At 35.8% G+C, this 60,948-nt stretch overlaps 6 protein-coding genes and 1 long non-coding RNA gene across 7 annotated transcripts; 3 read left to right on the top strand and 4 right to left on the bottom strand.

Annotated features, from left to right (window-relative positions):
• Positions 1-372: 372 nt before the first annotated feature.
• LOC100370619 (TNF receptor-associated factor 2-like) lies at positions 373-9,232 on the bottom strand. The gene is made up of 8 exons (XM_006820774.3): positions 9,101-9,232; positions 5,702-6,077; positions 5,307-5,382; positions 5,091-5,189; positions 3,589-3,753; positions 3,323-3,394; positions 3,101-3,187; positions 373-2,792 (listed from the first exon to the last, which is right to left on the bottom strand). Exons 2-8 carry the CDS (start codon positions 5,872-5,874, stop codon positions 1,785-1,787), a joined length of 1,680 nt encoding a protein of 559 aa, XP_006820837.2. The 5' UTR covers positions 5,875-6,077; positions 9,101-9,232; the 3' UTR covers positions 373-1,784.
• Positions 9,233-21,973: 12,741 nt separating this feature from the next.
• On the bottom strand, positions 21,974-41,792 carry LOC144358567 (TNF receptor-associated factor 3-like). Its single transcript, XM_085491895.1, has 12 exons — positions 41,711-41,792; positions 37,875-38,088; positions 37,076-37,154; positions 35,517-35,615; positions 35,098-35,262; positions 34,310-34,381; positions 34,022-34,108; positions 32,224-33,210; positions 24,020-24,184; positions 23,785-23,856; positions 23,611-23,697; positions 21,974-22,984 (listed from the first exon to the last, which is right to left on the bottom strand). Exons 2-12 carry the CDS (start codon positions 38,045-38,047, stop codon positions 21,974-21,976), a joined length of 2,997 nt encoding a protein of 998 aa, XP_085348021.1. The 5' UTR covers positions 38,048-38,088; positions 41,711-41,792.
• Positions 23,392-26,878, top strand: LOC144358569 (uncharacterized). The gene is made up of 2 exons (XR_014926908.1): positions 23,392-23,467; positions 26,685-26,878. It is a non-coding gene; the product is annotated as an uncharacterized LOC144358569 (long non-coding RNA).
• Positions 41,793-47,596: 5,804 nt separating the features above from the next.
• LOC100370025 (uncharacterized) lies at positions 47,597-48,714 on the top strand. Its single transcript, XM_002738234.3, has 2 exons — positions 47,597-47,762; positions 48,266-48,714. The coding sequence occupies exons 1-2, from the start codon at positions 47,676-47,678 to the stop codon at positions 48,527-48,529; spliced, it is 351 nt and encodes a 116-aa protein (XP_002738280.1). The 5' UTR covers positions 47,597-47,675; the 3' UTR covers positions 48,530-48,714.
• Positions 48,715-51,010: 2,296 nt separating this feature from the next.
• On the bottom strand, positions 51,011-52,015 carry LOC102810177 (uncharacterized). The gene is made up of 2 exons (XM_006820771.3): positions 51,860-52,015; positions 51,011-51,502 (listed from the first exon to the last, which is right to left on the bottom strand). The coding sequence occupies exons 1-2, from the start codon at positions 51,941-51,943 to the stop codon at positions 51,110-51,112; spliced, it is 477 nt and encodes a 158-aa protein (XP_006820834.1). The 5' UTR covers positions 51,944-52,015; the 3' UTR covers positions 51,011-51,109.
• A 4,589-nt stretch (positions 52,016-56,604) lies between these two features.
• Positions 56,605-57,745, bottom strand: LOC102810277 (uncharacterized). Its single transcript, XM_006820772.3, has 2 exons — positions 57,464-57,745; positions 56,605-57,152 (listed from the first exon to the last, which is right to left on the bottom strand). The coding sequence occupies exons 1-2, from the start codon at positions 57,548-57,550 to the stop codon at positions 56,736-56,738; spliced, it is 504 nt and encodes a 167-aa protein (XP_006820835.1). The 5' UTR covers positions 57,551-57,745; the 3' UTR covers positions 56,605-56,735.
• Positions 57,746-59,196: 1,451 nt separating this feature from the next.
• On the top strand, positions 59,197-60,930 carry LOC100370170 (uncharacterized). The gene is made up of 2 exons (XM_002738235.3): positions 59,197-59,400; positions 60,231-60,930. The coding sequence occupies exons 1-2, from the start codon at positions 59,314-59,316 to the stop codon at positions 60,618-60,620; spliced, it is 477 nt and encodes a 158-aa protein (XP_002738281.1). The 5' UTR covers positions 59,197-59,313; the 3' UTR covers positions 60,621-60,930.
• The last annotated feature ends 18 nt before the right edge of the window (positions 60,931-60,948 follow it).

The following is a 60,948-nucleotide window of genomic DNA, read 5'->3' as shown; positions in this document are numbered from 1 at the left end:
CATTACAAATAGCCAGGTGATCGGTTAAAATATTCCTGGGAAGCAAATGCAAATTGTTGGCGAAATCCAAAAATGGCGGATAAATCATTCGGCTGATCTGAATTATTTGTTTGCTGTGTGAAGGGGTTCTGTATAATGTGCAGTATGAAAAATTTGAAAATAATCGAATAAATAGTACATCAATAACAAAACAAACTTACAATTTACAAGGAATCAAAGATCGTGGCCAGGTTTTAGGGCGACAAAGAAACGACGGGAGAAGAAAAACAATGGGGTCCAAACGAACTTTGACCCTAAAAACTATTGTTATTGAACACCAATGGAATCAGCCAACCTTTCAATACTCAAGTTCATAAGACTCACAGACGTCTGTTTGCATATACAAGTCTTCCAGTAATCATATTTATTACATTCATTCACTTAATTCCAGATAAAACCCCATAATGTACTTAGAAACAGTCGGGGGCATTTGTTTGAACCTAAGCTTGTTAGGAAACGTATGTTAATATAGCGATACTGATCGACAAAAATGCTTTACAGAATCACATTGTACAGTGAAATTTATATATTTAAAAATATTTACAGTCCACGCGTCAAGTTTACAAATAAATCTGAGTATTACAAGTTCATGTAGCTCTTGGGTAAAATATCAAGTTACAATGTATTGATCATCGGCATATATAAAACACATAATTATGCATTTTTACATACATTTTTAATCAATCGGTAAATAAACACCGTTAGAATTTATTTTTTGGTGAAAAATAAGGATTAACCATATATACTTGTTGTCTACCTTGTCGTTTATGACTTCTCCCCAATATCTACCACACAGACAAGGCAAATGGCCGACAATTATCCACAATATGTAAACCCCAGAGGTTTAAGACCAAAAGATCTCATGTGATTCGAAAAACAAAAACAAACCATACGTGTCACCTGTGGTTTATAATTCGTAACCTAAATTATTTAAAATCGACGATCTACCCCAACAAGTGATACTGATCGGCCAAAATCACGTCGAAAGTACAAAATCTCTACAAAAAATTGGTTGGTCGGATAATTTGAATGGATCTCTTCACAAAACCAAACTAGCAATGCCAGCGGTATCTAAGTACGCTGTCCAATGAATATTAATGAACTTATAGTACATTGTGCTACCAGTGTATAAAGTGTATTATTTTATTTTGATGAAAAATAGATAATATATCCGTTAAATAATATCGTTGATTATTTTGACAACAGCTTTAGTTGTTATTTTAATCGAGCGAAACTGTAATAAATTCACAGGCGGTAAAACCTTTGACCTTTCAATGTGTACCGCATGTAAATTAAAACATTGCTGTCTTTCGGACCTAACTACAACAAGTTGTGAGTTGCTTTACATTAATATACATGTATACATATGTATATATAATAACCACGTGACTACAGTGTACACAATACAATACTATGATTATGGGTGTTATATATGTGTACATCATCATTTTCATAATCACGTGGTTCAAAACTACTATATTTCACTGCATTTTGCTATACACATTTTTATCGCACACAGTATTTAAAATCCGCACGGTACCTCTGCAATTTGGTGTCTGAAAACAATCATCAATTAATATGGTATTAATAATATTGCTTACAGACCACGTGCTGAATGTTTACTAATAGAGTAACAACACAAACATCACACAAATAATTCATAATGAAACAAATAAAAACAATAAAAAGCAATGTACTGTAAAACATTGTGAAACAGCCATCGGAAATCGGACCACCTCTATTTACTACCCAAGGTCAGTGACGTCTACAATAATACGGATAAATGCAGTATCATCTTTCACGTATTCGCATCTACCACTGTCAATAACACTGAGTGGCATGAATAAAGGACATCCGGACGCAATGTTCATATCTCCTGTTGGACGCTTGAATGAACTCGATGAGGGATCTGGTCGGAACGCATCGATCACGTGTTCCCTATTAGATTGATCCAACCACATCAGAGTGACTTTCAGTCTAAATGGCCATTTTAAGATTGCGTCATATTCCCCTTTCATCACTACAAAGAACAGAGACACGTGATTTCCTTTCCCCATACCATCCCCATTCAAATAGAGCCTAGCACATAATTTGTAACCATGGTGACTGGTGAAGAAATACGGAGAATATATAGATGGTTTACGGCCTGAAATTGCGTCACGTCTCTTCCTAGCAAAATCGGTGATTTTCCACAGCAATATACCGTCGTATGACGTCATTTCAAGTGCCTGTATCCGTAAATCTTGTTCCGCCAATGATACATCTTTTAGTGCTATTATTCGATCCTGTGATTTGCAATTATTTTCTAATATCCGAATTTGTTCTTTAAACTGATCACTTTGGCGTTGTACAACGGTTAGATTATCAGTAGTACATTCTGCTTCGCGTGATAACACAGAAACTATTGCCTCATATGTTTCCACCTTCTTTTCTAACTTGACAATGTGTGCTCTTAATTCGTTTATGTAGTACTGTTTATCATTACCTAATTCTTTCTCCTCAGTTCTGATATTCTGTTTGGCCAGTTGTTGGCCGTGCTGCCTCATTTGGTCCTCCAGATTGCCAGTGGTTTGCGTCAAACTTTGAATCCGCGTTTTCTGTGATTCTAACAGTGTTTTTATTTGTTGAATCTGAGTGCTGTATTCTTTGATGTTATCTTTGATGCTGTCTAGTTTTAGTATTGCTTGGAGCAGCAGGTGTGCGTGGTGTTGGACTTCTTGTTTGTTGTGGGCACTTTGGCCATTCTTCTCTATCTAGAATTGACAGATCATAGGCAATGCTAAAGTTTTGTAAATGTATGATATGGCTTCCAATCAGTCATAGCATATGATAATGTGTCCACGAAAAGTAATTTTGTTAATTTCACGTATGTTACGATTCAATACTGATCATGGCTGTTTAGATGTACTCTACCGTTTTAAAGACTTTATTAACTATTGCATTGTCTGGTATTACTCAGACCTAATACATGGTGACTCTAGAGCTGGAATAATAATACAATGCGATTGATGCAATCGAGGCATACACTATTTAATTTCACTCCAAATGTAGATTTACTTACCAATGTCGAACAACCCACTTGTTTGAATTCACAGATTTGTTTCATATTTGGACAGTCGCCAGTTTCAGTGTTTTTGTGGTCTGCGATCTAATATTGGCAAATATAAAGATATATTATCTGAAGTGTTTCAACAATCACATAATAAAATGTAGTAGTGTGTATCTGTAACTTTTTTTTCTTTTTGAGTGAAACGCGATTGTCGCCAATTACACGTAAACTCACCTTTTCCCGTAGTACTCTATTCCCACACCAATCGCATGGAATCCGCACTTTTGGACATTGTGCATGATGAACCTTAAAAATTTTAATATTTTTTTTAAGATTTGTTACATTTGTCATTTTTTTCTATTTTTAAACATTGCTTAATATGTTATTTTTATATATTGATTTATTCATTTTCCTTGCCGACTTCTACCCACATATAATAGCAATAATTGTCAGAATTTATATATTAGCGTATACTGATTAGCACAACATTTAAAACATACCTTTAATTCTCGATATATATAGTCGTTATTGCAGTATTGACACGTTGTTTTCCTCATACAGCACTCTTCATTTGTATGTCTTAACCGGTTCCCTCGTTGTATTTCTTGACCACAGCCTTCAACGGGACACGTTATAACGCCGAAGTCGCACAACATTGCATGATCCTAGAATCGAAAACCATTTAATGTATCTAATTATAATGATATAAAATACTAAATTCCCACCAACCTACAATGGATGAAATCTGTCCGTAACTCGACCAGTTGTTTTGACCGGATATGCTGAATTGATCGAGTTACGAAAATCGAGTTCCGAAAACATCGAATTATAAAAATGACCACGCCCAAATTGTAACTCGATATTAAATTACCAGTTACGAGCAATATACATTTTTGTTTTTGTTTAATGTCCATACTTAATAACTCGATCTGCGATTAACACTTAAACGGATTTTTAGTTTGTTTGACGTTCAAATTTAGTAACTCAAACTTTAATTTACAGTTAACTGACCTTTGAGTTACGGGCAACATACAACGTTAAACTAAAAAAAAAACATGTTGCTCGTAACTCAAAGCTCTGTTAATTCAAGTTCGTGTTACTAAATGTGGACGTTAAACAAGAATAGCAATTTATGATTCTCGTAACTCGATGTTCGATTTACTGTTAATTAAACATTGAGTTTTAATTTGGGCGTGGTTTGCAACAGTGAGAGTGGTTTTTAAAATATGGGCGTGCACTCATTCACTGGTTCTAAATAGAAATATTCAACGCAACGCTGAATTCCGGACCGATGATCATCAAACACGGGTGGGCGCAACCACCGCAATTAAAAACAAAATTATTATCGCCGTATCGCCGGTGATCACAAACGGTGTAGATCGAATCCCGGAGACCGAATATGTGTACACATTTGTGACAGACATCATTAAACGCCATATCCCCACGTTTAAGCCCCCCCCCCCCGCTATTATTATCAGCTAACATCATTGGTTGGAAGATAACACAATTTAAATACAATGCAATATTCAAATTAGATTACACACTAAATAGGGAAACATGTATAGTACCTAAGCCCGTGCTAAAAACAAATTTGCGTGAACGCTTAGCACGGGCTAAGCACCCAATTCGGTGCCATTTCAAATATGTAGAACTAACTTGTATACCTTCATATAGTAATCATAGTTAAACGGATTGAATATTTTTTTTTATTTTTAACACGTTTGGACATTCCTTAGCCCATGCTAAACGCTGTTTACTCGCGTACGTGAACCTAATTGGGTCTATCAGATATGCAAATTAGTGAGATTAGATTAAATTAGTCCGTACTTTGTGTAACGTTAACAATACTATATACTAGTACTCTTTCTTTATATGATTACTTTATAGTTTAATCCAGTGATCCAGATGAGTTTATATACTAGTTTATATATTATTACAACTTAAAATATCTAATATCTTAAAATATCTATAGAAATGGTGCATATTAGAGAATATCACATACCTTATACTGGGAATAATATCCACTCCACACGCAGCCATTATAAACGCATCTTACTTTTAATCGCATCATTTCTCGTGCAAGTGCTCTATCAGGAAATACCTAAACATGTGAACATAAAGAGTTTTTTATAAATGGTGAAGAATTACAACAACAATAATGAATCTCCCACGGCGTCATGTTATATTGTTTGAACACACGCCCACAATAATATCTTACCGTGTTGATAGTCAATGTATTGTTGTTTGGTTCCAGGTCATCTAAATACATCGGGCATTGGCTGCTCCCTGTGTCCCTGCAAAAGGTGAACTTGGCGTAAGCAATATGTCATCCGGTAAGTTCATTTCACTGAATTTGATATTGGTTTTAAAAAGACATGTGTTAACGTTTAATATTGCTTAACGCAGAATTTAACGATCTTCCATATGAATACGTGATCAAGAAGCGACTATGTTTTTACCAAGAATCGTATCCAATAAACACATTGTTCTGATTGGTTGTAGTTCTGTTTTCTAATTTGCATACTCAACGCACGAAATATGGTTTGGTATCACAACTTTTTTTCCGTATATGCTGGCGCACGTACATCTATACATTTAATATATTTAACGTACCTGATCAGTACATCAACACATGTTTTACAAAACCGATGACCACAACTACTCTGTACCGGGTTGTTTAACACTCGTTTACAGTGTACGCACATGTACTTGTCGTCTTGATCTTGTTCGTGTAAGATTCCAACTGGGTATCCCGACTCTCCCGATTCTAACTTGCTCAAAGCCATCGTATTTTCCACCTTTTGTTTTACAATGAAATATGTGTTTTATTTGTGCTACCACGATCGGTATGTTCTGTCTGACTTTATGGCGCGGCTTCCTCGTCTTGGAGTTTTTCACTTGTAAGCTGAGACTGCGAAATATTGTGTGTAGAGACTTCGATAGTAGACTTGTATTTAGTAATACGAGTATGGTGAATACTATCATCGATCTGTATGGGAATAATATAATTTGGATGTTATAGTAGAAAAAACTGCAAAAACACACGTACATCATGTTATTCAAGCAAACCTGGTATGACCATTGGAGTTGCGCACTTTGATAGAAAACCGGATAAATGTTGATACCAGCAGAAGCTTTATCTTGAAAATTCATTGACCTTAGACGATTTCTCTGAAGAGAAACTCGTGTGTTAATATGTAACAATTTAGGGTCAGAAATTGCAGACCCTACGTCGTACGGTATACTGCTGTCAAGGTTTATATTTACAAATGCTGGGTAACAACGATAAAAATAGCACTACTAACACTCATCCACCCCAAGTACGAGATAAAAAGCACTTCCTGTTTCAACAGATATGGCCGCCAAACCAGTCTAGGTAAGTTTCCCAGAGTTAGAGTAGTATTACACGTGGATAGTTTTCCAAAAAAAATGTAGATCGATTGATTTTAAAGTTCCGGGGAATTTGAATGTAAATTATTTCATGCTATTTTCCGTTAATTCAACATTTCTAAATTAAGGTAGCGGGACTATTATTTGCATCCCATCAAGGTCTGTTTTAACATGTGTAGGGGCATCCAAATGTGTAAGGCTATTGGAAACCAAAATATAAAAGGAATGGGATAGCTATAGTTCGATAAAATCGACAGATGAAAACACCAAAATCAATGATTTTTTTTTCAGTGGCTGTGTGACCTTGTGTCTGACACATTCATATGCAAATAACTAATCTGTGAAATAAACAGGGGCGGCCACAAACCACTCAAATGTTTGGAAACACTCATTGTGTGTTAGGTCGCTACTGATAACACATCCTAACATGATTGCTTTGTCTTGTGTTAATCTTTGAAAATTATAGGCACACAAATTAAACCTGTGTTGTTGATTTTGGAAAACACTACTGAAACTACCTTACTTTCCTTCAAAAAATCTACATTTTAATCAACTTACATGACATTCTAGGTTACGTTGACTTTATCAGATGAAAGTTTATAGTGCATTTCATCAATTAATAAATAAATAGATGTGAAAATCGTAATTTTCAACACAAATAATAGTCTCGCTACCTTAATGCATATTTTACCAGTTGTTAGTACAATATAGAAAGTCGGGTAAATCAAGTATCACGGTCTCTATTATGCAGAAAGGGGTTTTACAAGTCAACGGTTTTCTAGTAATAGTCCAGCAAAACTAAGACAGAGAAAGGTGAAGCAAGATCTGAACTATACCAATAGGGTCTTAACAATGTCACTATGGTAATAACGTATGATTTGTTGTTGAATGCATAGCATTGAGATGTTCTAACAATCCAGGTACGGCCCATTGTTCATGAATGATATAAAACATATGCCAACCAACTTACGGCAGTTCACATGTAATTTTGGCCTGCAATTTGGTATTGTAGAACAATTTCAACAATTACGTAGTGTAAACCTGGAAAATTGCGTGTTTTTATATTTAGAACTTAACGTCTACGTCACGTGCGTACTTTCCTTAACGACAACAATATGATTGTCTTTCTCCATTGTTCATTGATTTCTGCCACCTTCTAAGTATTGCTATTTACTGCTCAATCAAAACAGTCATTGAACTAACAATGAATTTAATTTATGACCATCCATGACGAAGTAAATAGATCTCTAAAATTAGTACGCAATGTGTTTGTCTATGTGTATAAAGGATAAGCACTGTTTTCAGGGGCGGATCTAGGATTCTGGAATAGGGAGCGGGGATAAGTTGGCCTAAGGCCAAGTTCGCGAGCGCCGATGGCGCGAAGTCCTGTTGGTTGTTAAAAATAGGGGGCTGCGATCCCCTCGGCCCCCATCTAAATCCGCCAATGATTTTGGAAGAAGACAAGGGGAGCAGCAGCGAAGATCAGAGCAACAACGAGTGATTCGACATTTAATATTAGCTCGATTGGAGACAAATGTGGCCGGGGCTTCTACCAACAAGTGTTGTCGGGGTTTCTACCGAGTTTGGGGGACTCAGCAATCGTAGATCAATAAGTTGGCAGGCTAGAGGTACGTGCGTGAATTGTTGCCAGGCGGTAAGGGCGTACACAGAGAAGAGTTACAGATACATGTAGTCCAGTATGTAACGCTTAGTAGGTTTAATCTTAATACACAGTAGATCCAATTCATGACTGATGAAATCACAAACTATAAACGAATCTATGGTGATGACTTTATCATAGTAGTAAGATTGGACGGTTCGCTGACAGTCCATTTGACTGCAGCTCCCCTCGTCACCAATCGAGCTGATAATAATGTCGACTCACTCGCTGCTGCTCTCTTCTGGTCTCCTTCCAAAACAGTTCTTATCCTTTATACACATAAGCAAACAAATTGCGTAGTTTCTAATTTTAGAGATATATTTACTTCGTCATGGATGGTTATAAATTGAATTCATTGTTAGTTCAAAGATTGTTTCGATTGAACAGTAAATAACAATAGTTCAATTACTGTTTTGATTGAGCAGTCATAACAATGGTCCCTACTTAGAAGGTAGCAGAATTCAATGAACAATGGGGAAAGACAGTCATATTGTTGTCGTTGGGGAAAGTACGCACGTGACGTAGACGTAAAGTTCTCATTATAAAAGTACGTAATTTTACAGGTTTACAGTAGCTGTTTTTATTTTTTAATTTCATTCAGTCTGAACATTCACTGTAAAAGTCACCGTTTGTGGACTTCGTCATACCGGGGGGTAAAAACGGACGTTCAGAAAACTGACATTACAACACGGAAGTAACAGGATTTATAATATTAGTAAACAATTCCTGCCTATATTGTTATTTTGTGTGTGTTTGTTTTGTTTCCTACAAAATAAGTTGACAGCTCCGTCATTTGACGAACAATAATAATCAATACGTGATCTCCAGCTCCATGCCATATGAGACCAGTATAATGTTATATAACCCAACGACCGATTTGAAGCCCCTAGAGATCGGTAAACAAATCACACCTAGTATGCAACTAACGACGATTGTACAATTCAAACGAGGGTGTTACTTACACTGCATGTAAACAAAGGGTTAACCTGTACTCCTGCATACGTATATGTCGTTCAAGGTCACCAAGTTCGTTTCGGTAGCTCAAACCACTCGGAGCATTGAATGATCAGCGACACCGTGCAGACCCCAGTCATTCCAATGACCCGTGAGTGGACTTTAACCCCTGTTATCGTCGCCGAAGTCTAATTTACATGTCTGTATGGCAGTTACGTACAGTGTCGGCGGCACGGGGGGGGCAAAAAAAATTGAGGGCGTCGCCCCTCCAAAATCAAGCTGAAACCCTTTGTGTCAGCAAAATTTGCCCCTCATAATGCAAGAAATAGCGTTTCAGAGAGTCTTGATTTAAACTTGTTTAGAGGGGAGCATGCCCCGGACCCCCTAGTAAGGTCAAGCCTTCGGCGCAAGGTTATTGAGCAGATCTCGTCCCCTCATGCACAATTTCGTGCCGCCGCCTCTGACGTTTCATTATTTCGCTTGTGCTCGCTTTAATTTCTAGTATGTATGTTTGACCTCTGCAACTTGTCAGTATAGAAACAAAAGTATAACTAAACAATTAACTTGTATAATACTAGTACTCAAAGTTAGCGATGAATAGTTATTACGAGGATACCTGAAAGTATGCACGAAGACAGTACAGCGGGAGTATTGCGACGGTGCACTGTCTGAGTGCATACTTTAAGGTATACTCGTAAAAACCTTATTATTATACAGCTTTTCCTTCCAAGGAATACATCATGGGAATGCCGAAGTCCAAAATGTTTAGAACAGAATCAGCGAACTTCTTTATGTGGAGTTCGGTCCTGTTTTTTGTTATTAGAGGACGCTTATGCGCGTAATCATTCCATATTTGGAAGTCGCATTCCCTAATATGGTAGGATTTAAAAATATCCCGTAAAATACCGCAATGTTACGGCACGCTGTAAATTAATATGGCGTTACGGTGACATATATATATTAATAATATACAATATACTTTAAGTGTTGATGTAGTGAAAGAAAATATTATATAATCTACTTACCAATTCATAAGTTGCACATATATCTTTACTGGTTCTTGTAGCATTTTGCTAATGCCATTTAGGTGGTTTAGTGTGCAATATACTGTGACACGGGACATAATGAATTCAAAACAGACAGAGAAAGACGAGGTTGTATAAATATGCTTACCCATCTTAATATTTGACACCAGCTGCTTGAACGCGACCTTCATTACACCATCACCGAATAAAAGTTTTTCCATTTATAACAACTTTTTTGATTGGCTGCTGTTTAGCCTCTCAGCTCAGGACCAGCAATTCAAAGCCGGCATAATGTCACGATTGACATTTACAACTCGTTGCCAACAAAATGCTCATTAAATTTCGCCTGAGACTGATAATAGCCTCACTGAGTTAAATGATTTAAGGTATAGATGCAGGTTTGTGGGCACTCGGAGTGATTTTGTTTCTTACACAGTCTTGGCTAGATAGTATTAAACTTTCTGAGCATTGTCAATGCTGGAACATACTCAAAAAACAATTTTAAAATATAGCAAGCCGAGGCACGCGTATGTGATTAACCTCGAATAAAAGGACGTCTTGCATATTCGGACAATGACATTCGAAGTGTGAAATACTGATTGGGATTAAATATTTACGGCACACATCCTGCTTGACAACATTGTAATATGAAAACAAAACATACTATATATACCCCTGGACCCTATTGTTATGCAAATCAACCGATACTTGAAATAGATTGATTATTTATGAATACAAGCAAGGATGTATGGCAAGAACACTCGAACATAGCACCACTTTTATTAGTATCGATTATCGGGCACGTAGTTAAGCGATACTGCTTTAAAAGTAAACACAACAATGTTTATCCTTCCGAGAAAGACGGATAAATAAAGAACATAAAAGCAGATCATGGAACTATAGTTCCATGAGCAGATATAGCCAGCAGAAAGGTCTGTTTCTCTGATAAACAAATGGCGTAACCAACAGGTCACAAGTTCAAATTACCATGACATTTAAATATGTTAATCAGGGTTCGACGATCTCACTGAATGTATACGGTGGAACTATTTGCCATACAATGGTGTTATTATATTAACGCACTCTTCTAGAATGTAATGTTCACAATGTTTGTTTTTGTTATACAGTAGTTGCATTCGCACACGGCTTCTTAGCACGGGGTAAGTGGCCAAGAACGTTAGCCCGTGTTAAGAAAACGTGCGCGAACGCTTAGCACGAACTAAGACAAGCTGAATACGGGTGTTAAATCTTGTCCGATTTTAAGCTCCAGTTGCTGCCCGTTGCTGCTGCTATTTCGTTACCCCACTCAACACAATTTGTTTGTTTGCCTGCGTATTTGCTTGCTTGCTTATTTATTTGGAAAATATATATGAACAATACAAGCTTTTTATCAACACATAGCAACCAGGCGGCCACTGCTTAGGCATTCCACCGTGTCACGGTGTAAGGTCTGCTAACTGATTTGAGAGGGGCACCCACAGAACTCACACTGGACAGGGGGTTCTTTTAATGGGGTCGACAAAACAATAATACTGCTAATGAAATACACATACACCAAAATATCAAGTTAAAGCTCCTGGCTTTAATACCTCCCAAAACAGTTACAAGAAACAAAGCACAGAAAAATACAATGAATATATTGACTAAAATAAGGGATTGTTTAGGGGAGTGTGCATTGGTTTTAACTCACAGTTCCAGGATTCAGAAATGGATGACAGTCAATGGCTTCAACACAACGACGAAAAAATACAAGAGTCTTGCGGAGGAACGCTGTTATTTTGATAGCAGGAGATCGAAGAGCAGTTCATACAAGTCTCACAGGATGATGGTTGAAGCCTGTGTCACTTGTCTCACAATATCGCAGCAGCAACACACAGGGTAGTCAGTTGAAATGATGGACCCAAACTGTCCTCAGTCTAGCCAGTTTATAGGCATAAATAGTCCAGAATCAGAGACACCACCTGGGTTCTCACATGAGCCAATCATAATGTGGACTTGCCAGGATGCTGAAACACCGTTGTTTATGCAAAATCTCAAATTTGCTATATATATTTGTGTGTCCAGCTATTGGCTGTTTGCATGGTTAATCTGCCAAACCTTAGAGTTTTATTGGAGAGTTTGTAAGAATGTGTAGGAGAAAGGGACAGTGAGGTGTTACCTCGGCTGACGGTTTTGATAAATAAAGCTGGGCTACATATAAAATGTGTATTCCTTTGGGTCGAACCTGGTATCTCTACAGTGTAAGAGTTATCTGCCAAGCAAGTCGAAGTTCCCTTTACACTACGTCCCATTCGTAACACATGGTGGTGAAAAGCATAAAACGACAAAAATACTTTCATAATTTCGTAATAACTTTCGTATTTACATTCAGCTTTGATTTTCAAAGTGTCTTCGTAATCGAATTTGCCGAATCTGCCCGTACTTGAAAATCAAAATATTGCAAATTTGCCGCTGTGAACTCGGCATCCAACAGTGTGTGTTTACATGATTCGTCCTACATGCAGACGCAATTACACTAGAATGTCTGTGTAATTTGCATAAACCGAGAAGTATATTGTGATTTTATTTCCTTTCACGTGACCAGTACTTTTTAATTCAGCTCAGAGAACTAGAATATGAAAGATGGCAATGTCAACTTTTTACGACATAATATATCGAGTCATTATATTATATTTCATTAAACTTGTCAACATTTGACAAAGATAATATATCAAATATTTCGCGACCAAAAATGTTTTAATCCGCGAAAATAACGGCCGCAGTAATTGTAATGTTTATACATGGATACAGTAAAATATTAGGTTCTGAGTCTTACGACGGTGATAGATAGTAAGAATGTGTAAAATGGCATTTTTCAGCTTACTGTGTCTTCAGCATGAATCCATTTCAGCATAAATCGATTTCTGTAAAACCTACGATTTGGAACAAATATTCAAGAAAAACCCAACCCTTAAAAACAAATTCACCAGAAAAAAAAACGCCCTTTGTGACAAAATAACCACAATTGCTCAAACTTATGGTAAAATAAAATAAATCTATCATTGCTAATGTCACACATTATATCAATACTGCATAAATACGACACCTTTTCTTTTCGCCTAATTATATAAAGTCTTTTGTAAAAATTGCTAATTAGATAACAGTTAAACATTGAACATGCAGACCTAGAATTAGATTAAAGGCTGCCATCTTATTCTAAATAGTACAGTCAATCAACATATCGCAATTCACACTAACGGCATACTTCAATATCCATGGCATGTAAACATTGCTAGATACGCTGATACAATAAAAGAAGTTCCACAAAGAGAAAAAAAATTGTTATTTAAATATGCTTAAATGCATCTTTGACCATTTTCTTTATATTCAGTATTTAAAATTCGAAACTTTTGAGTTTTAAATAAGATATAATGATTTTTAATTATTTCAGCTTTGTCAACTTTGAGCTGAACTATGCCATGGAGCACATGTTGCTACAAGTAGCATATTTTCCCACCATCATTGTCACCTCTGTATTTCACAACTCAATGAGATCCCCTAACTTGGAATGGACGATGACTACACATAGGTGTGACAATCCTAGTATGGGAAAGAAATGTGTTAACTCCATATTGGATTATGCAAAGAATTGTTGAATAGACAATTGAACTGTAGAGGGCGTTAAAATAAGCTGTTTGCCTCTCCTGTTTCCAAGTAACGCGTTAGTTTTTTGTTTTTTAAATAAATTTATGGTTATATTGTTGGACTTTCGATTAATTTTACTGGAAAAATTGTTTTGAATTGTTTGGCTGCAAGCGAGTCCAATGGGTCTTGGGGGCAAGTGTAGGAACCGTAGTGACAGGTAAGTCTGATTTCTTCACATTCACTCGATCTTATTTATCTTTTATTATTTTGATGAAAAAAAAACATGCATCTATCGTGTCTACTAAAACATTTGGTTGAATTTAAATCAGTTTTAGAAGATTATTATTGACTAAATAAAAATGCTCAGATACAATATATCTCTCTGAAAGTTATTACATATAGAACATTTGCAGTGTCAAATCAGATCACAGTGCTGCTAATAATAGCATTATTGGGAGAGTCACTGAAAATGACTTTTGATCAGTTTGCTTCAAAATATTTAGGGACAGGGTTAATAATCCTATAATAATTTTGTTACTCTAGCCTTTCCATTGTAAAATTCTGTCAATAGTGAATGTATACTATCCACACCTCCTCGTTGAAAGGCAATACGCAAATGCTGATTTTTTAGGGCTACGGCTAATATATTTCCCACAATTCATAGACGTGACCCGCACGATAATAACGAAAGTACAAGGCATGATCACTGATAAAACATAGAGGGCAGCATAAGCAAAATTGCAAATTTTTAAATAACGGTTCTGATATAAATGTATATATAACGAAATTAAAAACAAACAAAAACTGATATTGCCAAGTTCAAACTGCCAACCATAATTTTCTGGTCAAAATTATATGATAGTGACACAACGCACGAGGTACGTAATTTACTCATCATAATATTATTAATGATAAACGGCACTGAGATCTTGACCAAGTGCATGTGGCACAATATTTATTATCGCATTCATTCTCTACACAAGCATAGTTGAATCATTTCTTTAAATAGCTAATGACAGATACAGTAAGATACTTGTGTTTGTTTCTAAGAGCATACAAGTCATTTCCTAATGTCTTTCTTACATGGTTCTTGTCACGCCACTTCTCTATTTATTTATCAAACTGATGTCTAGCATGTGCTATGGTGGTGCTATCATCATCGCCTACAAAAGTGCCTACTAGTACATCACTACTTTTTTGTCTTTTCCAGCATCACTCCAACCCATGTACTACAACTGCATATAATAAATATATAAATATCAGCAACTTGTTACAAGACATCCAATATAATAATTTGTGATGCAACAATAAATGTTTAAAAAAACATTCGAACGTATCTACCACGTGTGCCTATAAGCATCACTTATAAGAAAGGAAACATTTATCTATTATAACTAGCCTAAAAGATTATTGTAACTACTCCCACTACCTCGTTTTTGCCATGCCTCATCAACTGATGATGCGATGTTTACCAGTGAGAATATAAGTATACATACTTTGTAGCCCAGGCAAAGAGTTTTAGGTAAATTGTGAATTGTTAATCGTGAATTATGGGTATATTCTGTGGAGTGCGGATCCATTGTATGTAAATGTACTTCTCTATGAGAGGAATAGTATCGTTGATGTAATTTTTTTTACTACTTCCTCTTAAAGCCAAATATCGATGACACAGGTTCACGAGTGCTCCACAAACAAACAAATTATTTGAATTTAATATTCAAAATTAGGCTCAGCAACGAACTCAATGATATGGGTATTGGTTGTCATTTATCTGGAAAACTTATTAATGTAATGCAGACGGCATAGTTTTAATATGACCGTCTGTGAAGTGCTTGAATTTTTTGCTACGTTTAGTTATTTTGCCAACACACATAATATCAAATTATATACTGCCTCCTCGTAGTAGTATCACTCGTGTCCCTCGCGTGTATGGTTCTAAGTTGGATTTCGTTAGTAATTATTCATACCTATTGGTCATTGTGAACACATTAAGTAATAATTGTTGTGACAAGAAGCGTTCAATGAAGTATTTTTATGTAAGAGAAATAATTTTAATAAGTGCTCTGTTCCGGTTAAGTTGACTCTATTTTAAAATGTTTTGTTCGCGTATATTAGTTGTATTTTCCAAATCAAATCTGAATGTTGTGCGGGTTGCTTATAACAACGCTTTTCGCGTTATATTTTATGTCAGTAGCAACTTGAGTATTTCTGAAATTCAGGTTTTAAATGGTGGTCTGACATTTTTAAATAATCTGCGAAAGTCTACAGCTATATTTTACAGTAAGATTAAGCTGCTAGAGAGGATTGTTTAATTGCGGCAGTCATGTCTATTGACATGTAGAGAGACAGCAACTATTGGAAAAGGGTCTTCACTGATATTTTTACGACACCCTGTTTTTAACTTGTTTGGCTTGTGTGCTCTTTAGTAACTTTTAGTAATAATTAATAATAATTTAGTAATATTTTGAGCTGGTTTTCGAAATAAAAAAACAAACAAACTATTTTTTGACTATATAAGCGAAATATAGATGACCAAATATGTGATGTAAGATAAGATAACTTTATTGACATTATTCTTTCTATAGAAGATGAACATAGTCAAGTGAAATAAAAAAAAAAGTAAAAAGGATAATCAAAAAATTAAAATAACAGATTAATTAAAAGGCAATTACAAGGTAGTACAGAATCAGGTGTTTTATTAATACACACCTGTTTGCATTATAAACACACAAAGCTTAATGTGGCAGTTTGTCATAATGTAAATAAATTTATCAGAATGATCCATTGAAGTAAAACTAGGATTATCCTTATGTAAGTCTGTAAAAAGTATCTGCCTCATTTTATTGTGCTGTGGGCAGTCCATAATGTAATGGTACTCATCCTCAACTGAGTTATTGTCACATCTTGTGCAGATTCTGTGTTCCAGTTTTGTTTTTGGTCTAGTATACCTCCTTTTCTCAATCATAAGCTGATGGTCACTAATTCTTAATTTACAAATATATTTTCTATATTTTGAATTATTCACATCCATCAAATACTTTTCCATTTTGAAGTTTGTTTTAAACTTCCTGTAGGTGCGAAGTTTGTTGAGGTCTCCTGAATCAGATTTTTCTAAATTAATGTCACTCTTCCACTTTTTTGAATAATCATCTTCTATTTTTTCTAAAACTCCCTTCACACTTTTACTATCCCCAATCCAGTAATCATTAATATTATCAACACCAGTTATTTGACTGATTGTTGTTGCCCACTTTGTTTTGTTGTCAATATTGTAAGACATTGCCTCGTGAATTAGAGTGTTTTCTTTCACAGTGCATGATCTATGCCAGTATTTTATCATCATTTTATTAATAAATACTGACAGTGGATGTCTACCCAGCTCTCCTCTTACAGCCAAATTTGTTGCAGACTGGTTAACTTGGAGGAGTAGTTTGCACAATTGTATGTTAATTTTTTCGATGACTGTTTTGTCTGTATACTTTTCTATCCCCCAAATCTCACAGCCATATGTTAATATAGGTCTAATAACATGATCAAAGACATTCAGCCAAGTTTTTATATTAATGTATGTATGTGTGAAGTTTAAACTTGATAGGTTCAGGCAAGTATGATATATGGTTCTATGGAGCTACATTCGTTTAAACACGATGAGCGCCAGTCAACCATTTTGAATTTGATGGTGACAAAAATGTTTGTGTGTTTCTACGATATGATGTCTGATGTAGTATAGTATAGTATAGTATATTTTATTTGACACAAAAAAATGCATGGAAAATACATAATCTATGGCCAATATACATTACTTTATAAACACACAAACAAATAAACAAACACTGTAAAAATATAAAATAAATGTTAGAAAAAAAATGTTAAATATTAAAAGTTTAATTTTTGTTTTCTGTTAAAATATCATTGATGAATTTTCCCAGGCTGTTGGTAATGAAACCATCATTTGAACTTAAAATTTGTTTCAACATGTTTTGTTCTGATAATGTTAGTAGACTATCATTATACAATGACAAAGTATTAATAAATTGTGTACGACTAGTTATTAACCTTTGGTTCTTACAAACCAATAATGCATGTATTTCATCACCAATAGCCTTGTCTTCACACAAATTACAAATTCTTTCTTCTGAAGGCATGCCTTTGTATCTTAACCTTTCAATTGACAGTGTATGAGCAGAGATTCTAAATTTGGTTATACTTGTTCTATGACTAATATTTTTTTACAAGTTCTAGATATGGCTCAAATTCATATTTTGATTTAAATATCTTGTAAATGCGTAATTTATTATTTTCTGTTTTTTGGAGGGCTGGCAACCACTGGTTATCAATATAGGTTTTCTGTAATTTCATTTTTGTTTGTATACTATTGAATTCTGCATTATCATGTACATTTGTTATTTCGTGTAATTTGTTCACAAATGCTGTCCAGGTGTTGCCATTTAGTTTGCTTTCTGACTTGAATGCACATTGAACCAATGGACTGCATTCTGAATTTAATATTCTTCTTTGGTATTTTAGCATTTGTGTACATATATCAGTGACGATTGGGTAGCTTCCAAGCTCTGCTCTAGAAGCAATGTTACTGGACCTTTTATGTACACCGAGTGTTTGCTTGCAAAATTTGATGTGCAGTTGTTCAAATTGTAATTTGTCATTGAATAATTTTTGAATGAATGAATCATTTGCAATAATGTTACAGTTTTTTTATTTAAATAATTTAAAGTTAAAAGCTGCCCATACTTCTGATCCATACAATATGATTGGCAGAACTGTACTTCTGAATAGTTGTATGGCATTCTTTGGTGAAATGGTATAATTGTGCACATTTAGTGTCTGTCTTAGTGCACCTAGGGCTCGCTGTGCTTTCATCACTAAGTTATCTATTGCTAGTTTAAAGTTTCCACTGCTATGAAAGATAATTCCTATGTATGTATAAATGGAAACTATCTGTATTTGCCTATTACTTAAATAAAAATAAAAATTATGACCCATGATTCTACTCTTTTTATTAAATATTATGATTTTAGTTTTATTGATATTTACCTGTAATTTCCACTTTTCACAATAACTGTTTAATTTGTTAATACTATTTTGGAGTCCTGTCTAAAATAGTATTAACAAATTAAACAGATGTACGTGTGAAAGTTGAACTAAATCCGTTCCGGCATGTCGGATATATGGACCTGAAACTGCATTCGTTGATACAAAATGACCGACTGAATCCAATCCGACAAATATAATGACGTACATCAAGGTTCTATTATGTTAAACCATTGAGTCAACACAGGTGGCACTATTACGCCTAACTAGCCCATGAAGGCTAAATATCCATCCGCCAAAATTTTACTCAGCGTCCTTCCGCGTAACTATATACAAGTATTTATCTTGGTTTGAACACATTCTCTCCCGATTTTTAGCAAGATTTAATCATCAATGAGTTGATCAATTACAATAACGCACAACACTCATCAGAATGTCTTATTTTATTAACATTAAAATGGATGTGAATTGGGAGGTCAAAGGTCTATTTTTCTATTTTTCTCAACCGAATAGCGCCACCTGTATTGACACAATGTGGAAATAGTTCCGACCACCTTCCCCATAATTCCACGCACGCACGGTATGTGTCAGATCGGTTGGTTTGCGGCGATATGCGTGTCAGTGATGTTAAACGTATGTACCAAACAAATCAGTTCATGACTGGGACCTAGTGAAATGTCTTAGTAGGCAAATATACGAAGTCATACACAAGATATAAACACTAAATGAACACTATTTAAAAACATTTAAGCCGATGATAGTGATATGAAATTACAAATAATTAATGTCTGTTAACATGTACATGTTAAAAATCCAAATCAACTAAATACAATTTAATATAAATTACCGATATGAAATCAACATTAGGCTAATTAATGTATTTAATGAAAAGTTATAAATTTACAAAGATACAAAATCCATTTAACCAAATTATTGCCATTATGGATGAATGTTTTCGTGTATAATAGTGGTAATAACAACAACAAACCAAACAAGTCTAAAATACATAATTTGAATAAATTATGTTGATGAAGCACGATCACAGTATACACAGTGCTTGAAGTACACAGTGTATAGTGGAAATAACACACCCGTAGACTAGTCGCATTGAAAATAATACAATAATATCATGAACAAACAAATAACAACAACAACCAAAATATATCAAAATACATTATAAATCATATAAAAAAGGTGAAAATGTGTTATAGACAAGTTTACAAGTTATAATCCTCTTGGAGCAGGTATAATCGGTGAATGAGTTAAATATAATGCAAATAAAAAAATACAAATACATATCGAAAAATTAGTCTTGGCTATTTTCAGTTTACCCATTGAGTTCAATGATCACAGTATTCACATGATATTCGGATTAATTCGATCAAAATATATGATTTGATAACAAACACAAAAATAAAATAGGTTAGTATATGTAGGTTTCATTCTGGCTGGATTCATAAGTAAACATTATATAACACTGTGTACAAAACACACAACACAAGTTTCAGAAATACTTAGAAATTACCAACATTCGTATTTTAACACACAGCATTACATTCAGCATCATTAGTACCCCCCCCCCACACACACACATATAACGACATACCAGCTGAAGTGAGTTTGGCGTCATAGTGGCAGTTTTATAGACATATCATTTCGCTTTAATACGCTGTCAAGTGATTAGTCGTAAATACGTGAAACTATGTTTTAACACCGTTGGGCCGGGTGCTTGTTTGTGTGAACATTTCTTGTACATCGAGAAAATTAGAAAAATTAAAAAAAATGACATCCTGTCAGCGAAGGGAGTCATACGTGGCTCTTGACCCAGTGAACGTTATCACCTCAAACGTCCTCCAATCAGAACTGTTTGTAATGACGTACAGTACAAAGAAACACAATTCTACTACTATTTACTCTACTACTACTTTACATTCTAATACTACTTAACTGTCCATTCAATGTAAAAACACAGTCGCAAATTAAACAAAGATTTAAGAAGGGGTTTCTTTCTGACAATTTTGAAAACAGATTGTTTCGATATCCAGGGTCGTTGATAGTGAAAACAAAATTGCCAATTTGGAAACACTCATAGGTTAGGATATTTATGTGTGTATATGTCAATGTTAAATGAAGATAGTTTGAAGTCCGGGGATGGTTGTAGTACAAACGGGCTTGACTAAACACAATTCAGAGAAAAGTAGCGCGGGTCATTTCGTCGTAATACAATCCTGTCAAAATTACAAAAGTACATAGTTATATAAAAAGTACATATAAAGATAGGGATCAATATTTTTTGTAACAAATACAATTAACATAATTTTATGCAACAATAATATGCACACTAAACTAAAAAAATTAACTAATATCGCATCAGTATTTGTGGACCGCATAATACCGGTGAAAAGTTGAACATTTGTTGAAAAGTGATATAAAAACATTTAAATTGCATTCTTCTACATTTGTTGAGATCTTTCACCTGGAAGCAATATCTTTTTCGCTGTGACCTCCTCTTTAATTTGTTTATCATGAATTTCAACAAAATTAAATTAGAATTAATTAATTAATTAATTAATTAATTAGAATTCTATTTTGCTGAATGGTGTATGCCTAACACTGCCAGTACTGTACTTTTAAATATATAAAAGCAAGTAAACATTCCATAATTGTTATTAGCTTGCGCAACTAGTAAACCCAAAGCTGAAATATATAATATAAATATTCGTGATTGTATACATTATCAAAATAATGTCTTACTATCCATGTATACTCATTATAAAAAATATACATTTCGTGGAGCACTCTCACATCATCACCATAGCGCGGAGTGCGATTTGCATACTGAAATCTGATCGCCATTTTGTCTTTTATACAACCAAAGCCACGGTTTTCAATACGTAATTTTTTTACAATGTTATCTACCTATATGACTAGTCGAGTCAATATTTGAAATTAGATAATAAGATCATACACTTAATCATTACAAATTTGTACTAATATTATTATACTGATTAATAATAATCTACTGAAGTAAATGCACTTTTTGGGCTGGACTACTAAACCACCAATACGCTTCTGTAACAATTTAATGTCATCAATTGACAATTGTGATAACCTACTGCTACTGTAGACTACTAATCTGGTTTCCGTAATTATGCACATTTCAATTTCCATAATTCTTTCAACTTATATATCAAGTGTGTCTACAATAATTTTAACGTAGGCTGTGTCATCTTTCACGTATATGTGCCTGGCGCTGTCCAACATGTTTAGTGGCATAAACAATGGGCATCCAGATGCAATGTTCATATCACCTGTTGGACGCTGGAATGAATTCGATACGGGATCTGGTCGGAAAGCATCAATCACGTGTTCCCGATTAGATTGATCCAACCACATCAAAGTGACTTTCTGTCTAAATGGCCATTTTAAGATTGCGTCATACTCTCCTTTCATCACTACAAAGAACAGAGACACGTGATTTCCCTTCCCCATACCGTCTCCATTCAAATAAACCCGAGCACATAATTTGTATCCATGACGACCAGTGAAGAAATACGGAGAATATATGGACAGCGCGCGCCCTGAGATTGAATCACGCCGTTTTCTAGCGAAATCGGTAATTTTCCAAACTAATATGCCATCATACGAAGCCATCTCAAGTGCCTGGATCTTCAAATCGTGCTCAGCTAGCGTTACATCTTTGAGAGCGATGATGCGATCCTGACCTTTGCATTTATATTCAAGTGCGTTAAGTTGATCTTCTAAAAACTTCCTACTTGGCTCAATACTCTTTATCGTATTTGCATTGCTCTGCACCTCAGTATTTAACAATGTCACAATTTGCTGTTGTGTCTTGATATTCTTTTCTAAACTAGTAATCTTTGTCTCCATGTTATCTATTTGTTTGCCGATCTGTTTAGTAGTTTCACTGTATTTATCGTCATAGCTGTCATTTTGGTGTTCCATGTGTGCCGAAATTTGTTCTATCTTGGCTCTAGTGTCGCGCACACGTGTTTCTAAACTCGATAACTCTTTCCTCAATCCTTCAGTTGCCGAATTCAACTGACGAATGTGTATCTTGTCTTCCGCCATAGTTGTTTTAGCTTCGTTTAATTGTTCGATCTTCAGTCGGAGTAGGTGCATATGGTTATGAATTTCCGATTCGTTATGACTGGCTTCTCCTTCCATTTCAACCTGCATATATAATATTATGTAAAAATAATTTACTAGCTAATATGCACGACGAACACGCCACATCGTTCTTCATAAATTGTCGTAAGTAAAGGGTATTTGCTGGTTGTGGTTAATGAACAAATCATATTATCTCAAGTGATCTGTTTATCCTCGGGGTGGAACTACGTCAGAAGACGTTCTACGTTGCTAAGACGCGCACCCCTGTACCTTGTATGTCTATGGGCTCTGCTGTGGAACGCCGGTCGAAGAGCCGGTGAAAATAGCTAAATTCGAGAAGAGTAATCCTGTACGAATTTATATAAGTTACACATGCAGGGGTAATCTTGTTACACTGTTCAGGGGAGTCTCAACAACCATCGCAAAGTACGTTTTCCCAGAGTTTTCGGCCTTTGGTTTACCGTGACAGTTGCCAGTCGGTGGAAATGCTCGGATGTCCGCCCGAGAATATGGTTTTTTTGCGTGTCTCTGTCTGCCAGTAAGTAAGTAAGTAGGTCTGTCTGTCTGTCTGTCTGTCTGTCTGTCTGTCTGATTGTATGATATATCTCCTTCTTTTGATGAGAAGAAATGTGGGAACTGGTCCCGTGTGTCAGTACTATTACGTCATAAATGCAAAAAGTTGTTCTGACCAGAATGTTGCAGCCAACAGCGGCGAATATACACGGTCTCATCTTCTTCGTACAGTCGCCATTCTCAACGTCAGTATGTTCTTTTAACTGAAACAATTAGAAAAATAGCAACATAAAATTCAATCTATTATACCAATTTTCATAATAGTAATGTTATAGTAATGATTCACATACCTTTTCTCTGGGAATTTGGATTCCACAGAAGTTGCAAGGTACGACCATTTTTTCACACGATTCCAGATGATCCTATGCAAGTAGTCAAAACACAAATAACCAAATTCAAGGCACTTGTACAGTTGTATTTGTCATTTGAATGCTTTCTAAATAAAGTTAATATATATGTTAATATATATACGGCAAATATATTTATATGCAGCAACCAACGCTAAGAAATTCCAAATAGCATTACCTGTTTGTTCTGATATATAATCTGGACATCACAATACATGCAGTTCACTGTTCGCATCGGGCAATCATCGTCGCAGTGTTCACGCAAGTAGCGTTGTTGGATTTCTTGAAGACATCCATCCCTGGGACATGTGATTACAGCATATGTGCATATTTCTTCATGTCGCTGTAAAATGCAAATAAGGAGATAAAAAGGTCAGATAAATGTCAGGCGAAACTAGCATTATGCAAGGCAATTCTCGGAAACTGTGATAACACAATTTAAACTTCGATATTAAGGTAGAGATGCAGGTTCGTGGGCACTTGGGAGTGATTTTGTTTTTGTTTTTGATTTTTATTATCCAAACAGTCTTGGCTATAGACTGTAAAAGTCTTGTAGAATTGTGAATAGTGGAACATACTCAAAAGACGATTTTTAAATATAAATAACAGGTGCAAACATTCTCTCTTTTGAATGCTTAGCAAAATTTAGCAAGGCTGTACATAAATAATAAAAAAGAAACATAATGAAAAAAAGAAATGACGGGATCTCCATATTATGCACTATATTTAACGTTTTACAAAATTATAATACATTTAAATTTGGAACTGTTACAGCCATTTTAATTATGAGCATTAGCAAATTTCTTACTGAGTGAATTTTTATGCAAATTAGCAATTATCTCAGTTTCAGTAGTGCACATCCCAGAACTTCAAAAGAAATAGCTCCTAGACGCTTTGAGCTTTTGTCTTGAAATTTTCACAAATGATTGACAATGTGTTTATCTTCAAAACGCCGTCAGGGCATTGTTTTTGGTTGAACAGTGTTACAACAATCGTACAGACAACTCGGGTGTTAATTTATGCATAAACTTGAAGTAGTGAAATTTGAGCTGCTGCCCTGAAAAATTGACAACTGGTAGACAGTTTTCAAGACGGCACTTTCTTCATAGTAAACAGATGTACCCGTAAACCAATTTTGACAGGAAACAGAAGCATGGTTCAGAAGCTATTTTTTTAAATTTCTTTTGACCAAAAAAAAGCATATTTTTGTGCATATTTCAAACTACAGTGTCCATAAAAAAAATACTAACAAAATTTTAAAATTCATACAATAAGCTTTCCGAAAATATATAGTTTTGTGGACAAAGGAGGTCATCTTGGTTTTCTGTCAGGTAAACTGCATCTCTACCTTAAGTTATATAATAGGGTGATGTTCAAAATTACATTTACAAATTTGTCGAGTTTGCAGGATGTATTTTTTAACAAAGTAGAGACATTTCAACGGGAACATATTGTGCTCCATTGCTGACTTATTTATTTGTTTATTTGTGACAAAACTGTTTACAAAATTAGTTAAGATTAAACAGTATGAAGAAACCAAATCTTTTAATTTCATATTCCGATATATTGATGATGTACTTAACAATGCCAAATTTAGTGTTTATATCTTGTTGAACTTCAGATATAATCTGCTTCTTCTGTTTCATACTTAGACCTGTGTCTTGAATTTAACTCTGTGATAAGAAAGGTGATTTTAATTTTACTATCACCAATATTCCACATCTTTGCAGCAATATTCAACTCTCTGTTGCCAGTGGAGTATATTTTATCCCAGTTTATTTGATATGTGAGGGCCTGTAGTACGATCATTCATCAGTTTATTATCATTATTATAAAGCATAATACATAATGCATGCACAATATCGTGTTGGCCAATTACAACATTCGCTTAGAATCCAAATCACATGCCTGATCAACAATATTCTAGTTTTATCTTAAAAAACTTGAGCCATACATTCTTCATGCAAAATATCAAGTTGATCGATTAAAGTATTTATGATGTCCAAATTGCGACCATAATTGTCAGATATCAAACATTACAGCCAAACCACGTGACCTTTGGCTTTTCATGTTATATAAAAGAACAAAATAATTTTAATCAGTCACGTGGTTTGGGCGATATCATAGATTTCTTGCAAATATAGTCGAATTTGGGCCGAAATCACAGGCAACCTTTTTTTCTCACTGATTTGACAATGTACTATAAAACATTAGTTTGTTGTCATGGCAACATGTATGTATGTTAGTTTTGTGGCACATTACTTAGTTCCACACTGTGTATTCAAGGTCATGCCAGTGCTATTTTCAGTACCGCTTTAAATACCATGTCTTATAGGTGTGTTCACACAGGATTTAAAAAAAACTGTGATTGTTCTCAACTACACATAATTATATCGTATTATAGTGTGCGTCTGCTTACAGACTACAAAGCGCGTTGCCGGGATCGTGAGTGTAATTCGCATGTGTGCATGTTTATAAGTTTGTAATTTACCTGTACTTATTGCAAACGATTCATGTTTTGTTTAGGTCTGATTGCCATGCTGATTTATTCGCTTGTAAATACCAGAGTGTTGTAAATGTGGACACAAATTACAACTTTAAACAAGTGAACTTTGAGTTCTCGTAAAATGAATACTTTACAGACATTTGAACGAGAATTCAGTCTCCTTGGAAGAATTCAGTCTCCTCAGGAGAATTCAGTCTCCTCGGGCGATGTTTACCAATGAACGTTACGTATAATAATATAACGATTTTACTTTCAAATCATGAATTGATGTTGTCAGTATAATATGAACATATTTAGAAATATAATATAATATTATATAATAATCATTATGCATTAGGAATGAAGGAAGAAAGAAAGAAAGGAAGAAAGAAAGAAAGAAAGAATGAAAGAAAGAATGAAAGAAAGAAAGAAAGAAAGAAAGAAAGAAAGAAAGAAAGAAAGAAAGAAAGAAAGAAAGAAAGAAAGAAAGAAAGAAAGAAAGAAAGAAAGATTCAACTTACTTGATATTCAATAAAAAATCCTTTCCATTCACATCCATCATTGATACATTTGACAATAAGTTTCCTCATTTCACGGGAAATCGCTCGGTCGGGAAATATCTAGTGTTGTTATTAAAACAGAGAATGTTGAATTAACATTTTTTGCATTTGTAAATATGAGTATCATTTGTTTAATGCTGTGATAAATGTTTATAGACTACACGCGTGATTTCTATAATCATTAATCATCGATATTCATTTCATATAATGTGAAAAACAACAAATAAATTTGAAGACAGAGATGTCATGAGCTCATAATCCGGACATTTTTTTAGCAAAGTTCGGTAATACAATAACCTTATCTGGTGTTATTATGCTGTCTGTACATTCAGGATCGTCTGCCAAGCATATTAAACATCGGTAGATACCATTTAGGCTGCGATTGTATTTTAAATAAGATATGTTTAATACAATGCATATATATAGCACCCTTGGTCATGTACCTACTAATGGAAACACTACAAGAAAGTGTGAGTTAACGAATTTAATGCCATTCTTTTGGTCACCAACAATTTCAAGTGAGTGTTTCTTAATTATACCACAAGAAAATTGCATGATAAAATTGCAAGATTTAGCAATTGGCTGCATTGCCAGCATACAGCGCTGAACGTGTGTTGATTCACGAAACAGCGTATAGTACGCATCGATATTTTCTCATGAATAATTCAAAAGGTTCCTCTTGACATTGCAATGATGCTGGCCATAAGTGTGGCTGTACCACTTGAAACAGCGCAGCTACGTGTATGATTATACATACATATAATACATACGTAAATTAAACTCGTAATAGATAAATCTAAGGCGACAAACAATAGAAAAAAAACAAGACATAGTATCGCTCATTTTGTGAATTATTATTCACAAGGATTTAAACTGGAATATATATTTAACATTTTGGAAACTATTGGTCATTTTGAACCCAGTATACATATGATCACAATATTTCTATTTATGCCACTAAACACAGTGATATACTTGACTGAAAGTTATTAACATACTTTGGCAGTATATTGCGTGCAGACGCGAAATTAATAGCAGCAAATGAGTAATATGTCGATATTACAATTAATGAATTGATTTTTAATAATTATTCGTGATCAAATGTGTCAGTCTGGGCAAAGAGATACAATATATATATAATATATATTTGATAGAACAACGAGATATTAACAAATCAAAATGAGGGAAACGTCATTACATTGGAACATTTGTAATACATTTCATTGTTGTTTGTAGCAGTGTTTCTCACCTAATTTCGCCTGTAATGCATGGTTTGCAATATCGGTGTCCACAGTAAGCCTGCATTGGTTCCCTCAAAACTAGAGTACAGAATGTACAAATGAATTTCACGCACATATCTTCGTCTGAGAGAATCAACTTCGAATAACCACCCTTCCACTTTCTTGGCGGCCTGGACGCCATTTATTAAGATGAGCAGCGCAGATGTGTCTGTATAAACAACGATTTAATGGTGGTTAGTAAAACTGAAATGCAGAAAACATAGCATCAAGAAGTATATTTAATCTAAAAAACGACATGTCTGTCAACAAACCATGTTATTATATGTTTAGACGTTTAGGAAATAATTTATAGTTTATGTAGTGTAGTTAAGCTTCATTTCTAGTAAATGTATATGGCGGATTTTGACAGAAAGTGCATGAGGAAATGTACAAGTTCCTGAGAAATACTTATTTTAAGCTGATAAATGTGTAGTCGATTATGTTACTTGTTTATACTGTCATTATCACGAGTCCATTTGTTGAATAAGTCCAGTTACCATCGATTCAATTTATTTTTGACGACGACGTCATTATGTTAATGTTTGCATACTCGTCTGTGATTCGCTCATTTCAGATGACTGTGAATACTATGTGCTGGTTGGTTCTATTCAGTCACGTGACTGTGTCTATATATAGTCACTACTTTTGAATGCGCATTTAAATTTCACTAAGGATATCGATGGCATCCCAGTGAACTTAAACTCACAGCCCAAGTTTATATTGTGGCTTTCGTTAGTCGATAGACAACCGTTTATTCGGACTACATGGAGTTAATAGTTTGGATTCAACGTACAACATAAAAAACCTGAGAACCAGAATGTCAGGTTATTATAATCCCTTCTAACATATTTTCCCCGCTGTTACTAACAGGAACTATGGAGATAAGAATACAGGCAAACATATCTTTGGCACTGAGCCAACGTCTATTGGTGTTTACATACTCGCATTATCCATGGCATTAGGTGCAGATAGAAATGCAATAAAAACAATAAAGTGCGATTATATGTATATTTATCGCATGCATATTTCAACATTCCGTAAAAGTGAAACGGTGATAGTTCAAAGTAGAACTGAACACCGAATACAAATATATCATTGCGCCCGCCTTGTATGCTAATTTTGTTGACGTCCCGTGAGATTTGCTTTATTTCGCTAGGATAATCGTTTGTAGCTCAATCGCTGGTTTGGAGGGACTGAATTCCGACAATTGCTAAAATGAACCATTCTTAACCTATCTGGAGTTATCGGACCATAAATAAATCCATAACATGAACCCGGAAGCTCCGCTCAATCTTTAGACAGTACGTACAATCATGGATGCACTAGTACATCCATGGTACAATGAAAACGGCTCGATCTTCGATTTTCGATCTGCCCTGCGTTACGTCACACTGTGGGGATTAACGCGCGTCGTGTAAGAACAATGGTGTATGTGTGATGAGGGGGAATTGTCCAATTGCTTTGTTTATTTAAACCATAAGCTACATTAAACATTGCTATACATTGGGAATTAAATTGCAGCACCAAATTGGCTGCCGTGTCAGGTTGGCATACACATATAATGGCAGTTGTTACTGTCGGGTCAAAGGTCGTTATTTGTATTGGTTACAATACAAACGTACGTGACTGCTAAAAACATGTAACTGAATTAGTGGTGGTGAACTATCAAAATAACAAATGCGTCTAGCACTGTGGTAATATTTTGCTTGCTGCAAACACAAACACGGAAATAACACGGGTAGTGTAGTACATACGAATAATATTGTAGCACCTACTTCCCAGTGTATATGTGGGGCACGGCTAATATGATTTGCGCGTTATTCATGATCGGATCCTGTAGTTGACATGTAAAAGTGGGTCACGGTACGATGACTCACCTTCGACAATATGCAAGATAATAACCACTGGTTCAGATGCAGGTTCTGTTACGGAGAACTACCGATAAACAACTCCTGAATTAGTCATAATTTTCGGGAAATCCCCACTGCAGGTCATTGGCCCATTGTCATTTTGCAGAAAAACTTATGTACGATAAATCCGTACAAGTGTAAGTACATATGTGAGGGTAGCATTATACTTGATTGTGGAGACAGTTGAGCAAGCTGAATTTTTGCGACAAGATGATTGGATTGGTTGTTACTTTAAAATTCATTAATGTCTTCATATTCACTCATAAATATAACTACACGCTTCCTATGCATGAAATATAAAATAACTGAATAGGTTTAATGTGCAATCATTGATTACATATTTATTCGTGGAATTTCCGTAACACTGACCACGTCTTTTTTTACAAAATATTTACTTCACAAATTGCACCATTTGATATGTCAAATACTTTTTGACACTATTTGCATGTCCGGTATCTCAACAAATGAACATCTACCGGTTCATCTCAAGTAACATACTTTGGTATAAGTATGTTTCCTCAATTTCATTATGTATACCCGCTATTAATCACAAAGATATTTTGTAGTTTGTATCTTGAGTGCAATTGCATGATTCTGAAAGTGAGAACTCCTACAGAGCAGAAAGAGTTAAAGGTGAGAAGTAATTTGCAATAGCCGCCACTTGATGGCGCTATTCACAAATCGATCCTATGCAATCTGTGAGGTTGGTATAAATCTATTGTACAGTCTCCGGTCACAATGTCATCATTTCACGACATAAGACCTGACTGACTGCATTTAACGAATCAGTTATATTTCTATGCTGAGTTAGATATAGATTTACGATGTCTGGTCGAAGAAGTGGTGAGGATGATATTATTTAATTAAAGGTCGAAAAACTGCATTTCTCCAGTACTGACTGACTAAATACCAATTAGACAGGACTTGTGATCGTCGCCATAGGGGACAAGGTACGAGCTAATACCAACACACAATGTAACGGAGCCAGACTAACTATTATTTTGCCGTGTATTTATAGTATATTAACTTTGCCCATAATTGGTCATTTGTACTTTGATCTGGGCATATATCATGTTGATTTAGAATAATAAAAATATTATACGGTATCGCCGTGCATGGGGTATCTGTGTTCTATTCTATAATTTGAACGGTATTTTAAAAATGGGGGTCATGTTGAAAAACGAAGCTCAGGAAGTGATACTCGTGTATATTATTTTGTTCAGTTATGGGCTTCACATATAACGTGCGCTTGAATCAGGAAAAATGTGTAACACCGAGGATACAGCAAAATTTGAACTCAGACAGAGCACCGTCACATAGACCGCCGCATAGTACTCTTAGTGAAATAAGAATCAGAATCCTATCACAATTATGCAAATAAGACATGAAGTGCAGACTTAGGTTGATCCTCGATTGCCTCCAGCTCCCAGTACAAGCTTAACTGTCGTGATTCTTTCCATCCCTCGATTTAATTCCATTGAATTAATACACCTGCAGCCGTGTTTAGTGAATAGGTTGGTCAATTTCGAAGACACCCAGGGCGAGCCACTGATATGAGAAAACTCAGATAACGTGGAAGCCCACGAAACCTTGTTGACTACATTTCCGTAATGGCAAGGCATGACAAAAAATGGAGATATTATGTTTGAATCTTTTATTATTAATGTACATGATTGAGAATAGAATCAAATCAGTATATCGTTAATCTGTTTAAATACATATTTATGATATTAAAATTCAGTGTTCTTACATAGAGATTAGTCAGTGGAATGTTATTTTTAAGATGCACTATGGACGGGAACATATTTATTGACATTGTTGTTTTATACTGTTTATCATATACTAAAAGAGCTGTTTTTGCAGGACAAGCAACCACTAATGCTTATGTGCAGTGAATGATATTTTTACATGTTACCAAAAAAAAGTACACATGCATACTAATTATTTCATCGAACATATGCTCGGATGTTTACTATTAGAACAGCGTTTTCATAAGTCATTATTGATAATAGTCCATCTATCAATGTACAACAATGTTCTCGTCCATATTGCATTTTGAGAGTATTATTACCTGATTACATGATTCTAAAGTTTGATTTCGATTATATTGTATATTGATAATTGTTTCATATGTCAATTGTATCTACGATTACTTTAACGAAAGCTACATCATCTTTTACGTATTGCCGTTCAGGCATATCTAACGTATTCAGGGGCATAAAGAGTGGACATCCAGATGCGACATTCATGTCACCTGACGGGCGTTTAAATGAAGTGGAAGAAGGATCGGGTCGAAACGCATCAATCACGTGTTCCCTATTAGATTGATCCAACCACATCAAAGTGACTTTCTGTCTAAATGGCCATTTCAAGATTGCGTCATACTCTCCTTTCATCACTACAAAGAACAGAGACACGTGATTTCCCTTCCCCATACCATCCCCGTTCAAATAAACCCTAGCACATAATTTGTAACCATGGTGACTGGTGAAGAAATACGGAGAATATATAGATGGTGTACGGCCGGAAATTGCGTCACGTCTCTTCCTAGCAAAATCACTAATCTTCCAAAGCAAAATTCCGTCGTATGACGTCATCTCAAGCGACCGGATCCTCAAATCATGCTCCGCCATTGCTACATCTTTCAATGCGATAATACGATCCTGCGCCTTGCACTTTGCCTCAAGAGACTGCATCTTCTCTTTCAGCTGTTTCCCATTTTGTTGGACGTTATTAGTATTCATGGAATTGTTCTCCACGCTTTCATTCAACATCGCCACGATTCCCTGTGAAGTGCAAACCTTTCTATCGATTACAACTAATTTGTGATTTATTTGGTCTATCTCGTTGCTCAGTCGCTCGGCCTTACCAACATCCGTGTTATCATCAGCGCGGCTCCTTTCCCCAGCATCTATGCACGCCCGCACTTCAGCTTCAACCTTGTGCAGCCGTGTCTGTATTGCCTGGATGTCAGTCGTTCCACCTTCGACAGCGGTGTGCAGTTGGCGTATTTGTACATTTCGTTCTTGAGTTGAGATCATCATATTTCCCAACTCGGTGACCTTTCTGAGGAGTAAGTCAGTGTGGTGTTGACTCTCGGAAACGTTGTTCTCTGTTTCTTGACCTATTTCCACCTGTGTATATAAAGATAGATGGTGTTACGAGAGAGGTGAATGTATTGCATGATATAATTACAACTCAAATGCCAATGGTATACTAATTTTATTGTAATATATATTATATATTTGTATTCTCACCAGTTTTCCGAATGAGTGTTACGTCATCACGGACGACGTATCACCGCACAGTAGCTATATTTAATCGAATAGTGAGCAAATTGCGAGTTCAAGTTAAAGCGGGAGGGTCGTCACCTGCGCACGCGCGGGAATTGAGATCCAAGGGACGATAACAACACACGCTAAAAACGCAAAGGTTCATGGGTGGACGCTTGTTTGTAAACAATGACACGCTACGGCCATCTGACGCATGTGCAGGTGACGACTCCCCCGCTTTAACGTGTGAGGAACTAGTTGAGCGGACAGTGGGCATATATTGGTCGAAACGCATGCAGGAAGCATGCCGAGGATTTGTGTTTGACAGAGAAAATCGTGACAGTTCAATAGGAATATGTTTTGTTTTCATTAGACACATATGCCATATATTTGTATTGTATATGAACGGGGTATTGCAATATATCGAGGGAATATTTCAAAATTATCACGTAGTTTTACAACATGGCGTCTAGATATTTACAGCAAAAATCATCCCAAAGCATGTATGTTTTCTTTTACGTCATTGGTTTAATAAGCAAACGATCATTTTATTAACACAATATCATATAATAATTTATTTGTGCTGATGAAATTTCTGTTTCACAAATAACAGTTGACATCATTTTTAGCGGAATTATGTCAATATATATTGTGTATATATTAGTTTACAAACCATAGTGTTACAGCCAATTGTATGAAATGCACACATCTGTCTTTTCTTTGGACAATCACCACCTTCCACAGCTGTGTGACGGGAGAGCTGCAAAGGTCGTAAAGAATTAATAAATTAACAAAATATGAACTACATTTTCTATTTATATAAGTCAAGAAAACACAAATTCCCCATTACTAAACTTGACCATGATTAAATTGTATGTTTGCTGCTAATGAAGTTTCAAAAATGTGTAATTACACGTGTCTTTTTCAGACTATTTTTTCTGAATGGTATAATATTACCAACCTCGTCTCTGAGTAGCTCGATGTCACAATAACTGCATCGTACTTTCATTTTTGGACAACTTTGATAATGAATCTAAATAGACAATAATACAATTCAATATATGATATCACTGCACTGCGTGGGCAGTAACTCTATAAACCGTATCAACAAAATAAGAAAACCTTTCATGGTCACACATTTAAATCACGTGATACACATTGCCAACGTGATAAAGAAGTCTATCCATAACAATTTTTTTGAAAACCCAACCCTTTACTACCAGGCAAATTAATTGACAGCTGACTTGTCTGTTCACTGAACGTGACTGGAGCGATACCGCCGGTCGGGCGCAATAGCTGTGTGGGAGTGGTGGAAACGCAACAGTTTACAGTGACGACACGCAATGCCAACATAACATCTCTTATAAAATGTTACATTGAATATGAATATAAATACTGAGTATAAACAAGGATTCAGAAATTCTTGGAGTACACCCGAACATAGCATGGGTAAAACTAAGAAGGACGTGAGCTGTTTCACCATGAAACTTTGGAATACATTATTGTAATTGGTTCTACGCAACGCGTCTTTATCCGGGACAAGTTTGCACGAACAAAAGCGCCACTCCATCACCTAATGTTTAGAGTTTAGCGCGCTCTAACATGCCGCTGGGAGGGACGCTGTCAACGAATGACTTGCGCCGATAGAAATAATCTCTACATTTTTAGTATACTCTAGTATATTATACAGACGGCAAATACATGAAAGGCACGACAAAAATGCAAATAATATGAAACGCACGGATTTACCTTCAGTTCTTGGTATACAAGTTCAGTGTTACAATATTTGCATGTGATTAGCCGCATATTGCATTCGTTCTCAGAATGTGTCTTTAAATTGAGTCGGGGAATTCGATGAGAGCATCCCTTTTGTTGACAGTTGACTAGCATATATTTGCATATATCCTCATGTTCCTACGGGAAAATGATTGGCATTAGGGTTGCTTTTCATAATGGCTACCAACGACGGAGCAATATATATACTGTGTATGATAGTTTTCTAAAAATATTAGATCTAGTCATTCATCTCTTACATAGTATCAGTTACATTCCGTTCCCCATAGTATGAAATAAAAATATTTTTTTACAACAGCGGAACTCATGAAATATTCCCCGTCTTTAATACACTTCGATAATGGTGGAACATTTTCTATTACATTCATTCTTACCTGATATTCGGAAAATAATCCAGCCCAAGGACATTCCTTATTCTCGCACACAACTGGTATTGTTTTCATCTCACGGGCAATCGCACGATCTGGGTATATCTAGGTACATACATATTATATATTCAAAGTTACCCAGAGTAAAAATAAGTCCTCAACTACACAGCCGAATGTATAATGTAAGCTACACATGTATGGTTGTGATATCATCATAATGTTTTCGAGGCTTCGGTTCATTTTATACATAAAATATTTATATTTAATATATAACAAATGTTGTCTGTATTTACAATCAACTTCCCAAGTATTGCTCATATGTTTTAAGGGTGATTACATCATATAAAATATCTCTAATTTATACTCCGTTGCTTCGCAAATTTCAACATTTTTTTCTTTCGTTTGAAAAGTGTTTCATTGGTTTTTGCCACTAAATTGTTGATCTAGTGCATACTATTTTACGAGACAGTGACCGAGGAATCCAATTAACAGTTGTCAACGATTGCGCCACAATTTCGACCATTAGACTAACATAGAATGCGAAACCCTGTAGCTTCTGTAAAGTTGTCCTTATATGATTTTCAAAAAATACACAAAATATTTAATCAAAACTATTGCCACGTCAATACTTTTTATTTAAAGGTGGCAACCCCAGTAACACTGGAACAGGTAGAAATATATTTCGTGAATACATACTTTAGAATCGATAATGAATACCCTCACTAAAGGCTTGTTCTACTATCAATTTGTAATTATTTTTGATATAATTTTAACTGTTGTAATCCCCGTTTTGAGCGACGTCAAACTCCGGGATTGTTAATTTAGGTTCCGTCCGACCGTGTGTTCACCGGGCGTCCGCTGAAATGTTTTAGAAATGCTTTGACCGGCAACATTCAAACTAAACACAAAGTCCATGTGTGATAAAATATAAACATCGATTCTGTTGGCCGCCATTTTGTTAAACATGAATGACGGCCATTTCGTTCCTAAAATTTGCCAATTTTTCACACTTAAACAACTGGATTGCTTCCCTGAGATGAGCAGATTATTTAATTAAAACTTTGCATCAAGATTATTCAAGATTTGAAAAAGAAAAACGGTCAGGCGGCCATTTCATTTTATTTCATGTATATGCTGATCCTTCACTGATAAATTTTATTTGAACTCTTGCGCACATGTACAAAACTCGTAGGTGACCAATTTGACGGCCATTTTGTCTGTAATCCTAAAATCGTAGTCTGCGATTGTGTCCGAAACTATTTCACGGAGAAGTACACGGCTTTGTATCAGGATCCTACATACTGGGTTACAGGTGCGTATTTCTTTTGAAATTTGAAAAAAAACTACTCCACAATTATTTCCTTTTTTATGGTATGCTATTTTCTCGTTCTGGAGATTATTAATGACTACCTTTTGACAGTCAATACAATATAGTCATACAGAATTGAAATAGACATATAGATGAAGCATGAAACATTTTTTGAATGTGACTTGTTCTGAGCATTGGTATCGATTACCGCACATTGTCAGTGCTTTCTATAATATTATTGAATAGTGTACACTACCTTTTCATTTGTTAGTACGGTATCACTAGAATCATGATCTTCAAGGACACAAACTGGGCAAGGGTAGCAATTGTTATTACTGTTACAAAAATAAATAAATAAATAAATAAATAAATAAATAAATAAATAAATAAATAAATAAATAAATAAATAAATAAATAAATAAATAAATAAATAAATAAATAAATAAATAAATAAATAAATAAATAAATAAATAAATAAATAAATAAATAAATAAATAAATAAATAAATAAATAAATAAATAAATAAATAAATAAATAAATAAATAAATAAATAAATAAATAAATAAATAAATAAATAAATAAATAAATAAATAAATAAATAAATAAATAAATAAATAAATAAATAAATAAATAAATAAATAAATAAATAAATAAATAAATAAATAAATAAATAAATAAATAAATAAATAAATAAATAAATAAATTCCGTAAGAATAATGCATTTGCCAGGAATGACTAGAATATAGACAGTAATTTCGGGTATTAACAATCCCTTGCATATGGTGGTCATTTGTTTATTCAATTGTATAATGCGTGAACGAACTTGAGATTAGGGCAAAGTGAATTTCAACATTTGGAATTCGACACTTTGTCCTAATAACAAGTTCATTAATGCATTCAATAGCCACTATATGCTACGGGTTATCAATCTTTCATTGCGATTGCCTACTACCCTTTTATATGTTATTCTATTTTAAATTTGTTTAAATGATGTTGCAAAGCTATTGAACAAAGTACACCAGAAACACTACAGTTATAATTATATACACTCTCACCTAACTTGCTCTTCGATACATCTTCTGCAAAATCGATGCCCACAGTAACTCTGGAATGGATCCCTTAACACGTGGTCGCAAAAGGTACAAATATATTTCTGGGAAATATACTCGTCTTTTAGAATTGATTTGGAATAACCGCACTCCACTGTTTTTAATGTGCTCGAAGCCATCGTCGAATTTACCTCCTTTTGATTTCTTGTAGGGTGGAAACCTGGAATAGATTGGCATTAGTAACATCTTTGGAAAATGTTTATATGAAGATGTTGACAAAACTATTGAAATAAAAATGAGGGTGGGGGGTTAAAAAATGATTTTGTAACCAAAGAAACCAATTATCGTAACCAAACATGTTTGTTGCATATATACTCAAAACCACGCTTGGGTCGTTGGTTAGTGCACCTTGGTTAGCCCTAACCTAACTAGGCTTCCATAAAATATTATATTAAATTACAGTACTATATGAAATTACATATTTTTAGCCACCTATAGTCGGCTGGTATAAAAAAATTATATAATAATAATAAACCCAACGTGATATGTATTTTGTGAATAATGTAACAAAAGTTTTCAGAAATGAAGCAGTGATATAGATTCATTTGTTTACGATTGCCGTCAGTGTAATTCCTAGATAATGATGCATAGTAGTGTCCTTCATATCATTACGTCCGTTTAATATTTTAATATAAACACAAACATGCACACTAACTTATTAACATTATTGTTTTGTTTTTTAATTATTGTTTTTTTTAATATTTAATAATTAGCACAATTATCAACAAATTATCATGATATTGTAGAAGAGTTCCAAATTTCATTCCAAACACGTCACATGCAGTGAATCTTGATATATCAGTGAAACAAGATGTGACACAGACACACATACACACAGACAGACGGACGAACAGACATGGTGCCTTGTTTGTGTTTTGTACACACAGGAGTCCAAACCTGTATGAAATAGTAGTATCCAACATGACGTTGAATTCGACAAAATGCGTCATCGTTTAACGGTCCGTGAATGGAACTGGGTTTACACATGGAGGTATCTCGTGAAAATGTCCTGGGTTCTTCATTCAATGGGGTGTTCGTATATAAGGGATTTTACTACCAAAAACGACTAATACGGTCGAATTGTAATAGCCGTTGACTTAATGTTACCCCAACGAATCGTCCGGATTTGAACGTTAGGTATTCTGCCCTGAATTGTAAGAACCCGTTTCTCGACTTGTCTCTTTATTTGGATTCAAGTCGTATCCAAGATACCCGCCCCTATTGTAAATATCGATGATAAATATCACATTTAATTTATTATCGCCTGTATGCCAGCTGTCTGTGATAGAGACCACTTGCCTAACCCCGTAAAATGAGAGTTCGCTGTCTATTTCAGTGTGGAATGCCGAACATTTCGAGAAAGATAAAGTCTATTTTGATAACACGTTTTCTTACATTATTTAAGTTGAGTTCAATTATGCTATTACCACCTATATGGTAAACAATTCGAAACGACGCTATATATCCTGTTTGTGATAAACAGTATTATGTTTAATCAAATTAGAAATGTACTCTTTCTTCACTGTTGTGAAAAAGAAATTTCAAATCATATCATATTATAATTATCATTAATGTTATAGTTCTAGCCCGGACATTGCCCTAGAACGATTACTATTGATCTGCGCGAATAACCTCGCTGTCAGACGGCTCGTCTGCCATCGTGTCAAAGCGTTGTTGTTCGGTGCACGACATTTCATCGAAGGTTGGATATATAGTTATTTATGCGTTCAAATACAATCAAAAGTAGTATGAAATGATATAAATATTGCGCGTAATTAACGTCTGAGTGAAGTATTTTTTGATATCTAAAGGAACCTTGAAGGAAAAGTCGTTTTCATTTTGTCCGGACTCGCGCCTTATTACGTCGATGTTTGTAGACATTTTGAATGTTGGTAATTCCTCTTCACATAGAAATACGAATTTAACATTTGTTATGTATTCAAATTTAAGAAATCCGCGGTAATTAATAATTCAACTTGGTAGTTGGTTGACATTAAGGAGTTAAAATGGCACATCGTTTCCAGAGTCAAATTACATACGCCTTACAGGTGTCATTCATTGAACACAGACACCCTGTTTTTGAAATATACAATTAAACGTAACAAAAAGTACTGGTCCCGCCCGTTGCATGCGAAAAACATTTTTTTAGCCAACGTTTCTCCTGATTTCTTAATTTTAACTAATAAAATATATACATACACAATACTATTAATTCGTTACTATATAAGAGAAGAGATCGATGTTAAAGATCACCGAACAAACACATTTCGACGTAATTAGCTGTTCATAATATGAGGTCAACGACCTGCTAAAAAGAAAGTTGATGTTCGCATTTTCCACGAAATGGTTGGGTCAAAGGTGTATCTATAAAATGATATTAGTTCCGTATTGCATTAAACGGATGCGTACATTTAAATACACCACTGCTTATTTTGCAATTATAAAATAATTATTAATAGTTAGGAAAATTCGGTTTTCAGGATTGTCAAAAATCAACATATTTTGTTTCCTTGGCGAAATTCTTTGTCTAATGATTTGCCATGAACATTATTAGCTAAGACATTCATAGATATGAAGAATCTTTAGAATAACTAATAGTATATAAAGTTATATTAATACTAGTTTCAGTTTTATTACCCCCCCCCCTCCCCCATCCGGAAATAACAAAATCATTCAGTGAAAGTAAGAATTTGTAAGTGTATACTTTTTCCGGGACTAGAGACACTAATCACGGTGATATCATCACATTCCTTCACACAATATATCAGCACAATATCACAGAATCAGAGATTATTACGAAGTCATTTAAGTGACTACAGTTTCGGGGGAAATCAATTTCAGCGAATTCCGAGAATTCCCGGCTTCATGCAATTAGATCATCTAAAACTATTTCCTCTTTCATTTTGTCTAACTCGCCGTTGGATGCGTGTCATGGGAACTTGGCGGTACAGTTGACTAAGAATAAAATAAAGGCGCTGACGTGCACCTGACAATTCTAATCGTCCGCTAGACTGGCAAAGTCGGGACTTCTTTTTTGTTTTATCATATGCAACATATTTAAATTTGGTTGTTTAGGATTACTTAAAAGTTGAGTTTGTGCTGTTTTCTCGATTTTAGCTATTTTCACCGGCTTTTCGACCGGCATTTCACAGCAGCTCGCGCAGAGTCCATAGAAATACATGGTAGGTGGTGCGCGTCTTTAATATCAGCGTGGAGCATCTTGTGACTTAGCTCCGCCTGGGGATTTTGATAGCTGGCCAAGCGTGTTGATGAAAGAAGCAATATAATTGGCTGTTGGTGAACTGATTCTAAACTGTGAGGGCATTGTCACATAAACATACTTCAAGGTGATAGTGGAGTGCTTCGCCGGAAAATTCACCTTGGAAATTCAAGATGGGCAATTCCATTACATACAATAATTCACAGTCCCAACATTCAGCTTTTAATAAAATAGCTCTGACAGCAACTTTATTTTAAGGACTACCTAGGACGATCCTCAATTACGAAATAAATTGGGTTTCCAAAATCCAACGCTAAAATCACACAGTACATACAACACGGATGTCCCAATATAGGTGAATAACCATAATTTACGGATGGTTTGCTGGAAAATTCTGCTTTATATATTGGGAATGTCAAAGTGGCACCACGTGTTCAATTCAGTCTGTTTGTCGTATTCATACTCAAACTTAATTCCAGGAGTTTAGCACACAAACACGTCTATGCCGAGAAGGCCAATAAATGTAGCTATTGAATCGTCTTAAATAAAAAAATGTACTTACATTGTGAAATCAACAGCTTTTAACATCCATTGTGGACTGCATGTGGAATGATTCTGCATGTGATGTCATGTGTGCATGGTATATGGGGAAATTCCACCCCCCCGGAAATTACATCATGTCGTACTTTAGTTTAATCACTCAGCTGTTACTCAGCGAAGTGACCTGAGAATACGCACAGGTGTTTGTCTCAATTAATGCCGGACGAACTGTTAACATGGGTCGAGTTATTCAGCAGACAGTGTAAAAGGTTGAAGTCAACCAACATTGGGCACAGTTAAAAATATTGCATTATACTTGCGTGGCCATGGTGGTCATGATTGTAGCCAGAAATGGGACATTGTGTTTTACTTTGCCAAAGCACAACACCGGTACACTGATATCTGTCTCTCACGTGCTAGCTAAAGTGAATGACATGGTTCAGTGCATTATCACATTATATTACGCATGCCTCCAATAGTCCAGTGGCAGCAGTGGCGGATCCACCCCCCTCTGGATCCGCCACTGAGTGGCAGAATGGTACAGGTTTTTCCCAACGCTGATAGATAGGAGAACACATCTCCTGACACTCGCGTGATTCGAGGTGGTCCAAAGTGAGCTGTCGTGAATGAACAAGATCCTTAACAGCCTCTGCCTTTTATAACTTACTCAACACAATCCTACCATGTCATTTCTATTAATAGCTCTGACCTCAGACAACTTATAGAATTTACAAGTAACCTGTAGAATACTGTGTGGGTAATATTTTTTATATTGATTTTTGTTGCATTTGCAGCAAATAGTTACCAAACAATGAGAAATCTATAGGATTGAATATACCCCATAGCTGGCTTCACATGCATTGTTCATAGTTCATATGGTGCTTACACCAGGATTTAATTACAGCACCTAGGCGGTATGTGGTTACAGCTTAATGTTCGAGTAATCGCAAGAAATTGACATGACAATAGAAATTCATTAAAGACTGCCACTCCCATGCAATTAACAGCGAGTGAAATTCCTGGGATTGAAACATATATTTTGAAGTCACTGATGTAGGCAACGAATAACTGCAAGTTGACATAAAGACGAGGTAGTTTATTTAATCAGTGGTCAACTAGAGGCTGAAATTATAATTAATTTGTTTATTTCAATTTCTCCTGACGTCAAATAGAATACACTGGTGAAACACGGTAGTAACTGTGAGTGAAAGGATGTTTTGGGGTGTAGTTTACATTGTATATGGAGTGGTAGGGTCGGGTGTAATGTGTTCATTTCCAACTATTATGAAGTCACGTAGAATTTCACTTAATTTATTTTTGCTGACATGTTTTCAAGCATTACATGTGAATCTAATTTTCACTGCGCTGTGTCTCAATATAGTATGAGGGAAATGGCATATTCACTGGAATTTATTTCAGGGGAAAAATGTTTTCAGTGATAATGAAGTATTATGACAGATACCCTCCCCGTGGCTTTCATTGCGTATGGAAGTTATTTTCACGAGTGATGCGGTGTATCCTGCTGCCGTACTTTCACGAGCGAAGCCACGGGGAGGGTGTGGGGTTCTGTTATTATACACATGTCCCATATTTGATTATTTCATATTAAAAAAAGAACGTGCAACAAACCGGGATAGAAATTTAGATCGGGGAACCCAATTGCCCATTAATATGCTCCAAGACAGTGCTGCGACCTAGCAACGCTTGTCAGTATAGAACGCGTGTCGCTGTACGTGTGAAAATAAAATAATCAGACGTCTAATTTAAGTCATTGTCCGAATAAATAACTCATGGATGTTTAAGCGCGGTGGTCGTAGCACAGCGCGTGTTCGAATTTCATGTAAATAAACAATGTATTTTACACGCGTTGTATACGTCGCTGTGAGTCCCATATCGAACAGGACGCGACACGACGACTGTCGCCCTTTAGTTGGGACCACGACAGAACCAGAACTTAAACTGGGCGACTACGATACACGGTTGATGTTGAAGTTAAAAGTTCCGCCACAGATCTGTACATTGGCAAACATGCCGTGCAACTGCGGTACTCCACTGACGGAATGACTTTCGTCGAAATCGGTCGTCGCTGACTCGTGAGCTGCACACTACAACCTCGTTTGTGATGTTGCTTGCTTGTCGTGGATAGACTGAGTCTTGGTTACCGGTTAAATTTTGCTAATTTGGCGTTGGTAATCTTTATTTGGAACTGAGTAACGCCGCAACGTCGCCAGCAGAAACCTCATGGTATATCGATGTTGATGGTTGCGGCTCCATATTAATCGGAGATTTTACTGCGGGTCCAGGCAGCGGGTGGATCTTCCGAGAGCCCTTCAAGATTAATTTATAAAACTCAGATTCCAGGTGGTCAACAAACATTAAGTTCTCCCAATCCTAGTATTCTATGTGATGTACATCTAACATGCCAAAAATGCTGGTGAACGATTTGAACCTGACAAAAATACTTGAAATAGATACCAGGAAGGGGAGGGGGGTAAAAGAAAAGTTATATAACATTTTATTATTCAATAATTTATTAAAATACACAAGTTTGTCCAACTCCCTGTGATACAACACCTCAGACATAGCTCATTGTACTCGGCTGGAGTGTGGGCAAAAAGTTACTATTTGAATTTTTGATATCTTTTTTCATTAATGAGAAAGTTGACCCCGAAGTTAGATTAACTGTTCAGCAGGAATGGCTTTTTAACTCTTCTGTGATTTTTTTTTTGGCTTGGCTGATTTTGTCACGGTTCATACTTGACAGGCAGGTCGTACCATCACTAATTGGAAAAACAATCCTGACCCACCGCTACCATGGCAACAGCCAAAGTCTTGTAATAGCAGTGCCCAAATGATCATGCCTTTTGGCTACGTTGCGCACTGGTAAGAGATCACCGGCGCCGACATTGTTACCACTGTCAACGGAATCCCAACGCAGCTTTGAACTTTGAATAAAATGTAAATGCTGCATCCAATCTAGAAAATACTATCGCAAAACGATTGGAAATTATACATTTAACGGTTGAATACGTCCTAACAATAACATAAAGTGACTTCTAATGACTGCCATGTTATTTTGCAAACCTCGTATAAGGTGCCCGGTTTTAGTTATAAACAGACGTTAGCTTCACGTTCATGTCCCTTCCATGATAACAGCCGAAAACATATTGCTTGTTTTTTACCGGTTTTCATTGGCAACCGAAGTATTTTTATTTTGTAAACAAATTTTCGTCTGCTATTTTTATTCAGTTCAAATCGTTCAGCAACATTTTTGGCATATTAGGTGTACATCACATGGAATACTACGATTGAGAGAACTTGATGTATGTTGACTGAGTTTTATCATAGTACGAAGTACCAGGAAGTTACTCAGTTCCAAATAAAGATTACCAACGTCAAATGAGCAACATTTGACTGGTAATCAAGATTCATGTAATCCATGGCTAACAAGCAACATCACAAGCGAAGTTGTAGCATGCAGTAAGTCATCCCGTCAGTGGAGTACCGCAGTAACACGGCATGTTTGCCATCAGCATTGTATTCAAACGAATCACGTGGTGTGCCGTTCTCGTTCAAACCCGGGATTCGATCAATAGGGGAGTCCCATTAAAAAAACACATTGCAAATCATGCAAGTTCAACATTTTCAAACCAATATACTAAAACAGAAATGCTCAGAGATGTAAATGAAGGATAGATATTACTTTTCACTATACACATCTCTGTTGATACTATCCCTCACATATTCTCCTCCCAATTACTCCTGCGTAAAATGGACTAGCCTCTTCATGTTGACATTCAGACTAAAATCACGTGACAGGCTGTTAAAATTGGCTGTTGCATACTCTTTCGCCGGTCTGGAAAATGTGTTTAATTAACTCACATTCAAGCAACAATGCAGATTTCCCAGTGGGAGTGAGACTATTCAAACTCTCCCACTAAAAAATAGGGGTGTTTTCAGCAAAAAACGAATAACCCTGGAATACACACAGTATACTGAATTTCGGAACAAATCGTGCATTACTTACAGCAGCAGAATACCACAGAAATATCAGACGAAACATGAAAACACTATATATTGTATTTCAGCCTGAACCCTCTATATTGCAATTCAAGGAATTAACCCCATATGTGCATCCATTTCCCACCTTGGTATCACCCACCCCTGAAAACAAACTCTTAATACCACGCTGAAGCGTTTGGTAATAAATGTATTAGTTGTCTGAGGTTCCACCAACCCGCACTACTATTGTAGAAATTATTCTCCGCTTTTTAGCCTTAGGGAAATGTGGTATGCCAGACTAGTTGGTCAAATACAAAATAACCCCGAGGTCCAATAGTGCATTAGTAAAAAAGAAATAGACTGTCACCCTAGAAACCGATAAATCTTGACAAAACATTAACAGAATGAAGAAGTGTCAACTCGGGTGGAGGTGGAATTGGTTGCAGTCAATTATTATGCTAATTAATCATTGCCCCGACCTCGTATAACCTAGGAGTTCTCGGAAGTAGAGATTAGCAACAGGGCAAGCCACATGTGGCACACACTACTGCGACTAAACACATATTATTTGCAACGGGATCATTTCTACCAGCACGCAATGTGACTAATGTGCTACACTAAACATTCCTGTGTTTGTTTTGCGTAGCCAGAAAAACTACATGACCGTCCAAAACGTCACGTACGTGCATTTCATCCGAATGGTAACGAGTCTCATTTATTTATTTCCGATGTTTTGCAGAAATTACACATACATTAATTTTTACGTTCATTCCTGTTGAATGCAGCCATTTTAATACTTTACAAGTTAAAAATCGCACACATGTAATAAGTTTTTATTTTCTTATAATTATTTGTATTTTTTTTAATAGGTTAATTAATATTTGTTTATACATTTATTTTATTATAATCTATTATTTATGTAAGTGTGGGTAATCGCGAAATCCAAAAGGAATGTGGTGATAGTTAAAACAACATGATAAAAAAATATATGTTATAAATAATCAGATAAATAAAAATAATATTATAAAAAATAGAATATACGAAATTTATAATAAAACACAAGTGTACAATTTCAATCAGACTGATATTGGCCCTTGTTCTTATCTTCCGAAAATATATGATGTTTCTAAATAATGGATTTTTATCAAAAGTCGGTTGTTTGTTTGCATGCTTTAAGCTTATTGACATTGAAGGTATAACAGCCGGCGTATATCAACTTGGCCTATGGCCGTTCCGGTCCCCTGAAATGTATCGCTAGTCGCTACCTGGCACGTTGTATGTGTATTACTGTAGCAAAATGTATATACGTGTGTCCCATGATTTGTGGGGACAAAATGTAAATACAATACGGTTCTACGTATCAAGTGTGAGCAGAATTCATCCTAGTCTGTATGAGACCCGGTTCTGGATAATGATTAATTCGTTTTACAGCTAACCAAGTCGCAAGTCAAGTCGGTCATTTCGTTTCGGTTTTCATAATAACGGATGGAGGTAAAGAAGGATGCAATATTGGATACGAGGGCAGTGACCCATTTCTGTTTCAGTCATAATCGAATCCCTTCGGCAAAACGAAATGGCAAAGTTTTTGAGAAAATATAAAATTACGATTTTATGAAAGTACAAAGGCGCGAATAACGATAACAAGTACAACTTTCATGTACTTATTTAGATTTTCTAAATTTATCCCTTATTGGACAGTGACGTTGTGTTCACAGGTGTTACTAGATACCAACACACGCACAGGTTCGTGAATACGGCTTACGTTGCAGAAACCATGGTCCAATAGCCATCGCCGTACATCATAATCCAGCTTTGCTCGTCGTCTTATTGGTACACATTTTAAAGTTACATAAGTTGTCATTGTTAATCAAATGACCCCGGACAGTACATAAATAAGTTGTCCTGGTAAAGTCAATCCTTTCTCTCTGCGTGTCAAAGTGGTTGACCGGTCTTTCTACTGTGTATAACCTCGTATCAACTCGATCATGAAGATCACTTTAGTGCTGTTTCTGTCTGCGATCGTCTGTGTGGCCATTGCCGAACATGCAGAACGCAGTGACAAGTTGGCTAAGGTAAATTGTAGTAAATTGCATCTAAATGTTAATATTGCCACTAATTACAGTGAATTTCATGAAGGCGTGAATGCGTATTTAAAGACTGTGGGTAATGCCCCATTGTGAAATGGCTCCTACTGCCAATGAAAGCGTATTTGGTTTTGAATAGAACGTGAGGGTATTCCGAGGTAATGTTTTATATTTGTTTGTAATTTTTCCTGGTCATTCACGAAGCTCGCAATTTCCGGGCATATTGTAAAATAGTACCTGTCTGCTTAATTACGGTGTCATGTATTCCGATGCCATTACAGACGTCACTCAATATTACGTACGAGTTTACATATGGTTAGGGTGTGTGTCATTACCCGAGTTGGCTGTCACTGAACGAAAATCCACGTGTTAGGTTTTCCAAATTTTCTGTTTAACTATAATGGGATTGGTTGTATGTAACGAAGATTTTGAGAGCATCCACACGATGGACAATTTAGTGAATGTATGTTTACGGCATTATTTCGTTTCAGATAAAGGAAGCCGTGGCGAGAGGACACAGTTTGACACCAGAGCAGACTGCCATTCTGGAACACCGCAAGAAGGAGCGTTTAACCGGTTCTGAACTTCGTATCAAATCTGCGAGCGATGACCGCAAGGTTCTGGCGAAACAAAGAATGGAAGAAATGGCGATGATCAAGAAATTGGAACTGTCGCCCGAGGAGAAAAAAGAAAAAATGAGAAGATTGCGTGAAGATAATAGGCGCACAAAAAAGCCAGTCCCAGTGGCTCGATAAGGGTAGAAATGCACGTGACCCTTCAGCCAATAGCCTAAATAACATACTTTGCATAGTGACCGCGGTGCTGTATTATTGAATTAATATTTTGGTTGATAATAAATATTGCAATGCACAAGTTTACGCTGCAAGTCGTGTACCATTTCCTGGAATATTAGTTTTTAATAAATGGCTTACCACGTGTACATTGTATTTTCATGAATTCCCACTATCCCGACGAACTCTCCGCCTTGTCCGGGCGAAATTTAATTTCGGTCGTCGACTAACTTTAAAAACAAAATGGGTGGACGAGACTGTCAACACATGACGCAATGCGATTAAATTGCGCGACATGTCTACCCTATTAAAGGACTTTATTTTAGTGTATTCATTCATGAAATTCTCAGACATTGGGCAGATTGCTCGAGTCGAGATCTAATATGTGAACGAATACAATAAACTAGTAAATTACCAGTACCTAGTTTGTTCCAGCCAATCGCGTTCAACTAATTGTGTTGATATAAATTTGTGATTTTTAATTCATAATATTTAGCGGCGGGTGGATTAAGGGGTTAGCATACGTTTAATGTTTTTTTTCAATATTTTTTTTATTTTAAATTATTGGTTATGACAGTATCTATGACTGTGCTTTTATTCTAAACAAAAACTCCATTTTATAAGGTTTATTTCAACGTTTTTTTCTATTTCAAAACATTGCCACTTGCGATTGTTTATAAACGCCACAAGCACAACACTCGCCTGAAAGTAATCCTAATTGACACTTGATGAAAAATCCGATTTGCATATCAATACTACAAAGTTTATGTAATTTACTTTACGGTACTCATTTCGCCCAGCCTTCCATAGTTATACTGAATCGGCTAATGAATATTCATGACTACGCTTTGACGGTGGCAAGATTCTACAACCGGCTAATGACGTACAATTTCTGGTAGGTCAAAAATGTTGAATTGTTTAGTTTCTATAAACAACCCCCCCCCCTCCCAAAAAATATTTGCAATTTTTAAGCAGCCATAGGCTGGATTCGAACAAACTTTTAATAGACGAACTGAATTGTGGATCGGGTGCATATTCTAAGTAATTTTATAAAGGAAAGGAGTTGCGTAACGTGCGTACACTCTAGGGGGCCGGGGCTCCACCTCATAAATCGACAAATTTGAATTACTTCGTGTAACTACCGTTAGCTTCCCCGTGGCAGTTTTTTTAACTACGAGTTAATGGCACGATTGACGGTGTCGTTTGAACAGACATTCTTGTCAGTATCTTGTAAATGTCGCTAGGCAGACTGCCCTTTACCAGCACTGAGTGTTCACTTGAAACAGGTACGAAGGTATACCACGACATTCCGACGAAAACTCCAAATGAGCGCTGCCGTTAGTGAAACTGTACATGTGAAATAAACAAGACAACATATCACGTTACGGAAATCGTATTCTTCAAATGTTACTTGTATAATTAATCAACCCCCCCCCCCAGTCGCCATCTGTGCTCAACTTCAATTAATACAAGTTGCGCAAGCATGAAATGCGGTGGATGCAGTACCCACACGCGTTTATTACAGGTATTATTCCACTTACATATGTAAATATACACAAAATAATTGATGCCAAAGCCCCATCGCGATTACATCGACCGCCCAGGAAAACCCGTTAAGGGGGAGAAACATCTGGAAATGTGTACCCGACACGATGTCAGACAGTGGTAGGGGTGGGGAGAGGAAGCTGCCGCCCCTCGAAAATGTTTTTATAGGCATCGCCCCTCCAAAGTCGAGCTGAAACCTTTAGTGTCGGCAAAGTGTGCGCCTCAAAAATCAGGAAATGGAGTTTCAGATGGTCCAGATTTCAAAATTATTGTTAAAATTTTCGTCTGTCGGGAATCAACCATATTAAATATTGTATACTCATGAGTACTTGGCCAGTAACTAATCAGAACAGGCCGGGTAGAATCCCACCTGTGAATAATTTACATATGAATATATAGTAATTATCTGCTAATCTACGAAACGAAGATAATTTATCATTACTCTGATTTGTATGTACAGCAATTCACTTCAAGCCTTTACCTCTTTGAAAAGTTCAGAAATGGAGATTGAATCTGCATATGAAAAAAAAAAACTTACAAAATCTACATAGGATTTACTGTGGTTGGCAATTATGCAACATAAACACGCCTGGGTGTCATGAAATGCCCCATGCACTGAATTGAGTTTCATATGTAAAAAATGTTGGGCAACTTATGAGAACACAGGTCAGACTCGTAAACAGGATATTTAGTGTACCTTTATGGTCCTGCAATTGAATATTCTAATTGGCCAAGGTAGTGTGGCTCTCCGACTGTGCGTTCAGGCCTTAAATGCGCCCTCGTGCAATTCATCGAATTGAACCAAGTGCTATTCAGAACTTAATTTACAGACTAACCAAAACTGGTACACGAGTGTCCACACACCATCGAACGAGTTTTTAATATAAAAGGACAATCAAGTGTATTGTAAATCATTTATTAGATGGCAAATTTAAATAATCAATCCAGAAAATGACAATTCAACCATGTCAATAAATATGTTCCGACTGTTACTGTCCATTAATTTTCCATCTTAGATTCTCCAAACTTGGGATGTCCTAGATTGCTTTCCCTTCCAGATTTACGTTCTTTTCTCAGCTCCAGTGTGCGTCGACGCTCGGCAGCGAGCTCGGCGCGGCCATTAGCTTCTATCGCGAGGGTTTTAATTTGGCTTCTGTAGTCTTGCTTCAGATTTTCTAATTGTAAAACCTTCTCTTCGGAAGAGAGCTCCGATTGTTTAATTCCCATCATCTTTTCCTTTTTATTTCTCAGCAATTTGCTTACTTCCTGGGCGAGCTTGGGACTGCCTTCGACCTCGGGATGAGCTTTCAAATATTCTTTTCTGCGATTTACCATTTCGGATTTCTTTTCATCTGACAGGTGATGTAGCTCTCTCTCGACGGGCTTATCCATCTGATGATGAAATATACACAATTGGATCAATTGATTACAAATCACATTCGACTAAACGGCGCAAAATTCGTGCACCATTGCAAATATCCATAACCAGAATTACAATGAAATGTGATTACAATTCATTTGACGAAGAAAGACGCAATGACACTCTGCATACCTGGATATCATATTGGCTATTTGCCGCCAACGTGGTCGGGGAAGGGGCATGTGGTGTACATCGGACATATAATGCACTACTCACCACTAAAATCTGGCACAGTTAATACATTGACGTGGGTTTAGTCCCAATAAACTGGGTTGAAGCGCAGTTTAAGATACCATTTTGCCAAGAATGAAAACGGCTCGAATCCTTACCCTGGTGTTCTCTCCTTTGCCAACATCATCAGACACTGCAGCACCGATAACGGCCAACAGTAATAACACTACACAGACATTCATGGTTGCAATGAGAACACGTTGAGAAGCTTGCACACTTTAAACGTTTTGAAAGCAACAATCGTCGGTCACGGGATTTATATGACCTGGTACTTTGAATAACAATGCGATTTGAAAACGTAGCAGGCACTCATTGGCCCATTATATATGTTAATTCCGTATGTTGACCAATCAGATAACAAAACGAATTGTGTCTGCAGATGGGGAAATTCAGGAATTTGACAAATATCGCGCACTGATCTGCACTCATTGGCTTGCCAATTTTCTGACTTGTAGAACTATTGGATGATTCACATTCGCTAATTACATCCAATCCAGTCAGACGAAGACGATGTGTATACTGCATCTATTGTTGGATTTCCGGACTAGTGACTCATCACTGCTCTTCCTCGAACACATTAAAATATATACTAGTATATACTTTGTTATCGAGAGTGTAAAGATTTATAAAATGCCATTCTTCTTGCAGTTTTTTCCAACTCTAACGTGAGCCAAATCCATATTTGTGACCAAATGTGTGAGGAGAACATTGATGGAGTAGTATTAGTGAAGACGTTAGTGTGTATTACCATTATTTACAGACATGTTAATGATGGATATTTGTATAGTTAGTTACACGGGTTGCTGTGATGTTTCACGTTTACGGCTACACTTATGGTCAGAATGTCGTCAATGTGTCACATGATAAAAAGTGTTATACAATGCAAAACACCAGTTGTTGATTTATTGAAAACAAATAAAGATTTAATATAGGCTTTTTATTTCAAATCTTTATATATTTGAGTTTTTGCCAGCATCGGGGGTTAACGCAATTATGGAAATGTAGTTCATTGATTATACACTGGATGTAGTTGTATGAACCTTGTATTTCCAAGTAAGGAAAGTAGACAAATATTTCAGATACTAAAGATATTTTTATAAATAACATATTATATATATTTTGCCTATGCAGTGAATTAAGAGTGGTGAAAATTCTTATTCATAATGTTGGCATTGTAATTCATGGAGTGCCCTCCAACAATAGAAAACAAATTTAGTATGGGGTGTTGTAACGATACAACAGATCTGAATGTGCAAACTAGCAGACGTTGTAAATCTACCATCATATTTTTGTTTCAGAAAAATAAAATTCATTGGCGTTAGAGGCTCGTGGATTATAATATAGTTAGAATTTAAATTATATTTAAATCTCTAAAACCTTACCTTTATTATTCCTATATTATCTTGCATAGCAAAGCATGTAACAGTACTATTGTTAATATGAATGTAGATACATACATTTAATACATATAGGTTACTTTCGCGGTTTGGATTTTAAAACGATGCCCCAGGCGGTTCTCTGGAATTTGTGTTTGGAATTCCCATGCTACGTCCTCCTTTAAGCGGACAAACTGATCTATCAAAAGGATAAACCCATAAATCATGTATTACCTAACATATTATTATATGGTACGTAGAACCTCTAATAATCGCATGTACGTTACTGTCCCAGTGCTGGAGTAAGTTAATACTTTCCTCTAAAAAGTCATTCAAATTACAAAGAAAAGCTAAATTTGTCATGTTGATATAATCACGAGTACATTAAAGCCAGGGAGTCGTCACCTGCGCATGCGTCAGATGGTCATAGCGTGTCATCGTTTACAAACAAGCGTCTACCCATGAGCCTTTGCGTTTTTAGCGCGTGTAATTGTCGCTTGGGACTCAATTCCTGAACGTGCGCAGGTGACGATCCTCCCGCTTTAACTTCTAATTGAGGAATCCAGCTTATTATGCAATTCCGTAGATTTTGGTTTATCAATGGGAATGTTGATGTCCCAAAGTCCCACTAAAACAACCTGGTAAAATACGTTATGCTCTATAAATAGTATGACTAATTTTCCTAGTTATAATTTTACAAAATAGTGTCGCATATGATAAATTTGGGTTTGAAAAACTGCTCAAGGAACGTTATTTAAAGTGATCCGATTGGGTGCATACTTATTGTGTGAAATGTACGTTACCTTAAAAATATGTTTAACAATAGGAAATGTGAACCGCATATATTCAGACATATAAGGGGACAACACGAGCGTGAATCTGCAAAAGAACACTGTCGCCACAAGTTGTGTTGGTTATTGAGGCAATATATGTGGATAAAAAATGTACGTTACCATGACAGGAAACTGGAGACAAAATGGTGAAACTTGTTTTAAGCTACGAATTTGTTGTCGCCTTTCATTTAACGAAGCTACATGATGCCATTTTATTTTAAACTACGTTGGTTTGGTTGCGAAACAATCTTGTGGGTATGACAATGTGTGAGATATATTAAATAATAATAATAATAATAACAATTTTATTACGCAACTTAACCATCTGTGGGTTTAGTAAGGTAAAAATAATTAAAAAGACAAATAAAATAAGACAAACTAAAATTAAAATACACTGAAATTCAATAAAAAAAAGAAAATTAGAAAAAAGTTACTTTGTAAAGTACTTAAAGCAGTAATCACAGGATGGTATACAAATTATTTTTATAAAATGTATTCAAGATACCATATTTCAAGAACGCAATTATATTGGATTTAAAAACGTCGATTGTGACTATTTTCGAGCGTACTGTCGGTTGACTTCACAATCGCTGATTATGCATAGTGCAACTCAATTTGTTTTGTTTTTTTATTTAGCACAATCAAAACAAAAGATGAAAATTTCCAGAAGTGAGCAGACAGTCGAAAGGATTGAACTGACTGGAAAACGTTTGGGCAATAGACGCGCCTGTCAAGTCCAATAGTAAGACTCACAAACTGATCCTAGAAAATAAACCATTAAATTTGATAGTCCCTGGGCCCAGAGTGTCTATTTTATGTAATGAATGTACATTATGTTTCTAGCACTGAATTGGAATAGCATTAGCTAGTTCCTAAGTATACATTGTGCACAATTTCATATTAATAAAAATGTTACCTATGCTCAACGTATATCATTTCTGACTATAAGCATATGAGGAGTTCCAGAGCACCTTATTTGGAACGGCTTCAGATTTGTTTACGTATATATGTATGGTTTTAGAACAACTTTTTGATAATTCAACATACTTTTAGTTTCGCATTTTCTAATCACACATTGTGTTAGGTAGAATATAAACTTTAAACTTTACATTGTTAGCCTTCCAAACTTGTACATAATATAAAGTCGGTTGAAAGAAATATAAGATGGTTTACAAAATAAATCTTGAAAAGTTATAAGAAAGTGTTTAATAAATTAACGGAAACGTTTGCTAGAAAGAATAAGCTTTTATAGAGACTGGTGACATGTCCTATTTCCTAAGTTTACACGCATGCTTCAAGTTGAGAGAAAATACATGGCACCCAAATAGAACGGTTTATACCACATTCGGTCATGTGACTTACTGTTCTGGTCGTGTGTTTATTTCTGCAACACCGCTTTTTTTGTCTGTGTAGATTTCTAATCGGTCACAGTTTTTGTCATACGTAGATGACAAACGTAGTAGTGTCTGGCCTTTTTGAACTTTTTTTGAGCCCGGACAGGTGTTAGGGTTTGAAATTTGGGACTAATAAGTTCTTTCTAGTAGCAGGGATATTACTTTTCGAAAAATATTTTGCGTTGATTATAAGCATTACTTAAAAATATATTACAGTGAAAGACCACATTTGGGATATATTTGTGAAACAAAAAATAACAAGTGTATTGCGCCGTCTTACAATCTACACCAGTAATAATAATAAGGTAATGGCAGCAAGTAGTTAAAGCTCCGGGGTTTTTTTAGTAATTGTTCCACTTTTTGGTTATTCTTTGTTTATTAATGGAAACGCCACGACAAAGTGGATTATTGGATAAAACCCAGACCAAAAGTGTGGAGTTATATCCAATCACCCACACTTTCAATTGAAAATTTCTTAACTATACCACACACAAAAAACAATAAAATTGAAAGAATCAGCAATTGACTGCATTGGCATTCCATAAATACAAAATATGTATTGAATGCCTTACATTTAATTTATAAAACAATTACACGATCTAATACCAAATTAACCTCCATCGGAAATCTAATAGCTGTTCTTAAAGGCTTTACCTGATGTGGTTATGGCATCGTTAACAAAGCCGTGGTACAATTATTCCACGTTTAATAAGCGATGATTGCACTGAGCGGACTCTTGATATTATAACAAGCATTGTATCAGGTACGCCGTGTACAATCGGGTATTTTTTTTTCTGTGGGCCGGTGATCGCTGGTCAGATGTGGATATAACATAGGAAATTGGAGTTACAGGCTTCGTCGCTGCTTGCCTCAGGGTTTTACTAAAGCCATTTAATCTCGAACTTTAAGTTTTATTTTCCGTAATACTATTCGACTCTTGTTCCAAGAGTGAGCATGCATTCAATAAACAGACAGTTTTCGTTTAGCATCGCTAGTTTCTTTTTTTTTTAGTTTTTTTTTCAACAAGTTGACCGCGACAACCCGTGATTGAACTGCTACGTTAAAGTATGGCAACTTTTGCACTAAATGTAAAATTCAAGTTCTAGTAGAACTAGAAATCCCAATCGAATTTTGTCAAATTGAATTTAAAACTGTCAGTATCGTCTTCAGACGTTTGGGGAGAAAGTAGCCGAATCTAGTTATTCACACATAACCATAAAATTCAGACCAGTCACAACACTTTCAAATAACTTCACATTAATTTATTAGATACAACATTCATAAAAATAGATTTAAAAAAAATTATTTAAGCAAACAATTTAAAAATAAACTCTTGTAATATATTGCAAAATATTCAGAAAAAAGGGTTCATTAATTTTTCATCTTCGAGTCTCCAAACTTGTGATGTTTTTCATTGCTTTTCTTCTCTAGTTTACGTGCAGATGCTACAGGTTCACGTTCTTCTTTCCTCTGTTCCAAAGTGCGTCGACGCTCGGCAGCAAGCTTGGCGTGGCTATTTGCCTCTTTCGCGAGAAATTTCATTTGGCTTCTGTAGTAATGCTTGACGTTCCCCAATTTTAGAGCCTTCGCTTCAGGGGAGAGCTCGGATTTTCTAATTTCCATCATTTTCTTCTTTTTATTCCCCAGCAATGTACGTTCTTCCTGTACAAGCTTTGGACTGCCTTCGATCTCTGGATGGGCTTTCGAATATTTATTTCTGTGATTACCCAGTTCTGATTTCTTTTCATGCGACAGGTGATGTAGCTCTCTCTCGACAGGTTTATTCATCTGTTGATGAAAGGTGCATAATTTTATTAGGAGATTACAAATCCTATTCGACAAACGAGTCGCAAAGATTCGTGAATCGCCATACCAATGAAAACACATTTATTCAAGTAATATTTAAAAAGGAAATAGTCTCAACTATTCGCCACCTACTTTGCTTAGAATGCAGTTTAGCACAATCAAAAATAGTTACATTAGAAACATTTTTTGCAGAATAAAGAGGAACGATATTCGAAAATGAATTTTGCGAAGATGATCATGAAACACCTACTAATGCTGCATATATCAGAAACACTTAATTTATTATTACTCACTCTGGTTTTCTCTTCTTTCTTTTGAGCTTCTTCAGCCACGGCGGCACCCATAACAGACAGCAGAATTAAAACTTCGTAGACCTTCATGATTGCAGTCGAAACACGTTGAAAAGCTTACACGCAGTAGATGATTTGAAAGCAACAATCGGCGAACACGAGGATTTATATGCACCCAGAGGTACTTTGAATAACAATGCTTCTTGATAACTTGCATCCACTCATTGGTGCATTCAAAACGCAGAATATGCACGACAACCAATCAGATAATCAATACATTTTGACAGCAGTTGGGCTTATATTGATTTCAAGATTATCGCGCATGCGTCATGGACACGCATTCATTGGCTACCCAATCAGGGTAATTGTTCATTGCATCCAATACAATCCAGTCAGACGAAAAATTATGTGGATACTACATATATTGAATTCCCAGGCTGGTAATAACTCATCACTGCTCTTCCGTGAACATATTGAAAACGAAAGTTTAAGTCTATGGTGAAACTATTTTAGTATTAGCAGTTACGCACATATACGTATTTAAATAATGTGGATAATTATACTGTAATGTCAATACATTTTCAATACATATTCAATACTTACAGGGACGTTCCCATGGTAACTCCAACGTTTGACCCAGATATTAAAAATTTTAAAAATCACATAAAAAATTGTCATCAAATAATTATGGAAATTATCAAATATGCATATTGATAATTTGCATAACTAAAAACCTTTTGATAGTCATATACGAAATTGATTAATATCTCTGCTTGATGAATACACGTTTATTTCCGCTACATAGATGTACTTTTTCTGAGTTTAGTTTCCATGGTGAAACATGAATTCTACAAGTTAGTCGTCAAATTGTGCTGTGTTTATTTTTTAATAATCAGAACATTTAGTAACAAAATTTAAATCACAATTCCAAAAAAAAGCTCAATTTAGTCTGGGACATTTTATTTTATTCAACATTGGTTGATTGATCTCATACTGACAACCTAAATCGCTGGACTGTGAAACAATCCACAAAATAACTTACTGAACCGTTCTGTACACGTGCATTAGCGGGAGAATATGTTCACAGATATTCTATTGGGGACCGTGGCTGAAGCACAGGGAGTTGGATTAACACAAGTGAAAAAAAATGAGCTAGACAAAGAAATACTTGCAAACAAATAGGGAATGCACATATAATGGTATAGTGTATTTAATAACCAGTCATATACACACTATATATATAACGTAACATAAGCCGTAACACGAGACGGCCGAAACATTCGCCCTGCATTCATTCAATCATTCATTCATTTATTTATTTATTTATTTACTTATTATACTTGATTATAAAGTGACCAGGAAAAACAGATAAGTATTGTAACGAAAACTGCGTCGATAATAATTGTTATTTTATTCTTACTGGCAACTGCAATGGGTAACATCGGGATTCGACCATTTATCACTAAGGCGGGACGTGCCATCCAGTAGTATCCAACATTCTCGTTGACCGCACTTCAAGTATAAATGTATTAAAAATGTAGTTTGTAAACAGTTCCCTATATTGCACGTGGTTCCACCAAAGACACTCGTGTCTTTGGTTACACGTTCTTTACAAAGACCTCAGCTGGAGCTCTGAATGACGTATTTATGTTAAGTTACACCCGTCACGTGCGTTGACACTCTGAAATGAACACACATAACTCTCTATTGTTATTCTAATTATAAACGTCGCGTATATAAATAGACTTCCTTCGCCCAGCTCTTTCAGTTACACGACGAAGGCATCGGTCTTTAACAATCTGCAATAAGTAACTTTATAAACTCTACAAATTGGACGCTTTACAGCCCTTGTCATGAAGATACTAGTTGCAGTGTTTGTTGTCGCCGTTATCGGCATGGTTATGGCGGAAGATTATTCTAAAGACTCCAAACAACCCATGGTGAGTGCGCTCCAACAAGAAGCTGTCTTTTAAAATGGCGTACGACTGTTTCTTTCTTCTTGGTTTTCCATTTCTTTGTTTATAAATGTAAATAATCAACTTCGAAGCAAAGTATGCATTGAGAAAGATGGTTTAAATGTTTTTGAGACAAATCGTTTTTTTCTCATTGTCTCAATTTTTGTTCGTAGAACATGGGCACCTATTACTGCGAACTTGGCATTTGAAGTACATGTACATGTAGTTATTCTTTGCATTATGAAGACATGGCGACTGTTTAGGTCAAATGCGTACACAGAATAACAATGCAGCTACGAAATCTGTTCGTTGTTCCACGTTACAACCAACTTGTTGATTTTGTTGTTGTTGTGACAATCTCGCTGGAAGGCATAGTTACAGTGCAATTTTCGATGAAAATGTTTAGCTTTACCGATGGCGGTTCTTTTTAGTTTCATTTCGTTCCACTGGCATTTAAAAAATAATTCTTTGTCATACAAAATCATTTGCGTAATCATGGTGGATAGGGTGGGTTTGTATCTTAACACTGTAGGGAACATTTCACCGCTTTTCGGAAGGTCACATTTCACATTATTGCACACTTGTATACATGGTTAATTGAATTGCGGAACAATATCCGACCGAATTCAGTCGGTGCAGTCATGGAGGCAATTGTAAGATTTTACCCTCATTGTGTAGTGTAGTTGTCGCACGTTTATTTAATTTCCACTTCGATCGTTCGTCCTGACAGGTTTGTTATTCTACTGCACCGAATGTTAATGCACATCAATTGTTTAGTTCAAAAGTCTGACGAACTGTTTCTCTTCCTTCCATAGGCGGCATCGGTTACAGACCTGAAGAAGTCTCATCCAATTAGACCCATTGAAAAGGCTAGAAAAATGGCGCACAAAGCGACGCAAGTGAAACTTCGCCCAGAAATTGAAGAGAAACGTCGCATGATGCGGGAACGAAAGGAAGAAATAATGAGCATAAAGAAATCCGACCTCCCATTGGAAGAGAAGAGAGCCAAGATGGCGAACCTAAAGGCAGAGTTCAAGCAGCAGAAGATGAGCCTGGGATTGGAAGGTGGTCGCAAGACCCCAGAGGAACGTAGAGCAATGGTTCAGGAACGAAAACTCGCACGTCAAAATCACGAAGAGAAGGCAATTCGTCGTATGCCTAAAATTGGTCAGAGGCGCAAGGAAACTGGAAATGAGGCTCGATAAGCGGGAGCGTCAATAAAAATTACAAAGGTCATTTTGCCTTTCTAAAATCAGATCGCTGAATTTTTTTAACTTTCAGTATATACACTTCTTTCTTCATTCTGCTATATTCGATTTTACTATTCAAAACTGGGCATTTTGTCGAGCCTTCCAATGAGCTTGTGGCCATAATGACAAGAACGTATCTCACTCGATGTGTTTTTTTTTAAACGTATTTTTACTGTTTTTATTACATTTTTAGTTTCAAGCCATTTAGTAATGACCTGGTGTCATTCGTTCACAAGGTTATAAATAAAGTTTACATAAAACTGGGCTTTTTGCGTGTTGGCTA

This window comes from Saccoglossus kowalevskii, chromosome 17 (genome assembly GCF_978046115.1).
Source record: "Saccoglossus kowalevskii chromosome 17, keSacKowa6.1, whole genome shotgun sequence".
Lineage (NCBI taxonomy): Eukaryota > Metazoa > Hemichordata > Enteropneusta > Harrimaniidae > Saccoglossus > Saccoglossus kowalevskii.
The sequence above is the reverse complement of the archived record's forward strand: the minus strand, read 5'-3'. Positions and strand labels throughout refer to the sequence as shown.

Bases quoted from the DNA above. Each gene is read 5' to 3' on its own strand.
- LOC100370619 (XM_006820774.3), bottom strand. From the start codon at position 5,874: ATGGCTTTGAGCAAGTTAGAATCGGGAGAGTCGGGATACCCAGTTGGA. The intron at 5,190-5,306 runs GTAAGATATTAT...TCACATGTTTAG, and splicing joins ATACATTGACTATCAACACG to GTATTTCCTGATAGAGCACT. The intron at 3,754-5,090 runs GTATGTGATATT...TTTCGATTCTAG, and splicing joins GATATTATTCCCAGTATAAG to GATCATGCAATGTTGTGCGA.
- LOC144358567 (XM_085491895.1), bottom strand. From the start codon at position 38,047: ATGGCTTCGAGCACATTAAAAACAGTGGAGTGCGGTTATTCCAAATCA. The intron at 35,616-37,075 runs GTAGTGTACACT...GTATGTACCTAG, and splicing joins CCGTACTAACAAATGAAAAG to ATATACCCAGATCGTGCGAT. The intron at 33,211-34,021 runs GTTTGTAAACTA...TTATATACACAG, and splicing joins CAATTGGCTGTAACACTATG to GTGGAAATAGGTCAAGAAAC.
- LOC100370025 (XM_002738234.3), top strand. From the start codon at position 47,676: ATGAAGATCACTTTAGTGCTGTTTCTGTCTGCGATCGTCTGTGTGGCC. The intron at 47,763-48,265 runs GTAAATTGTAGT...ATTTCGTTTCAG, and splicing joins GCAGTGACAAGTTGGCTAAG to ATAAAGGAAGCCGTGGCGAG.
- LOC102810177 (XM_006820771.3), bottom strand. From the start codon at position 51,943: ATGAATGTCTGTGTAGTGTTATTACTGTTGGCCGTTATCGGTGCTGCA. The intron at 51,503-51,859 runs GTAAGGATTCGA...TTTCATCATCAG, and splicing joins GCAAAGGAGAGAACACCAGG to ATGGATAAGCCCGTCGAGAG.
- LOC102810277 (XM_006820772.3), bottom strand. From the start codon at position 57,550: ATGAAGGTCTACGAAGTTTTAATTCTGCTGTCTGTTATGGGTGCCGCC. The intron at 57,153-57,463 runs GTGAGTAATAAT...TTTCATCAACAG, and splicing joins AGAAAGAAGAGAAAACCAGA to ATGAATAAACCTGTCGAGAG.
- LOC100370170 (XM_002738235.3), top strand. From the start codon at position 59,314: ATGAAGATACTAGTTGCAGTGTTTGTTGTCGCCGTTATCGGCATGGTT. The intron at 59,401-60,230 runs GTGAGTGCGCTC...TTCCTTCCATAG, and splicing joins AAGACTCCAAACAACCCATG to GCGGCATCGGTTACAGACCT.